This window comes from Zea mays, chromosome 9 (assembly GCF_902167145.1).
Source record: "Zea mays cultivar B73 chromosome 9, Zm-B73-REFERENCE-NAM-5.0, whole genome shotgun sequence".
In the NCBI taxonomy this organism is placed as follows: domain Eukaryota; kingdom Viridiplantae; phylum Streptophyta; class Magnoliopsida; order Poales; family Poaceae; genus Zea; species Zea mays.
Window position 1 is genome coordinate 17,591,057 of NC_050104.1, and position 69,682 is coordinate 17,660,738.

General features: G+C 51.8%; 4 protein-coding genes across 4 annotated transcripts; 3 read left to right on the forward strand and 1 right to left on the reverse strand.

The window, feature by feature from the left end:
• The first annotated feature begins 12,416 nt into the window (after positions 1-12,416).
• Positions 12,417-13,797, forward strand: LOC100283347 (uncharacterized). Its single transcript, NM_001156248.2, has one exon. It carries the CDS (start codon positions 12,460-12,462, stop codon positions 13,363-13,365), a length of 906 nt encoding a protein of 301 aa, NP_001149720.1. The 5' UTR covers positions 12,417-12,459; the 3' UTR covers positions 13,366-13,797.
• A 1,461-nt stretch (positions 13,798-15,258) lies between these two features.
• On the forward strand, positions 15,259-20,370 carry LOC110017794 (uncharacterized). Its single transcript, NM_001350188.1, has 17 exons — positions 15,259-15,894; positions 16,023-16,084; positions 16,168-16,255; positions 16,459-16,722; positions 16,803-17,043; positions 17,116-17,192; positions 17,569-17,739; positions 17,823-17,915; positions 18,019-18,168; positions 18,249-18,335; positions 18,418-18,582; positions 18,672-18,791; positions 18,931-19,133; positions 19,223-19,372; positions 19,462-19,609; positions 19,731-19,829; positions 19,927-20,370. The coding sequence occupies exons 1-17, from the start codon at positions 15,667-15,669 to the stop codon at positions 20,026-20,028; spliced, it is 2,448 nt and encodes an 815-aa protein (NP_001337117.1). The 5' UTR covers positions 15,259-15,666; the 3' UTR covers positions 20,029-20,370.
• An 8,210-nt stretch (positions 20,371-28,580) lies between these two features.
• Positions 28,581-31,768, reverse strand: LOC100381687 (uncharacterized). Its single transcript, NM_001351851.1, has 6 exons — positions 31,595-31,768; positions 31,015-31,355; positions 30,846-30,922; positions 30,650-30,710; positions 30,139-30,307; positions 28,581-29,054 (listed from the first exon to the last, which is right to left on the reverse strand). Exons 1-6 carry the CDS (start codon positions 31,644-31,646, stop codon positions 28,876-28,878), a joined length of 879 nt encoding a protein of 292 aa, NP_001338780.1. The 5' UTR covers positions 31,647-31,768; the 3' UTR covers positions 28,581-28,875.
• An 856-nt stretch (positions 31,769-32,624) lies between these two features.
• LOC100193140 (proteasome subunit alpha type) lies at positions 32,625-33,689 on the forward strand. Its single transcript, NM_001138298.2, has one exon. It carries the CDS (start codon positions 32,746-32,748, stop codon positions 33,496-33,498), a length of 753 nt encoding a protein of 250 aa, NP_001131770.1. The 5' UTR covers positions 32,625-32,745; the 3' UTR covers positions 33,499-33,689.
• Positions 33,690-69,682: the final 35,993 nt, after the last annotated feature.

Consider the following 69,682-nt stretch of genomic DNA (forward strand, 5'->3'; position numbering starts at 1 on the left):
TTGTAGTGGGCTTTTCGCCGGTCTCCATCTCCTTCTTGGCGAGTTCTCCCGACATCACTTCGAGCGGATAGGCTCTAATGAAGTACCAGCTCTGATACCAATTGATAGTCACCTAGAGGGGGGTGAATAGGGCGAAACTGAAATTCTCAAAAATAATCACAACTACAAGCCGGGTTAGCGTTAGAAATATAATTAAGTCCGAGAGAGAGGGTGCAAAACAAATCGCAAGCAAATAAGAGGTGTGACACGCGGATTTGTTTTACCGAGGTTCGGTTCTTGCAAACCTACTCCCCGTTGAGGTGGTCACAAAGACCAGGTCTCTTTCAACCCTTTCCCTCTCTCAAACGGTCCCTCGGACCGAGTGAGCTTTCTCTTCTCAATCACTTGGAACACAAAGTTCCTACAAGGACCACCACAAGATTGGTGTCTCTTGTCTCAATTACAAGTGAGTTTGATCGCAATAAGGAATCAAGAAAGAAAGAAAGCAATCCAAGCGCAAGAGCTCGAAAGAACACAAGCAAATCTCTCTCTCTCTCTCTAAGCACTAGGGTGTTGTGTGGAATTTGGGAGAGGATTTGATCTCTTGAGTGTGTCTAGAATTGAATGCCTAGCTCTTGTAAGTTGTTTGAAGTGTGAAAACTTGGATTCAATGAATGGTGGGTGGTTGGGGGTATTTATAGCCCCAACCACCAAACTAGCTGTTTGGTGGGGCTGACTGTCGATGGTGCACCGGACAGTCCGGTGTACACCGGACATGTCCGGTGTGCCAGCCACGTCACCAAAGCCGTTGGGATTCGACCGTTGGAGCACTGTCTTCTGGGCCCGCCTGGATGTCCGGTGGCGCACCAGACATGTACTGTAGAGTGTCCGGTGCGCCAGCATGGGCGTTCCTGACTTCTGCGCGCGCTGGCGCGCATTTAATGCGCTGCAGGTAGCCGTTGGCGCCGAAGTAGCTGTTGCCTCGATGTCACACCGGACAGTCCGGTGTACACTGGACATGTCCGGTGAATTATAGCGGACTAGTCGTTGCGAATTCCCGAGGTTGGCGAGTTCCTGAGGCCGCTCTTCCTTGGAGCACCGGACACTATCCGGTGTACACCGGACAGTCCGGTGAATTATAGCGGAGCGCCTCTGGATTTTCCCAAAGGTGGCGAGTTTGAGTTGGAGTCCTCAGGTGCACCGGACACTGTCCGGTGGCACACCGGACAGTCCGGTGCGCCAGACCAGAGGTGCCTTCGGTTGTCCCTTTGCTCTTTTGTTGAACCCAATACTTGGTCTTTTTATTGGCTAAGTGTGAACCTTTGGCACCTGTATAACTTATACACTAGAGCAAACTAGTTAGTCCAATTATTTGTGTTGGGCAATTCAACCACCAAAATTATTTAGGAACTAGGTGTAAGCCAAATTCCCTTTCACTTAGCTCTTGTAAGTAGTTGGAAGGTGGAAAACTTGGATGACTTGAATGTGGGGGTGGTTGGGGTATTTATAGCCCCAACCACCAAACTAGCCGTTTGGTGGAGGCTGCTGTCGCATGGCGCACCGGACAGTCCGGTGCGCCAGCCACGTCACCAGGCCGTTGGGTTCCGACCGTTGGAGCTCTAACATGTGGGCCCGCCTAGCTGTCCGGTGGTGCACCGGACAAGTCCTGTAGACTGTCCGGTGTGCCACCCACGCGTGCACTGCTCCTCTGTGCGCGCATGCGCGCATTTAATGTGTTGCAGTCGGCCGTTGGCGCGAAGTATTCATTGCTCCGCTGGCTCACCGGACAGTCCGGTGTGCACCGGGCATGTCCGGTGAATTTTGCGGAGCAGAAATCCGAAGCTGGCGAGTTCAGAGTCGCTCTCCCCTAGGGCACCGGACACTGTCCGGTGGTGCACCGGACAGTCCGGTGAATTATAGCGAAGCGCCTCTGAGAATTCCCGAAGGTGAAGAGTTCAGCTTGGAGTCCCCTGGTGCACCGGACACTGTCCGGTGGCACACCGGACAGTCCGGTGCGCCAGACCAGGGCACACTTCGGTTGTCCCTTGCTCGCTTTGTTTAAACCGTTTTCTTGGTCTTTTTATTGGCTTAGTGTGAACCTTTGGCACCTGTATAACTTATAGACTAGAGCAAACTAGTTAGTCCAATTATTTGTGTTGGGCAATTCAACCACCAAAATCAATTAGGAAATAGGTGTAAGCCTAATTCCCTTTCACCCGTCATCTGGCATTTTTTATCCTTTGATACATGCTCGGGATTTGCAGTGTTTTGGCTAGGGGAAGCAAGTTGTGTGTCCGGACCCCCTGGATGGTGGTTCTAGATACTAGGGCGCCTGTCACAGAGTGGTGGAACACACAGGCCCACGGTACGGGACCAGGCTGAGCGGCTACATGGTTCCGGACCACCCTAGGAGACAAGCATCTCTTCTCTAGTTCCGGACCCCAAGTTGTCGGACCCACAGGACTTATAGCTCTAAGTACTAGGGTGCTCGTCACTGAGTGGTGGAGTGTGCAGGGTTTTGGGTACAGAACCGGGCTAACCGGCCGCATAGGCTCTAGACCACCCTATGAAACGAGCACTCGTTCCTTAGAGCTGGCCCCCAGGCTGTCGGGTCCTCCTGCTTTCGCATAGAGGTCCTAAACTGCAACCCTGGCTGCTCAATTCAGATGTCATTATGCCTAGTGGGATGGGAGCTGGGCAGGTGGGTTAGATAAAACACGATCAGAAACTGCAGGGTGAGACCGTGGAGCAGTAGGAAATTGCTATCATAGAGGCATATCTTGAGAGGGTAGTTTTCCTTTATAGCTAATCATACATGGGTGCGGGCCAACAGGTCGGGTTTATAGGGGCAGACCCTACCGGGTTGGCATACCCGTGCGCACTACCTAGTTACAAAAGGAAAAAACTTCGACCCCTCAGACTTGCTCTATAGATAAAACTTACAGAGATATTTTGACACTTGGGGAGGCATTCCTTCAGTCGTAGCGAGACAGTTGCCCTTGGGTCGGGGTACTCCCATTACCATGAAGGGTCCTTCCCAGCTGGAGGAGTGTTACAGAGCCCTAATTTGGTCTGGTACCTTTGTAGGATTAGGTCCCGACCCTGGGTTCCCATCTGCATTTGACAAAGGAGGCCCCACCTTTGGCTGTGGTCATTCCTGGATGAACCTGTCAGAAAGCTGGACCCGTGGGGAGTCCAGATGGGTTTTTGGAGGAAGGCAGGCTTCAGCTCCGTAGGCCGGGGGACATGGGATCCCGCCGATGGTCCGTCTAGTCGTCACCGTCAGAGTGGGAGTCTTTTGCGAAGACGTCCTTCAGGTCCCCTTCGGGTGACTTATACCCGAGGTCCTATTCAGCCGCAGCCACCTCGCCGTCATCGACCTTTTCTTTGCCAGGACAGCGGCGAGGTGGGGAGCCGTCTCTAGAAGACTGCTCACGTCGCTCGCTGGCGCGTTCGCTGACGCGTTTTGTGAGATCAATGATCTCGCGACACTCCGTGGTGCTGTGGCGACCGTTGGGATGTACAGGGCACGAGCCGCCGTTACCCCTTTGTGGTCGTGGGCGTTTGTTGCGGTCGCCCCGTCCTCCGGTCGCGACTGCGACGACCAGCGCGGTAGACTACGGCTTCTCGTAGCCACGACCCTTCATTTTCTTTCTGCCGTTCTGGGGGTTGGCACCCAAACCACCCGTCTGGGTGGTCCCGGTTTGTGGGGCCGAGTGCCATGCCCGGCCTTCTGCAGCTCTGGCACACTTGTCTGCCAGGGCGAAGAGCGTGGGGACAGTCTCCACATCATGTGTGGCCAGTTTCTCCAACATTTTCTTATCACGTACCCCCTGTCGGAAGGCCGTGATGATGGAGGCATTGGAAATACGAGGTATCGTACCTCGCACCTTGGTGAAGCGGGAGATGAACTTCCGGAGGGTCTCCCCTGGCTCCTGCCTCAGAGCATGGAGGTGGGCCTCCACACCGTGCTGTTGATAAGCACTGGCGAAGTTCGCCACGAACTGCGCACAGAGGTCCTCCCAGGAGTAGATTGATCTTTGGGCGAGGTTCATGAGCCAAGTCCGGGCAGGTCCAGACAGGGCGACATGAAAATATGTCGCCATTACGACGGTATTTCCACCTGCTGCTGTGATGGCGGTGACATATACTTGCTGGAACTCCGATGGGTTCGTTGTCCCATCGTATTTTTCCGGCAGGTGTGGCCGGAACTTGGGCGGCCATGACGCCGTGCGAAGATGGTCAACGAGGGCGGCGCAGCCCACGCCGGTCAAGGGGACACCCGTTTGGGACCGGGCGCCCACTGGTGTATGCGGTGCCTCCGCAGCGAAATCTTGGTCGAGGTTGCGACCCTCGACGTTCTGTCGGCGCTCACGCGCCCTTTCTAAAGAGACACGGGTGTCTTCTCCCGTACGCCTACGGTTGAGCTCCGCCCGGAGGTCGTCGGTCTATGCACCCCTTACGGAGGGCGAGCGCACAGACGTCGTCGCCTCGCGTTGGCGCCGGGATGACCGAGGCCTCGACCTGGTCGAAGTAGAATGTGCCATGCCGAGCAGTCGGTCGACATCGTCGCGCCACTGCTTCATGGCCCCCGGTGATGCCGTAGAGCTAGGGGGTGGCGTAGCAACTCTCTGGCCGCAGACAGCGCCGTAGGCGCTGCCCTCGACGGAGTCCGGGACGCCTGTGCTGGCGTGTGCTGCTGCACGGCGTGCACGGCAGCAGTCCCAGAGTCGGGGCGGTTGGGCACTCGTGGCGCGGAGGATGCAACCTCCTGCTCCATCACGAAATCCTCCAAAGTCTCGGTGCGGTGCTCGATGATCCGCACCATCATGCTGAGTGAGGAAACAAGCAAAAACTTGAAGCCTGGCCCCTTCCTGGCGCGCCAAATGTTGGGGAGGAAATCTCCCCGGCCGGGTGGCGGATTGCACCCGCTCTAAATCCTAAAGAGAGGAGGGGCCTAAGCGTTTTGCTTTCTACGAGATTGGTGGATCAACACACGAGAGCACGCGAGGGTTTAGAGTGGTTCGGGCCGCCGAAGCGTAATACCCTACTCCACTGTGTGATGTATTGCTCGGGAGCTTGTATGAACTTGAGAGTGACTGCCTAGAGTTTGCGTCTGAGTCTGGTAACGTTGCATGCCTCCCCTTTTATAGCTGAAGGGGGGCATACACAAAGGTACTGAGCCCCGACACGTGGGCCCAGAGGCATAGAGAATATAATACTTGGGACTCTAAATATTTGCTGTCGGGGCAATCCTCTTGTGTCCTGTCGTCCGAGATCTGTGTATCTTTGGCGTACAGGGGAAGCTTCTTGTAGAAGGGATAACACAATGCACTGCTTGGCACAGGCGCACTGTTCGCCAGCAGACTCAGCAGGCGCGCCGCCTGCTGGGTGATCTTGACGCCGCCTGCCAGCGGATGGGACGGGACACATTAAATGCTGAGAGGGCATGTCGCCCGTCGCCCGTCAGCGCAGTGGCAGGCGACACGTCCTCTCCTTAATAAATGCAGGGGCTACACGGCCTTACGTCAGGCTCGGCCCGAAGGCTTATGTCATGGGCCACAAGCAACGGGCCTTCGCCTGCGCGGGGAGCAAGGCATGTACACGTGTCAGCACCGGACCCCTGCATACTGTAACGCCCTAAATCTAGCAAAAGCAAACAACTCTATTTGGATTATTAAATTTCAGTAGAAAGGAAAATATTTTTGTTTTCAAATAAGGAAGCATTGATTTGAAGAATTTCTTGAATAGATAAAATTACCAAGTATTTGTTGCACTCGTGCCGAAGCATATGTTTTGTTTGAATTGATTTGCAAATCCGATTTATGGATTTGATCTTGTAAAGAAAATTCTCATTTTACAAAACAATAATGAATTGCTAAAATAAGGTTTTCGAAAAATATATATATTAATAATTTTAGTTTATAATGGTAACTGGGATAATAAGTTTTTAATTTAATTGTGTGTCATTTATTTGCATTTGGAATAATTTTGATTGCGCACGATTGGTTTTTAAATATTTAATAACATTACTTCTTGAATGAAAATTCACAAAAATAATATAATTATTAGTCCAAGAATTAATATGTTATTTATAAATAATTTTGGTTTGATTCTTACGAATTTTATGATTATTTAAAATATGTATTTCGAAATTTAAAAAGGAAATAGAAAAAAACAAAACCTAACCAAACCCTAGCACTACCGGCCAAATCGGCCCATTAAGGCCCAACCGACCGCCCCTCTCTTCCCTCTCTCACTCGCGCGCGGGCCCCACCCGCAGGCGCCTCCCTCCTCTTCCTCTGGGCGCCGCCACCTGCCTCCTTCTCTCTTCTCTCCACTGCTCACCCGACCGACCGGACCGCCTAGGCTGCGCGCGCTCAAGCCGACGCCCCAGCCCGTGGCCATCCCGCGCCCAGCCCCTGCTTCATCCGAGCGCCCAGACCGCACGCGCTCAAGCCAACCCGCCCGACGCCTGCACGACTCGAGCCTCGTCGCGCCGAGCGTGACCGTGCAGCCCCTGCCTCGCGACGCCATGCTGAGCGCCCAGCCCCGACGCTGCCCGACATCGACCGCAGGTGCCGCGACCCGATCACCGCGCTCGTCCGTGCCCTGCAACTACCCTGCCACATCCCAAGAACATGCCTCGACGCCGCGCACAAGCCAGGAACACGCCGTGCCCAAGGACCGAAGCCCTGTGCCTCAACCCCGATCGCAGAAGCCGACCAAATTCTGTGACGCCGCGCCCACGACAGAAACGCCCGCGTCGTGCGTTCCTTCGTTAATGGAGTAATTGCGACCGTTCTTCTCTGCTCTGTGTTATTGGAAGCTTCATTTCGACGGTTTCTACTTTCCCATTAAACCCTCTCTTCATAGACGACGTTGATGACATCTTGAAGCCATGGCCGGTCGCCCTCTCATCTCCCCTCGTCCTCGCCTATAAAATAGACGCTGAGCCCTCTCCCTCTCCTTGCCCGAGCTCTTCTCTTCTTCCGTGCTCGACTCTACGCTCTCCCACCCGAACTGCTCTGCGCACATGCTCTGCTGTCGTGCCACTGCTGCACACCATCGTCGTCGAGCTTCTGCTGCTCGCACAGCGACGCCGGCCCTTGCTGTTGTGTTCTCCCGTCGTCGCACAGCTCCTCCTGCTGCCACATCTTGCGCCGTCGCCGGAGCCCGTGCTTGCCCGTCGTTCACCATCCGTGGAGCCTCGCCGAAGTTCGCGCCCCACCGTCTGAACGCATCGCCGAACTACGCTGTTCGCCGTCGACGCGACCACGTAGCACCCCGGCGACCGTACCCACGCCGTTCGCCGTCGTCCGTTCACCCAAGGTTGAAGACAGCACACTAATTTATTTTCTAAATCATGTTTTGAATCTTGCGATTTATCGTTGTAATATTATGATGATGCGATTTGGTGATTCGTGTATGATTTTAGAGATTTCGTTTTATACGTGTAGTCAAAATCGAACCCCGCGACCACGCTTTAATATGCGTATGATTTTATAATTTTAAAAATGAGTACGATCACTATTCACTACCTCAGTGATTTTTATACTAGAAAATGTTTAGAGATTTGATTTTTACTTTTGTGGGTGGAACGATAATTGTTAGTAGTATGTTAAGTATAAACTTATTTGCATGAAGAAATAGAAGAAAATACTAGGCCACGTATTTTCGGTCAAATGAGGATATAGTTTACTATTCATGATAAATGAATTCATAAGTATAGCACTTAAGTACCTAGAATTAGTAAGATATTTATCTATGTCATAATAACCATGAATATGTTATTAAAAGTCCCATTTAGTAATTTACAATTAATTTTTAGTATATTAATATTAGAAGAATTAAATAAACATTTTTTAGTTATATGTATAAATTCTATTTAGAAAAGAAGTATAAATTCTATTTAGAAAAGAAAGGAAAGAGTAGAATTTATAATAATGTTAAAATGACTTAACTAGGCGCTTATGATTTTCTAATAAAGAAATTGATAGTTATGTTGTTAAATATAGGTTTCTTACTAATAAGAGATAATTTGTTCTAATTTAAAAAAAATGACCTTTTTAATAGATATCATATTTAACAAGGTTCGTTATAGATATTTAAGAATAGTCGTATTAAATAGAAACTTAAAAGTAATATGTCATATGACTTTTCTAATTATTATATAATGGCTTAATTAAGTGCTCACGTCGTTATAACTAAAACAATAGTTAATAACATACCAATGAATATAATATTCATTTTAAATATCTAGGTCATATGTTTCTAAACTAAATGTAAAGATAAATAATAGAGTAATTATGTCCTCTCATAACCTAGTTAATTAGATTTATATTGGTTTACAACTGGTTATATAGGCTTAAGTAATCATTTAATTAAAATTAGTTCATATTATTTATATATGTGTCACTTAGTTTTTCCTAAATAATAAACTAAGGAAATTAGTGTTCATGTTCTTTAATAATAATATTAGTTTGTATATTGTTTTGTATATAGCTTTCTTGATAAAATATAGAACATGTACTTTCTAATAAAAATAAAATGTAATTGTTGTTCATTGTCTTTTACATAAAAGTTCATTAAAGCATATACCATAACTTTCCATAAATAGGTGTTTAATAATAATAATGATCTTTTCACATAAAACCTATTTAGACTTATATCTTAATTTATCATAAGTGATAGGTTTAACAATGAATTATATGTCCCATAATGCTTCTAAAAATTTATAACGTGATTAGTCACCCATTAACCTTAGATATATAACATATATCTTTTCTAAAATGTTAAAAAGGTTTAATATTGTTATAACATGTTTTATCATCTTATAAACCCTTAATATTAGACATATCACATATGACGCTTTATAAAAGATTAATTTGGTGAACCAAATATTTGTATATTTTAATTAATATATTTTAAGCTCATGTCTTGTTTTATAAAGTATAGATCACACATTTTTGAAAAGAATACCCTCTTATTATAACCATTACTTACAACATTTTTGAAAAACGAATACTCTTTTCGTTAAGCTTCCTTTTAGCTTACGTATGGTGAATGTTGCATGTTACTGAGTGGTGTTTGTTCTTCTTGTTTGTTTGTGTGATAATCAGTGGTTGATCTAGTAGTTGAGAATCAAGATATATTCCGTGGAAGAACCTCGAGTTTTCAATAAGCAAGGCAAGTGGACTTCTCCCTCTACATACTCTGTTTGATCCCAAACAATACATTTAATAAAGTTTACTCTTTTGGATATATATGCATAACTTGACGGCTTACCTATTTAGATAACCTTTCCAACCTTACTCCTTGTTTAACCCGGGATTATGATTTAATCAAGTAGCTACGCTATTGCTACAACTTACTTTATGCAGTCACTCCCGCTTATGATATTAATGTTCCAAAATGGTAAGTTTACATTATTGTTGTTAACATGATGGTTAAACAAGATTATTGCATATTAATTGGAACATGGAGTGACCACCCGGGAAAATAGTGCAACCACGAGTGCTATCATGGCTCTGGCTTTGGTAATTAGCTTTATATGCTTAGTGCATGCAACCTTACCTGAAATATGGGCAAGAGGGGGAGCGGTAGGTGTTGGCAGTCCACGTTAACATGGGGACGTATTCTTGGCTAAGGTACCTCACCAGGGGGCCACCACCATCGTCTTTAGAAACCTTAGCGGGTTGCTTCGTATTAAGTGTATTTTGTGAAAGCCTCATAGTGGATCCTTAGCCACTCACCTCGGGAGTGTTTACGGGTTTTGGCCGACCCAGGCTAGAGGGGATACACGGCTTGTGGGTAAAGTTGTACCACCTCTGCAGAGTGTAAAACTGATATATCAGCCGTGCTCACGGTTATGAGCAGCCTGGACTCCTCACATGATAATTGAACTTGAAGATGGAAATAAATCGAGATCTGATGATCTGCCAATGGTTTGCTTAAGTGGTTTCACTTAAGTGTTTTTTTGATATACTCTTATACCTTTGCTTAATGGGAATACTTGGGATTCACACTTATTAGTAAGACAGGTGTTGTTAATAAAATGTTGACCAACTAAAATTCTTAATGCTCAACCTTAGCCTCACCTTGTTACCTTGCATTAGTTTTTCCCCCACTTGCTGAGCCCCGACCATAAGTGATCTCACCCTTGCTTAATTTTGATCAGAAGTTGCAGATGAAGATATGATGCTGAACTCCATGGATGCTAGTCTAGTGATACCTCTGGTCATCTTCCTGTGGATGGATGTCCTTGTTTCGCTGTACTTTGATGAATAAAGGTTAAGACATTATGTATGTTCAAAGTGTAATATGTTAATATAATCGTTATTTACGCTTTTATGCATTGATCTTTTGATATATTACACTTGTTACGTCAACATATGTGTGGAAATAGATCCTGGTACACATATGCTATGCACTCGGCTCTGCCCCTCTGGAAACGAGTGTGACACATACCCCAAGGTCCTTCTTGGTCTGGAACCCTGCCGGGGTTTGGACCTACCCGGGGGCTCCGGACCTGTATGTTTATAGGGGCTCGGTAACCCTCTGTGGGGTCCGGTCTTACTGAGGCATGATGCCTTTCCTCGCCACGTGGCGCCCTTTGGCCCACCCATCTGGTGGAGTTAGGCGCGGTCCTCCGCGCGGCCAGGAGTCGTCGCATGGGTGCGATGCCTTTATACCGTAGGAGAGGGTACCCCTAATTTAGGGTACCGACAGTACTAAACAACACAGGCTCCAACGCTCATAGATATAGCATGTCATACCTACCCTTGTGGCAGGTATGACAACTAACCGGAGAAAGACATCTTTGACATGGTGCTACAATGGAGAGCATGGGCCCAAGAACGGGAGAGCAACAAAGTAGTTGGGTTTAGCCGGTAGAATTCGAGGTTTATTTAACATCTCGTCTCTCTTGCACTGTAAAAAGAGAGGGGCAGAGTAACGTCTAAGGAAGTTAGAATAAGAAAGATTTAGGTCATGGCAAGTGAGGTTATAGATACACGTAAACTTGCCAAGCACAATAATCCACTTAGTAGCTAGACAGACACAAAGGTGGAGTATGATAATTAAGCTATAACTTCCACCATGAGACATAGGTGAAAAGGGAACTAGAAACTTTTGATGCTTATTGGTGATTGAGTTGTAATCTTCTTTATTTTGGCGTTCATCCATCGATGAGTAGAAAAAGGATTTAAAAGTATTATTCATATTGCAACTCGAATTTCTCTAATTGTGCACGTGCTAGCTTTCACTCGTGTTTAGATTATGTACGACCGTCGACCTATGCCACGCTATGTGGTAGTCTGATTTTATTAGGCATGAAAGGTGGCATGCATCACATCCAGTGACGGACCTAAAAGGTATGCCAGATGGAGAATTCAACTTATGTATACATAGATTTATACAGGTTGACCTATGCCACGCTATGTTTAGATTATAATCTCCGTTCTCTAATATTTGTCGTCGGCTAATTTATTTTTAAATTAAAGCACGATAAATAAAAAAGAACGGAAATAGAGTACTAAATTATACAGGTATAACGAACGGTGTAAAAAATTATCATGCATGGCTCCTAGATCCGCTATCACATCAGCCTTTAAAATTTCCAATCTCGTGACTCCTCGGTCTCCTGCCGTGCCGGAGCATTTCGTCGGTCGTCTAAATTGCTGAATTTGGCTGGGCAGCATATCATATCCATGCAGCATTTAGCCAGGATAATAATAATGCCATGGACCGCATCACTGCGCCCTCGGATCGAGGACGCGCCGCGCATTGGTGGCTGTCGTCGTCGTCCGCACATGGAAACAGAAAAAAAGGGTGGCCGCTGTGCTCGAGTGCTCATGTTCACCCAGTCACCCAGTCACCCCCGAGAGTAGACGGAGACTCGCCGGAAGGCTCCAAACCCGCGGCAGGGGCGGCAGAGTCACGGGCGCGTCCGCCGCTACCGAAGAGGGCGCCTGCGAGTGCGAAGTCTCGAGCACATCGGTCCCCGCGCTATCGCCTTCGCCATGTTCCGTCCGAGCAAAGCACGGAAGCACGGCCGGCGTCCGGCGGAGCAGGGATAGCTAGCGCTAGCTAGCTACGACTGGAAGCGGACGCTTCTGCCTGCGCCACTGCCGGCCCGTGAGCCCCCCGGCCGTTGGCGCCTTGCGCGCGCGTCCTCGCCAGGTGCCGCGCGCCCCGTGCATGCCGCGGGCGGCCAGCACGTGGCTCGTAATGGACCCGCCCATGACGAATGGAATTGGGAGGACGCGGCCATGAATCCACCCATGGTTTGTGTTGATAAATCGTGCATGCAGGTTGCCATCGCGTGCACCAGAGAGTCAGAGTGCGGAGGGACCTCGTCGCAAACCTCACTTGCCCGGCCCAACCGTACGTGACGCTCCTCCTCTATAAAAGGAGACGCGTGCGCTGCAGTGTGCACAGAACAGCCCGTCGCGCGCCGCTGCGTTGAGCCAAGGCGCAATGGCAACCTCCACCTCAGTTCCCGTCCTCCTGCTCCTCGCCGCCGCCGCCGGCCTCCTCCTGCTCCCCGGCTCGCTGGCGTGGCAGAGCAGCAACTGTGCACCGGGCGCGCCCGGCAGTGGCTCGCCGACGTGGCCTTCACCCGGCTCCGGCTCCGGCGGCGGCCACAGCAAGCCGCCCAAGCACCACCATGGCAAGCCGCCCAAGTGCCCGCCGTGCAACCCTCCGTACGTGCCTCCGACGCCTCGGCCGTCACCGCCGTACGTGCCACCGTATGTCCCGCCGACGCCTCGGCCGTCACCGCCCTACGTGCCACCATACGTCCCCGTCCCGCCGACGCCTCGGCCCTCACCGCCGTACGTGCCACCATACGTCCCCGTCCCCCCGACGCCTCGGCCCTCACCGCCCTACGTGCCACCATACGTCCCCGTCCCGCCGACGCCTCGGCCGTCACCGCCGTACGTACCCCCGACGCCACGGCCGCCGACTCCGCCCTACGTTCCACCGACGCCGCCCTACGTCCCACCGACGCCTCGGCCATCACCACCACCGTACGTGCCACCCTACGTCCCCCCGACGCCTCGGCCATCACCACCCTACGTGCCACCGTACGTTCCGCCGACGCCGCCGGCGGTGCGGACGTGCCCGATCGACACGCTGAAGCTGAACGCGTGCGTGGACGTGCTGAGCGGGCTGATCCACCTGGTGATCGGGCAGGAGGCCAGGTCCAAGTGCTGCCCGCTGGTGCAGGGGGTGGCGGACCTGGACGCGGCGCTGTGCCTCTGCACCACCATCCGCGCGCGCCTGCTCAACATCAACATCTACCTCCCCATCGCGCTCAACCTGCTCATCACCTGCGGCAAGCACGCGCCGTCGGGCTTCCAGTGCCCGCCGCTCTACGACTGATGAACACCACCACCAGCCAACACTTCTATACGCGCCGCCATGCATGCATGATGTGATGGCATCCTGTGCAAGCTAGCGCTAGCTAGTAGTAGCATGTCTACCATTTGCTCCGTGATTTCTCTAGTTCTTGCTCTCGCGAGTATGCGTACGTAATGCGTTGCTTCTCGTCAGGACTCGGGAACTTTTCCAACTCCGATGCTAAGCGTGTAGCTTGCTTAATCAGTCGATGTACCATGTTAATCAAGTGCTAGCCCTTTCTCTGCTCTGTCGTCGAAGTTCTTCGGTCTTCACTTCTTGATCTGCAGATGATATATGAAAACGTTATACGAAATGGAATATAATATTCTATCTTGTTGACAACGACTGACTCTGGCACTGCGAAGTGTTGCATGCAGAACTTTTATATGAATACCAAAGTTTTTTTTTTGCCTATGTTTTTGGCAGTGTAATATGGAGGCATGTGTTCTAATATTTGCAGGGAAGCACCTCTTTGTTGACGTACGATTCTGATGTGATGTAGAACTAAGGAACATTTTTTTTGGACATTTCGATTGTTTTGTCGGTGTACTCTTAACTATTTTGTTTTCCGTATGTGGTTGTTAGACAGTTTACAGGTTCCTAGGAGGTGCAGGTGCTTAAATGGAGGTGCTTAAACGGCTAAAACTAAAGGGATGATTCAAGTAACGGATTAACGGTGACAAAGCAGAAGGAAAAAATGACAGCTCTAGTCTAACCCACTTATTCGATGCAATCACGTTCAGCAGCTTCTGTTGCTTCTACTTCTTGATTCAGATATATTATAAGTTAGATCATAACAATGATTATTGGTCAGACAATTACAGTTTTAATGCCCCCCTCTATCGATGGTATTCAATCTCGATTTTCAAATGATGAGCATGAAGATTAAGGATTGTCTAGTTCTAACTTCTAAGTATTAGTAGTGTTCGAGGGATACTTGGACTAGTGATAGAATCTTAGTTTTATTTCTTTAGCCGTACTATAAGGGGTATGAATGGAAAGCTTGACCTATAGTTGAGTATATATAGTAGTTCCCTCTATCTTCACTAGATTTCGTCTAGTGCAGCACCATTGAGTCCGTTGTGCACCAGACATCACAACATCGGACAGAAGTCGTCATAGCGGCAGCTGCAGCCTCCACTCATCGGACGTGTACAGTAGTGTATCGTACATAGCCTCCATCAAATTGGTATGAAGAGATGTCCACCCAAGCTGTCCCGTTCCATAGACGTTTTCTCGAGGAACAATTTTCCTAGTATGGCAATTGGCAAAATTAGCTCTGCACCAAAAGTGGCATATGAATGGGCCTACAACTTGGGCTTTAGGAGTTGTCTGGGTAGACGGGCTAAAAATGTCTGTTCGCAACGCCCGCGCACACAGAGCAGGCAAGCAAGGGCGTCTCAGTCAGAGCCCCACCAGGCTGCCCACTCGGCCCAGCAGACAAACAGGCCCACCAGGCTGGCCGACTAAGAATTCACACCACGTCCTTGGTCCGGTGGTAACCGCAGACCCGTACCTCATTCCGGCTCCCTTCTCCCGTACGAATTCAAGGCGCACGCGGACGCACGGCAATACGGCACGGCGCTCAGATCTCAACGGCTGCCGTTGCCGGACAGCGAGCACCCTCGACCGTCGTGTCACCTGACAACGCAGCCGCAGCAGCTTCCTTCCCCTGCAAGGAAGAACGAGAATCGAATGCCTCGCACTGACGTGGCAGTCCGGACCAACCAATCATACAGCGCCCCCGAAAAACCCACGCCCTCCCAAAGACCGCAACCGCAAAAGGCTTGCACAGCACGCTCCTCCTCGATTCCCGCCTGCCGCGCACGCGCCGCCGTCGCACTGACATCAAGGACCCACGTGCCGGCTCGCAGCGCAGACGGCAGAATTCTTGTGCATTCTATGGCCGACTGACATCTGGGCCAGCGCGTCGGTTTCTTGGGCTCCGGCGCCGCGGGAGTGCCGCCCACCAACCCCACCCGCGCTCCACGACGCCAAATCCGCGCGGGAAACGCCTCCGCGCCCGCGCGCCAAACCCAATCCAAACCCAAACATTTTCTTCTCCAGCGAGCACCCAAAAAAAATAAATAGATCCTCCAGCTCCAGCTCCGCTTCATTACTCCTCGCCTCTTCCGCGCCCAAACACTACCGCCTCCCTCCCACCCCTAGTCCCCCTACCCCCCCATCCAATCCTCTGCTCGCCTTGTCTCGACCCGGCAGCGGCGGCGGCTTGGGCGCGCACACACACCAGGTGTTCGATTGGAGTCCTCGCCGAAGCGGAAGATGTACGTGGTCAAGAGGGACGGCCGCCAGGAGACGGTGCACTTCGACAAGATCACGGCGCGCCTCAAGAAGCTCAGCTACGGCCTCAGCCAGGACCACTGCGACCCGGTGCTCGTCGCGCAGAAGGTCTGTGCGGGGGTCTACAAGGGCGTCACCACCAGCCAGCTCGACGAGCTCGCCGCCGAGACCGCCGCGGCCATGACCGCGTCCCACCCCGACTACGCCTCGGTGAGTAACCCACCCCGAAATCCTCCTCCCCTCTGGCCTTGGTTTCAGCTCTCCTGTCTGTCTGTCTGTCTTTCTGTCTGTGCTGACGTGGGGTTGGTTGCCCCTGTTCTCTGTCGTGATTCGTGAAGCTGGCGGCGAGGATTGCTGTGTCGAACCTGCACAAGAACACAAAGAAGTCCTTCTCGGAGACGTAAGTAACGGCTGGCTTTGGTCTAATTTCATTCATTCATTTCGATTGGGTGGTGAGTTGGGGTGTGGCTGTTGTGGATGCAGGATTAAGGACATGTACATGCACTTCAACAAGAGATCCGGGCTGATGGCCCCTCTTGTCGCTGAAGATGTTTATGAAATCATCATGAAGGTGAGATTCTGGTTTTCCCCTGACACATTTCTGACAGGGGCAACTGTGTAGACAGTGCTGATCTGTTTCTGGCGGTTGAATCCACTGTTCCATTCGTTTTTTTACAAGGCTGTTTATCTCATACAGTAAATCTGTTGTGCCCCGCACAACACACCTTGTTGGAAATTGGCCCTCACATGACTCCAAATGATGTTACATTTCAGAATGCTGCTCGCTTGGACAGTGAGATAATTTATGATAGGGATTTCGACTACGACTACTTTGGCTTCAAAACTCTGGAGAGGTCTTACCTGTTGAAGCTTGATGGTAAGGTCGTTGAAAGGCCGCAGCACATGTTAATGAGGGTTTCACTGGGGATACACAAGGAAGACATCGAGTCTGCCATCAGGACGTACCATCTGATGTCCCAGCGCTGGTTTACTCATGCTTCACCGACGCTTTTCAATGCTGGCACGCCGAGGCCCCAAGTACTGTCTTGTTTCCCGCCAGATGATGTCATTGTGGGTTCTGAAATTGTTTATTTACTGCTGCTTTTTCTGTGATGCAGTTAAGCAGCTGTTTTCTTATATGCATGAAAGATGACAGCATTGAGGGAATCTATGAAACCCTGAAAGAGTGTGCTGTAATAAGCAAATCTGCTGGAGGAATTGGTGTCTCAGTTCATAATATCCGTGCTACTGGGAGTTATATTCGAGGAACAAATGGATCATCAAATGGAATTGTTCCTATGTTACGTGTCTTTAATGATACTGCTCGCTATGTTGATCAGGGTGGTGGCAAAAGAAAGGGTATGTTTCTTCATTATCGTCGCTTTTAGTTCCTTCATCTTCAGAAATTCTAACGAGCTTCTAAAAACTTAGGTGCATTTGCTGTATACTTGGAGCCTTGGCATGCTGATATTTTTGAGTTCCTTGATCTGAGAAAGAACCATGGGAAGGTAAAAATCTCGACCATCAGTCTTTAATTACTTTCACATATAAAAACTGAAAGTGTCTGTCTTTTGAACTCGACACTTAGTTGACTTTATATATGCATACTGCTATCTTGATTCCTGCACCTAGAATTGATCCCTTGTGTTGAGGGTCTTTCTTATATATGGTCCATGGATGTTCAAGTCTTAGCTTTTTATTCAAGCTAGCGTCTCTATAAGACGTTACTCTAATTTATTTCTGTATGATAACTAAACTTCTTGATATTTTAGTCTGCATGCTGCTATCATGGAATAAGTAGTATCATCCGCTCAACTTATGAGTGGCTAGCAATTAGCATGGAAAGTTCTCAAAGACCTGCTATTCTGAACAATATTTTAACAGGAGGAAAATCGTGCAAGGGATCTTTTCTATGCGCTATGGGTTCCTGATTTATTCATGCAAAGAGTCCAGAATAATGGAGAATGGTCATTATTTTGCCCTAATGAAGCTCCAGGGTTGGCTGATTCCTGGGGTGAGGAGTTTGATAATTTGTACAAGAAATATGAGAGCCAAGTAAGCTGAAATGTGAACTGTATTTGTATGTATGCTATATTGAAATGGGAATGTGCTTTAGTAACCTTGCTTTCTTGTTTCAGGGCAAGGCAAAGAAAGTTGTTCCGGCACAGACCCTTTGGTTTGACATTTTGAAGGCACAGATAGAGACTGGTACACCATATATGCTTTATAAGGTACATTTGGTAGCTATCAAATAGTAGTACCTTCTAGATTTGTCTGTTTTGCCAAAATTTTCCACGGTAAGGGTTTCTTGTAATGGCTATTAACTGTATGCAGGATACTTGCAATAGGAAAAGTAACCAGCAGAATCTGGGCACAATTAAATCGTCAAACCTGTGCACTGAAATAATTGAGTTTACAAGCCCTACTGAGACCGCTGTCTGCAACCTAGCATCTATTGCTTTACCTCGTTTTGTTCGGGAAAAGGTATATCTTGTCAGTACTAAAGCTCAAGTCAACCATGAAGGGTCGATTCTGATGCACCATATAATAAACTTGTTTTACAGGATGTTCCGTTGGAGTCCCATCCATCTAAGCTTGTGGGTAGCAGTGATTCAAAAAATAGATATTTTGATTTTGAGAAGCTAGCTGAGGTTTGTTCAGATCCTATTTACCTTGGATCCTCTATTCTGACCCATGTTGATGAATGTTCTGATACATTATCGATTTTGGCAGGTTACCTCAACTGTTACTTACAATCTTAACAAAATTATCGATATTAATTACTATCCTGTTGAGACAGCAAAGAGGTCAAACATGCGTCACAGGCCAATTGGCATAGGTGTTCAAGGCCTGGCAGATACTTTCATATTACTGGGCATGCCGTTTGATTCACCAGAGGTACCTTTTCATTTCTCCGTAGCTCAGCATTAACCACCTGTTCTTTTCTGTAACTAGTTGATATGTAACAAATGGTTTTATCTTTTCAGGCTCAACAGTTGAATAAGGATATATTCGAAACTATCTACTATCATGCTCTGAAAGCTTCTGCTGAACTTGCTGCTAAAGAAGGTCCCTATGAAACATATGAAGGGAGCCCTGTCAGCAAGGTTTTACTTTCTGCTTTTCAATAACTTACGCTTTGTGTCATGATATTTATGTTCATGATGAAGATTTCTGTTTGTTTCATTCTCAAATTCCTATGCATTGACCTTAATAGCTAAAGCATGCTCCCTACCTGCTTTCTAGGGCATTCTCCAACCTGACATGTGGGATGTAGTGCCATCTAACAGATGGAACTGGCCATCTCTAAGGGAGACCATTTCAAAAGTTGGGATAAGAAATTCTCTTCTTGTTGCTCCAATGCCCACTGCTTCCACTAGTCAGATTCTTGGCAACAATGAGTGTTTTGAACCCTACACGTCTAATATATACAGTCGACGTGTTCTAAGGTCTGTAACAATACTCCCTACTTCTTTAGGGTGTTTACATTGTGATGTACATGTGCACATGTGATTAATCTTTCTATTTTTTGTTCCAGTGGGGAATTTGTTGTGGTCAACAAGCATCTTCTTCATGATCTGACTGAAATGGGCATTTGGACTCCTACTTTGAAAAACCAGATAATATACGACGACGGTTCTGTCCAGAAGATAGCAGAAATCCCGGACGATCTTAAAGCAATCTACAAGTATGTATCTGAACTGGTTGTCATTATTTTCTATAAGGCCCAGCTACTGTTTGAGCATCTAAAAAGCTTATTTACAATTACCGCACCAGAACTGTTTGGGAGATCAAGCAGAAAACTTTAGTTGACATGGCGGTCGACCGCGGATGCTACATCGACCAAAGCCAGAGCCTCAATGTCCACATGGAGCAAGCAAACTTTGGGAAGCTGACGTCTCTTCACTTCCATGCTTGGTCCAAGGTATGGAACCTCCAAGACTTTACAGGCTCACAGCAATTGTCTATCTTGATGGAGTTCGTACTTAACCTATAAAAAACCAGTGGTTCGTCTTTTTTTTCTTTCTAATCTCGTTCGATGCCAGGGCCTGAAAACTGGAATGTACTATCTACGCACACGAGCTGCTGCTGATGCGATCAAGTTCACAGTGGATACCACGCTTCTGAAGGAGAATGGGAACGGGGTATTGCCCCTATTTTTCTTTCCTTCAGTTCTGCAATGTTTTTTTTCCTCAGGTTACTAGGGACACGGCTCACCATGAACACCACTTGCACACGCAGGTTAGCGATGGAAAGCCCGCGGAGGAAGACGTAGACGCTAAAATGGCACAGATGGTCTGTTCTTTGAACAACCGGGAAGAGTGCCTGGCGTGTGGAAGCTAGATTGGAGATTCCATCTGGACACTGCACTTCGTGATCTGTGAACACAACATTACATACAGCCGGCTGATGATTGGAGCTCAGTAACCAGAACGAAGTCTGTGATGTAGGTCGAGTTGGAAGTTCCCATAATGGGAATAGCTTGTACCTGAATACTGCTACGGCGCTACCTCTGGTCTGTATTGCTCTAAGGTGTTTGTGCTGCTGCCAATGTACTGTAAATATCTACCAGCGTCAATGTTGTCGATGTGCTCTAAGATACAGTATGTTTTAACCGTGCTACACTCTTTGCATTGGATCGAACATGATGTAATGCATCGTCTTCCATAATGATACGAGTGCTGGAAAACAGAACAATGTAAACTAATTAGTCTGTATCCTCGATCGCGATATGCACTTGGTCCTTTCGGCAGTGTCTGTCTGCACAGTATTTCCTCATAAGCTGAATATATGATGTCCAGAACAAACTAATTAGTTTAATTCTAAGCTGAATGACTAGTAAACGTTGTGTATTACAAACGGAGTAAACCTGCAAGTGAAACACGTTCATGGCAAGGCAAGAATCAGCAGCAACAATCTATTCTCTGAAAAAAAAGAAAATAAAGTAAATACCACTTTTGTTTCAACACTAATCCATATGAATTGGATGATATTGAGTGATATTGGTCTAACTGAGAGGATAGATAGAACTATATTATTATCTCTGTAAAAAATACAATTATATTATTTGATTTAATCAGAATATTTTAAGTTTAATTAAATTTATAAAAACAATATCAATAATTACAATTCTAATATACATAATATAAAAATATTATTTAATATTAATATAATAAGACTTATTTGCTATTATATATATATATATATATATATATATTAAAAAAGTTAGTCAAATTAAAGATAATTTAACTTAAATATTATAGCTAACACTGCATTCTCTCCGGGACAGAGAATAGCTGCAACCGGAGAAAGTAGCGACTTAAGGGGGTGTTTGTTTGAGATTATAATCCACCTAGATTATATAATTCAACAATTTTTGAACTAACTCTTAGTTCAAAAGTTGTTAGATTATATAATCTGGATAGATTATAATCTCAAACAAACACCCCTTAGAGAAAGGGCAGAAGGCCACGAGGGGGGAGGGCTCATTGAAGACCGCGTGGATGGACAAATAGACTTCGCCTATCAAGAACCAAGACATATGATGGTTGTTAACGCCTGTGGTCTTTGACGTGTCGCAGAGGCCTTGATGAAGACCTCATCATGAGCAGAGTCCACCACTCGCTTGTGAAGCAGTCGAGCCTTTGGTGCGAATTGCATGGCACAAATAGGATTAGTAATGGGCTCTAAATTTGCTCTAAATTTTACACTATAAATTTTAAGAATTAAATTAGATTAAGATCAGACTCTATTCCTATTTATTTTTTAACTAAAATTTATTAAGACTTTAACTTATTATGAAGAAACATTTATATCGTGATCCATTACTGTTAGAATACCCGTTTAGGGTTTGGGGTCTTCCCCGTGTAATGACCATCTCACCCCTCTGTAATGGGTCTGGCCCAGTTTACTCAGCCTATTAATATATCACCCAACCCCTGTTAGGGTTAGGGGTTCACATTCCAATATGGTATCAGATTAGGTTTTTCCCACCCTCCTCTCCCAGCTGCCGGCCCCCAACCGACGGCGTCTCTCCCTCCCAGCCGCCGGCTCTCTCCTCCCCCACTGCCGAGCGCCGCCAGGGCTGCCGGGGCCGCGCCCAGACCCTGCTTGGCTGTGGCCTCTTGCCTGGCGGGTGGCGGCTGCTTTGGTGCGCTGCGCAGCGCTCCGTCCGTCGACCGGCCTGTCGTCCCCTGGCCCTGCTCGTCGTCTTCCTCGGGCGCTCGTCTTCCTCCGAACGCGCGCGGGCCGCCGACCTGCTTGTTCTCCTGGAGGAGCGCGCCCGGCGGGCAGGCGACGCAGTCCAGCGGCGGGTTGAGGAAGAAGGCGAGCGACCGGCGGATCCCCGTCCAGCGCCTCTCCCGGAGCCGCCGCTCCCATCGTGTCGCTCTGGCCGTTTGTGCCGCTGCCCCACGCCAACCGACGGTCCGCCCGCGCCCGGTCCCCTCCCTGCAGCAGCGCTGCCCTGCTCGTCGTCTACACGCAGGCGTGCCCGCACAGGCGCGGCTCCCTAGGGTGCTGGTGCACGAGGTCCTCCCGGGCTCCGACGCCGGCCTCCCTCGCCACCCTGCGACGCCTCCAAGCGCCTGGAGGTCGCCCGCTGCCCGAAGGCTGTCAGCTGCCCGCTCGGCCGCCAGTCGCTCCTGCCGACGCTCCAGCCACTCGGAGCCTCGGACTCGGCACGCTCCGTCGCTCCGCGCTCCAGCCGCCCGGTCCGGCGCTCCGCTGTTCTGCTTGCCGCTTGGTCCCGTCGAGGCGCCGACCCGCACGGACGCACGGCTGCCGCCTGTCGCTGTTTCCTGCTTGGCCGCACGTCTTGGCATCTCGTCTGCTCGTCTAGTTGTCTCACTGTGACTTGTGTGCAGCCCATCCCTCTGCCGCACCATTCGCCATTCCCTTCTCCACTCTCTCATGGCTTCACCCCCTTTCGACGGGCTCACCGTGCGTGTCCTCCTCCACGATGGTCAGTTTGTCCAGGGCACCTTTGTGGCCTTCGATCACGCCATGAGCCCTGTCCTCCGTGACTGTGTTGAAATCCATCCCACGACCGGTCGTCACGTGTCCGGGCCCCTTGTCTTCCCTCGTACAATGATTGCCTCCCTGGCAATCGAGCCCCCTTTGTCCCCCTCCCCTCCTAGCAACCACGCCAGCGCTCCTCCTCTAGCTCTTTCCGCGCACCCTGCGGCCTTCCCTCTGTCTCCCTCTCCCGTCGATTGGGTAGTTGACTCCGGGGCCTCCTACCACACTACCCCCACAACTAGTTCGTTATTCCACTCCCATCCACCGCACCCCTCACATCCTTCCTCCATCGTCGTCGACAACGGTTCCACCCTCCCGGTCACCTTAGTAGGTGCATCGGTTCTTCCAGGACCATTCTGCCTTAACGACGTCCTTGTTGCTCCCGGACTGACTCATCCCCTCCTCTCGGTTCGTCGCTTCACTAGTGACAACCAGTGCTCTATGGAGTTCGACCCCTGGGGTCTCACCATATGCCACCTTCCCACACATGCTGTGCTCGCTCGCTGTGACAGCTCTGGCCCCCTCTATTCTCTTCACTTGCCCTCCACTCCCCACACCAGAGTAGCCTCATCTCCTGCTCTTGCTACTACCACCACCTCCTCCGCCATTTGGCACCGTCGTCTCGGGCACCCTGGACCTGACGTCATGTCCCAACTTTCCAGCCACTCAGACATATCCTATACTCGGGGCTCTTCTGAGCGCCTCTGTCATGCTTGTCAGCTCGGCCGTCACTCTCGTCTTCCTTTCTCCACTTCCACGTCTAGGGCTGTTCAGGCCTTTGATCTTGTCCACTGCGATCTCTGGACGTCTCCTGTCCTTAGCCTCTCCGGGTACAAATACTACCTGGTCATTCTGGACGACTACTCCCATTTTCTTTGGACTTTCCCCCTTCGACTGAAGTCTGACACGTTTACCACCCTCACTCACTTCTTCGCCTGGGTTTCCACCCAGTTCGAGCGCCCGGTCTGTGCCCTGCAGTGCGACAACGGCCGCGAGTTCGACAACCACGCCTCTCGGTCATTCTTCCTCACTCACGGCGTCCAGTTGCGCCTCTCGTGTCCCTACACCTCTGCTCAGAACGGTCGGGCCGAGCGCATGATTCGAACCACCACCAACATGATCCGATGCCTTCTCTTTCAGGCGTCTCTTCCTGCCACCTACTGGGCAGAGGCCCTTCATACCGCCACGCATCTCCTCAACCGTCTTCCCTCGAAGGCGGTGAGCCACCCTACACCTCACTTCGCCCTGTACGGCACAGCCCCTTCCTACGACCACCTGCGCGTGTTCGGCTGTGCCTGCTACCCCAACATTTCCGCTACCGCCCCTAACAAGCTTTCTCCTCGCTCCACTCGCTGCCTCTTCCTCGGCTACTCCCCTGACCACAAGGGGTATCGGTGCCTGGACCTCACCTCCCACCGCATCATCATCTCTCGTCACGTCGTCTTCGACGAAGATGTGTTTCCCCTTGCAGGCTCCACCCCACCCACCGATCTTGACTCTCTCCTCGAGTCCGACCCGGTTCCCCCCCAACCCTGGCGCCCCGTATTGCGCCGTTACCTGCTCCTCGTGCAGCCACGACGCCACAGCTCGCGCCCATCTCCACGCCACGCGCGGCGCCATCGACCCCGCTTGCGCCACGCGCGGCGCCGTCGACCCCGCTTGCGCCACACGCGGCCACGTCGATCATGCCTGCGTCATGCGCGGCCCCGTTGATCCTGCCTGCGCCACGCGCGGCCCCGTCGACCCCGCCTGCGCCTCGCTCGACCCCGTCGACCACGCCTGTGCCACGCGCGGCCCCGTCGACCCCGCCTGCGCCACGAGCGGCCCCGTCGACCCCGACTCGCTTCGCCAACCCCACGCTCGTCTACCACCGCCGCGGCCACGCCACTACCTCCGCGCCCCCTGACTCGGGCCCGTCGACGAGCGCGACCCACTTCGCCGACCCCGCCGTCGCCTATCACCGCCGCGAGCCGGCCACACCTGCTGCTCTCGACGTTCCGGCGGTCCGCTCCGAGCCGTCCGTATACCACCCGGTCGCCATCCACCGTGACCCCGGACACGTTCACCCGATGGTGACTCGGCGCGCCGCTGGCGTTCTTCGCCCCGTCGACCGGCTGATCCTGGCAGCTGATACGTCCAGCACTCCACCCGACGCTTCCCCGGTGCCCTCCTCCGTTCGCACTGCCCTCGCCGACCCACACTGGCGTCGTGCTATGGAGGAGGAGTACGCGGCCCTCTTGGCCAACCACACCTGGGACCTGGTGCCGTGTCCACCAGGCACCAACGTGGTCACCGGCAAGTGGCTATTTCGCCACAAGCTGACCTCGGATGGCTCCCTCGACCGCTACAAGGCCCGTTGGGTCCTTCGGGGCTTCACACAGCGCCCCGGAGTGGACTACGACGAGACCTTCAGCCCCGTCGTCAAGTTCGCCACTGTTCGCGCCGTCCTCTCCCTCGCCCTCTCCCACGACTGGGCGATCCATCAGCTTGATGTCAAGAATGCCTTCCTCCATGGCACTCTGACGGAGACTGTCTACTGCAGCCAGCCCACCGGCTTCGTCGACGCTGACCGTCCGGATCTGGTCTGCCGGCTGAACCGGTCCCTGTACGGCCTCAAGCAGGCGCCACAGGCATGGTACAGTCGCTTCGCCTCCTACCTGGCCTCCATCGGCTTCGTTGAGGCCAAGTCGGACACGTCCCTGTTCATCTACCGGCGCGGCGACGACACCGTCTACCTCCTGCTCTACGTCGACGACATTGTGCTCACGGTATCCACCGCCGACCTTCTACGTCGCACGATCATCGCCCTTCAGCGAGAGTTCGCGATGAAGGACCTGGGGCCCCTACACCACTTCCTCGGCATCACCGCCGAGCGTCGGTCCCAGGGTCTCTTCCTCCACCAGCGCCAGTACGTCATCGACATCCTGGAGCGGGCTGGCATGTCTGACTGCAAGCCCTGCTCCACGCCTGTCGACACTCAGGCGAAGCTCTCTGAGGACGACGGGCCTCCGGTCGCCGACGCGACGTCCTACCGGAGCCTGACCGGCGCGCTCCAGTACCTCACCTTCTCCAGGCCCGACATCGCATACGCCGTCCAGCAGGTGTGCCTGCATATGCACACTCCGCGGGAGCCCCATCTCACCGCGCTCAAGCGGATTCTGCGCTACCTCCGCGGCTCCCTCGACTACGGCCTCCTTCTCCGACCATCCCCGACGTCGGAGCTCGTGGTCTACACCGACGCTGACTGGGCTGGCTGTCTCGACACGCGCCGGTCCACCTCCGGTTACGCCGTGTTCCTGGGCGCCAACCTCGTCTCTTAGGCCGCCAAGCGTCAGCCCGTCGTCTCTCGCTCCAGCGCTGAGGCCGAGTACCGTGTCGTGGCCAACGGCGTGGCAGAGGCCTCCTGGCTGCGCCAGCTCCTCCACGAGCTCCACAGTCCCCTCCAGCGCGCCACCCTCGTCTACTGCGACAACGTCAGCGCGGTCTACCTCTCCACCAACCCCGTGCAGCATCAGCGCACGAAGCATGTGGAGATCGACCTGCACTTCGTCCGCGAGCGTGTCGCTGCCGGTGACGTTCGAGTTCTCAGCGTCCCCACCACGCTGCAGTTCGCCGACATCTTCACCAAGGGATTACCGTCGAGTGTATTTTTAGACTTTCGATCCAGTCTCAACATCTGTACAGGATAGAGTTGTGACTGCGGGGGGTGTTAGAATACCCGTTTAGGGTTTGGGGTCTTCCCCGTGTAATGACCATCTCACCCCTCTGTAATGGGCCTGGCCCAGTTTACTCAGCCTATTAATATATCACCCAACCCCTGTTAGGATTGGGGGTTCACATTCCAATAATTACCACCCCAGTCATTTGTAGAGACTCTGTTAAGGCTTTCCCCACTTAGGAGCAATATCTAAGCCACATGTGCAAGATGGGCCGGTAATCGCCTATGGTGGGCCCATCAATCAGAATCAAGCATACCTTATCCTAGTGCGGGGACATGAATGTGTGTATGCAATATTTGGTTGTAACTGTCCTTATTTATGCCCTTGTAGATCATATCCTTGGGATGTAGCCGGTAACCAAGGGTATACTGTATTTTGAGAGGTTATCCTTTGGTTACCCTATAAATAACTCTACCCGAATGTGGTGAGGGACAAATGAACAATACATTTGGGAGCCATTGTTTCACATTTGTCTCGTTCTTGTGCCCAAGCTTTTCCTCTTGTCCGGATCCCATCTATTAGAACCCAATAGAGATAGTCATTGAGGCAACAATCAAGAGGCTCAAAACTAGCGCATGCTCTCAATACTTCGCCTAGAAGCCTTTGCAATCCCTAAAAAAATTGTTTTAAAAGATGGAAGAGTACATATGAGCAGACAAAGACTCTAAGCAGCATTGGAAAGAGCAACAGAAATACACAGAGATCACAAGAACCTTCAGAAGAGATATAAGGCATATCCAAAGCATTTAAAGCACACCCTAGTGTGATGGGGAAAAACAATTTCATCCAACTCAAGCACCAAGCCAATCTTCAAACAGACCCAAGAAAAGGCAACAGAGTACCTTTCAAGATGGTCCCACATCAAGAGGTGGAAGAGGAGGCAGCACCTTGAGAGGTAGATACTCCAACAACGACAATCAAGGAGGTTCTGCTATGTATTCTGTGCAGAAGATAAATGAAATACAATTAAATATTGAAATATCACAACCCATAAATAGAAGGATTAGATGCTACAAAGCAAGGCGGTGAGCCGAAGGATGTGTGTTATACATCATCTTATTGCCTACCTAATTACGTAGCACCACACATTCAATATCAAGAGCACAATTTTCATCCTTCGGCTTCAAGGTCATTTGTGTATCAACAACAAATCATGGGAAGATTCCTAGGCCCACCCCAATATGATCCATTGCTTCACAACCAGTCCCAACAATACTTGTCGTAGTAGCATTACTAGGTTGATATAAGGGAAGGGTCTGACGCCTAGACGATTAATAGTTTGGTGCCACCAGCAAAGTATATATTATCGATAACTGAGGATCAAGCTTCAAACCAATCAATAAAAAGCAAAAGAAAGATCTCCAAAGAAGGCTCCACCATGTAGGTATTCAAGGGTCATATATCAGATCCATTTGGTCCCATATGCCTATCACATCCACTCAAGACGACCTTCAGTTGAGAAACTACCCGACATGGTAATTAGTTGCAACATGAAAATTGAAATGCTTCATTGTTGACAATGTGCTCATTGATAAAGTGTAGCGGATATAATCTTCTCTAAAGCTTTCAAGCAAATATAAGAAGACGAAGATATATTACAATAGACAATGAATCCATTATGGCTTCAAAGGAAGGCAGATATCTCCCCTTGGCAAAATTGGCATGTTAGTATCCGTTGGCTACATCAACAATACAAGAGCAAAAGACATTATGTTTGATATCCCCAAAATGTATTACCCCTACAATGCAATATTAGAGAGAGGCGCATTAAATGTATTTGAAGTTGTAGTACACTCAAGCTATCTCTGCATGAAAATGCTCAAACATAGTGGGGTCGTCTCGATCTTCAATGATACTTGTGTTTATCTTCAATGCTACTCATATATCAAATCATACTTGTGTTTATGTTCGACATATTATGCATATGCTAGATTGTAAAGCTCCATACACTCATATATCAACATCTTCAGACGAGGGAAGAATATAACTCTTAACATATTTGCTCTGTTGTGTTTCTTTCATGAATCTCAACAGCCCTCCAAAAATGCCTGTTTGAAAACCACAAAACTAGAGGGGATTAAAATGCTAAAATCCCTTATTCAAAATTAAATAAGCAGGGGATTTTAGCCCCTTATTTTTTTTCCTCCCAAATATGTTGCGGCCAACAGATCTCATCATACAGAAGCAGCGCGTCTCCAAAACCAAAACTCCAAAATTCGAATTTGCTTACAAGTTTGGTTCACTGAAGCCCAAAAAAAAAAAAACTTCGGAGACAAGTATGTTTACAGCCGAAGTAGCTTATGAAACTGCCGATGGGTGACCAACTCAGTGAATTCCTAGCTAAAATCAAGCGTAACACATTTTCCAATGTTGGAACAAATTCTCACAGCACCCCGAACCAACCAGGCAGTTTGTCGTTGGAACTAATCAAGTGTAACAGCACAGGGAGGATCTAATCATCATAATCCAAGCCATCTTCGTCGTCTAGCTCGGAACTATCAACCCCACCCATCAGCGAAAGGAACACAAGAACTGCAACGAGTTGTGTGGCCAGGAAATACTTTGCTCTTCGCCTGAATTTCTTTTCCTCCTCCGTCCGTTCCTTCTTGGCTCTGGGTTTTGGCTTATAACCTACAGAGCACATCATTATAAGAACATAAAGCAACAACTAGATGTCTGAAAACTGTTGCAAGAATAAGCAAAACATGACCACCGAGACAACAGGTAAAAGAGACAGTGAAGTTCAAGAACCTGTTAAACCATCTTTATCAATTTTATTTTCTTATTAATCCATTTTACTTCTTTAAAAAAAAGTACCGTAGCCCCCTTAGACTGGCCAAATCATACCAAACAATAAACAAATCATATAAAATCATTTTTTGCGAGAAAACCCCGCATGATTATTCTGTCTAGGAGCACCATATGCTATCTATGCATATATTGATTTTCCACTCTATCCTAATTAAATCAGTGTTTGACACAGTTTCTTCCATGACAGCATTGTGATGCAATGAAAGGAAGCAACATACAGCTTGAGCTATCACTGATCCAGGATTACATAAAGGATCCGTCCACTAAAAACATTATTAGCACAGTTACCACCTCACTTTGTAATGAAATGCAGTTTTATGTCCTAGACTCGTGGTTACTACAAGGAAGGTTGTCTTTCATGTTTACGTCCTAGACTCTTAGTTACTACAAGGGTAAGTCAATCATGCACAAATGTGAAAGAGTTAACTTCAGAAAACTAGAGTTATATATGCACCTAACTATCAAGGAACTACAGCTTTTGAGACCAGTTTCACAGAAGTTGTAGTTCCTTGACATTTACCTGCAAATAATTACAGTTTTGTGAAACAGTTAATGATCGCCAACGAGTAAACTGCAGACTGCAGAATTGCAGGTTGAATTGAGTAAATAGTCCATTAAATGAATATGATGGTGAATTGGTGATTGGCAATAGCACATACATAACAAATAACTAACACAAGCTGATCACAGACTCTTCATTTAACATGACATTTTGAGTAATGCATCCTTGTATTAAATTTGTTGAACAGGATAAATCATATTTATAAGCTGGAAGGTCTGCCAGGTAGAGAAAAATGACATCATTCAAATGTTCCTGACAACAGTTTATCCAACCAAGTATAGATGCTACAACTAGCAAATTCTGAATTTTGAGTAGCAGGGTAATGCGGACTGTTTTGCTTACTGTGGTCAGCAGATGGTCTTCTCCTGGGGGTGGATGATGACGGGCTAGGTGATGATCCTAACCCTGACGATGACGATGATGAGGTTTCCAGCAACTGGACCTTGTGATGCTCAGCAAAGCTAACCAAGTTGTCATGCTTCTGCAATGTGCCCCTCAGCACAGATGTATCCTAAGGCAGGAGTAAGATCAGTACATGCCCTGAAACTAACTATATACAAATAATTTGAGGATGCTTTGGATCATTTGCTTGACAGATTTAGGGTTAGGGCTAGGAAACTCTTAATTAATAGCATAGAAAAACTCAATCCCAATACTACTAACATAAGAAGCATTATAAAGATGTGAACCTGCACTATAATCAATTTTGTATGCTACTTGATAGTTACTACTAACAGGAAACGGCGCTTTCATGAGAATGTGCAAGTGCAATCAGGCATCTGTGCTTCAATCATTTTTCAATGCAACTAAATCCCCATTCAGGTTACACAACTAACTATAGAGGGAAACTTACAGGCAACGCACTGAGGACAAAAAGAGCATGTCCAAGGAAAAGAGCATCAACATCTGTAGGGCTTCATAAATAGAAATTAAGAAATATCAGTGCTCCAAATTTGGCGTAGCAGAACAAAAATATAAGTGTCAGCAAGCATAAAAACCTAACACAAAGTACAGAGAAATATGCTGGATACAAGTTAATTGAAGTGTACCTATTATCAAATAGAAAGACTTGATCCCCTAATCTGAAAGACAATGAGTCATAAGCAGCACTTGCCTTCAGGTATATCTGTTTAAATAGAAAATTGCATTACAAGCTACTAATGTGTCAACCAAAAAACAAAAAAAGGCTAGGACAATAATAGGTAGGGAGTAGCAAACCTCCTCTTCTTTTTCTGCAGCATTGAGCTTTGTTATACCAAGTAGCTGCTTCACATGTCTAGTTTTATTCCAATGGAGTATCTTTCCAATGGGCCAAGGGAGATCAGAGAAGTAGATATCATTTGCAATGCTTCCAGCACTAACCACCCAGAGTTCATACAGCAAAGCATTAGCAAGCCAGGACGAAACCATGGCCTTTGTATCTAGCACAGTGGTGGATGAAATATTTGGGTGATTTGAGTTCAAGTCAGCAATTTTCTCATCCTTGAGATACTCAATTACGCCTCCTTTCTCGTTGTTGAAAGCCACGCAATCCCCAAATTCAACATATGGTATGTGATCTGTGCAACAACAAAAAAAACCGGTGTGAGAGCAAAGCAACCTTCTCCCTTCTCGCTCTAGCTCAACCCACATATAGGTCCCAGCACATCAATGCAGCGACCTTGCCACATATATCTAGCAGTTTTGTACTTTTGATCATCTACCCGGACAAGCGGAGACGCCAGCAGCAAAGAGCATAGCGGATCTAAGTAGATACAGGATAATATGATAAGACTACGCATGAGCGCGGGGAGCTCACCGGCATCGGGGAAGGAGGTGTCGACGTGGATGTCGAAGGGAACCTGCGCCATGCGGAGGTAGAGGAGCACGGGGAGGCAGGTTGGGCAGGCCGTAGGTAGCCCGAAGCAGGGCTTGCGCGCCACCAGCACCTTCCGCGCCGCCGCCTCCCACTCCACGGCCGCCGCCGATGCCATCGCCGAGGTGAGCTGGGTGGGGGTTTGCCTTGCGCAAAGGGGTTCTTTTCTATTCATATGGAGAGCGTAAAGGGTTTCTCGTGCTCCCTAAAAACTCAGGTGGGCTGAAAACCAGACCCGGCCCATCTAACATTGCACGCTTCCCCGTCCTCTATGCCGTGATTTTAGCACTTTTGAGTCGACTTCGTTCTTTTCGTGTTGAGTTTGGCCACGAGTTAGAAATCATGCCCTAAACCTAATCTGATCCACCGACGAATTAGATTAAATCAGAATTATTTTTTTAATGATTATTAGATCAGCTGATTCACAAATATATTTACAACAAGTAAAAACCACTTGATCCGTGCCTATTTGCTAGTGTTTGAGTTCAATGGACACAGCCCCAATGAACCCATATCGAATGGTGGCCTCCCCTAATCCGTGTCGAGCAGGTTACGCCAATGGAATCCTGACCTGTAATCATGTAATACTGTTTCATTTTGAGGTGACAAACATGGACTTACGCATACGAACAAATTTTTAGACCGTGTCTAGTAGAATGTGAAAATAAAGGGACATAATAAAATTGTAAATGACATTATTTAACGAGAAAAGTTTGAAAATAGACGATAAGACATGGATGTTAGAGATAGAGTCTGTTTAGTTCGTGACTACCTGTGTCACACTTTATCTAAAATTAGTCGTTAAAATTGAAAAACTAACATTAGCCAAAAAAAAATTAGGTAAATTGTAAGTCTTAGCCCGGCTGGAAACCACGAGAGATCCAACGGCCACAAAGCAAAAGCGGAGGGACCGACGGTTCGGATGGGCTAAACGCAGCGAGTCCGTCCCCTTTCTTCTCTCACAAGTAGATCTCGCGGTGTTAATCCTCCCGAGTCGCCTCCCCCTCAATTTCCACAAACGCAAGCCCCAATCTCGCCGTCACCACCCCCAATCCAGCAAACGCAAACCCCATCTCGCCGCCGCCGCCGCCGCGATGTCTCGCCGCTATGACAGCCGCACGACGATCTTCTCGCCGGAGGGGCGTCTCTACCAGGTGGAGTACGCGATGGAGGCGATCGGCAACGCCGGGTCAGCCCTCGGGATCCTAGCGGCCGACGGCGTGGTCCTCGTCGGCGAGAAGAAGGTGACCTCCAAGCTCCTCCAGACCTCGCGCTCCGCCGAGAAGATGTACAAGATCGACTCCCACCTGGCGTGCGCCGTGGCCGGGATCATGTCCGACGCCAACATCCTCATCAACACCGCCCGCCTCCACGCCCAACGCTACGCGCTCTCCTACCAGGAACCCATCCCCGTCGAGCAGCTCGTCCAGTCCCTCTGCGACACCAAGCAGGGATACACCCAGTTCGGAGGCCTCCGCCCCTTCGGGGTCTCCTTCCTATTCGCCGGGTGGGACAAGCACCACGGCTTCCAGCTCTACATGAGCGACCCATCCGGGAACTACGGCGGGTGGAAGGCCGCCGCTGTTGGGGCCAACAGCCAGGCCGCGCAGTCCATGCTCAAGCAGGACTACAAGGACGGCTTGACCCGCGAGGAGGCCGTCGCCCTCGCGCTTAAGGTCCTCAGCAAGACCATGGACTCCACCAGCCTGACTGCCGAGAAGCTGGAGCTGGCCGAGGTGTTTCTGCAGCCGGGCTCCGGGGAGGTACAGTACCAGGTGTGCTCTCCTGAAGCGCTGGGGAAGCTGCTTGCAAAGTCCGGCCTGACACAGCCAACACCCGAGGCATAATGCTCTGTTTTGCTGTGGCTTGTGATGCCTACTACTGCTCTTAGAGATGGTTTAAGCATTTGTGCTTCAGTTGTGTGAACTTGAATATTCGACGATTATGTGGTCTAATTTTATGTTGAGCATCCTAGATACGTTAATGTTTCATCTGTAACTGTGGATTGCCTTGAACTGGTTGCAAATTGTTGATTTCTATCTGCTCTGCTTGATTATTGTCGTGATTAGGGAGCATGTGGGATAATGGAACAGGCAAAATTAGGTTTGGATCTAACGCATCTGGATGATACCGACTGTATTTAGTGACCATGGCAAAATTTTGAACTGCTTATGTGTTCTAGTAACTATTATAGTTTAGGCCTCTAGATGACGCTAGTGCTTTCATTGATTGTGTTCTGGAAACAAGGCAAAATAATAAGGTATTCTACGTCTTTCAGATTATCTTCATTCTTATGTTGTGCTTGAATTGTTGTTTGCCATTAGGACTTGTGGTGACACTGACAGAGGGTGCTGTGGTGAAAATGTTAAGAACCATTTGTATGACCAGAACATGACAATACAATGCATCAGGATCATATAATTGTTCATCCCAAATAAAAAACCATGCTTCATATAGCTGATTGTCAATTGTGCTTAGAAACAGCTATTTTTGTGGTGTTCTGTCTGGTTTATATTACCTATATGGTTTGATGTCAACCATATGTTCAGTATTCAATGCTATTTTTTAGGAGAGGTTCCAGTTATAGTTCTCTCACGACTAAGGGCTTGTTTGTTTCCTTCTAGGATTATATATACCTGCTCATGGATTATATAAGCACCTAATGACCTGTTTATCGGTTATCATAATCTAGGCATCTAGATTATATATAGTCCATCTAATAATCTGTGTTGTTTGTTTGCCTCTTAACTTATTTAAGCTGGATTATATAATTTAGAGGGTAAACAAACAGGGTCTAAGACAATAACTTTTGTGGTTTGGTTGCAGCATTGTTTTGACATCATTTTTCTATGATTAGCCACTTACTACATGACCCCGAAGCTTTTGGTTTGCTCTTGAAAGATTATTTTGTACCTAGACTGGAATTGTTTGGTTGACAATTCATACCAATTGGTTATATCAAGCATCATCAGGACTCAGAGTTTTGGTGTGATGCATCTCAGTCAGTGCTAATGATCTTTGCCGGACCACTTCTTGAGACCTTGGGCTATTCATTGCTGTGAACTTGAAATTCTGGTGCTACCATAATTTGTTATTGCAGATTTTATCCAGTTCCTTGCTGCAATAGTGTTCCTTGCTTATTACCTGGTACTTGATGCCATCAGAATATGGGGACTCCGATTTTTTAGCATATAAGTAAAATTTTATTTTCCTTGTGTAACTAGTTATATTCTTGTTCAAGCTACCCTTCCGTTCCAAATAGTTTTTACTATGTAGACATAATGTATATCTAGGTGCATGCCTTTGGCCACAGGAATGGTTGAATAATTGAATGCTTCAATTAGATTTTGTTGAAGTTTTGTGTTGTTCTTAACTTCCACAGTATCTTGTATCTTTATGGATTGTGGTGTGGCGTTTTCTTCTTTTGGAATCCTGATATACGCTTCATTAATCATTTACTGTCTTCCAGCTGGATTTGTGATGACACTGTGAGTAACTGTTGGAATGAGAACCCATACCCTAATCAGGGGTTGGGAGTGATATTAAATAGAGAGAGTAACTGGGCCAAGGCCCATTACACAGGGGTATAACAGTCATTACACAGGGAATAACACAAACCCTAGACGGGTAGTCTAACACCCCCCGCAGTCACAACTCTATCCTGTACAGATGTTGAGACTGGATCGGAAGTCTAAAAAGACACTCGACGGTAACCCCTTGGTGAAGATGTCGGCGAACTGAAGCGTGGTGGGGACGCTGAGAACGCGGACGTCACCGGCAGCGACACGCTCGCGGACGAAGTGGAGGTCGATCTCCACATGCTTCGTGCGCTGATGCTGCACGGGGTTGGTGGAGAGGTAGACCGCGCTGACGTTGTCGCAGTAGACGAGGGTGGCGCGCTGGAGGGGACTGTGAAGCTCGTGGAGGAGCTGGCGCAGCCAGGAGGCCTCGGCCACGCCGTTGGCCACGGCACGGTACTCGGCCTCAGCGCTGGAGCGAGAGACGACGGGCTGCCTCTTGGCGGCCCAAGAGACGAGGTTGGCGCCCAGGAAGACGGCGTAGCCGGAGGTGGACCGGCGCGTGTCGGGACAGCCAGCCCAGTCGGCGTCGGTGTAGACCACGAGCTCCGTCGTCGGGGATGGGCGGAGTCAGTGAGATGGGGCTCCCGCGGAGTGTGCATGTGTAGGCACACCTGCTGGACGGCGTAAGCGATGTCGGGCCTGGAGAACGTGAGGTACTGGAGTGCGCCGGTGAGGCTCCGGTAGGACGTCGCGTCGGCGACCGGAGGCCTGTCGTCCTCAGAGAGCTTCGCTTGAGTGTCGACAGGCGTGGTGCAGGGCTTGCAGTCAGACATGCCAGCCCGCTCCAGGATGTCGATGGCGTACTGGCGCTGGTGGAGGAAGAGACCCTGAGGCCGACGTTCGGCGGTGACGCCGAGGAAGTGGTGGAGGGGCCCCAGGTCCTTCATCGCGAACTCCCGCTGAAGGGCGACGATCGTGCGGTGAAGGAGGTCGGCGGTGGATGCCGTGAGCACAATGTCGTCGATGTAGAGCAGGAGGTAGACGGTGTCGTCGCCGCGCCGGTAGATGAACAGGGACGTGTCCGACTTGGCCTCGACGAAGCCGACAGAGGCCAGGTAGGAGGCGAAGCGGCTGTACCAAGCCCGTGGCGCCTGCTTGAGGCCGTACAGGGATCGGTTCAGCCGGCAAACCAGGTCCGGACGGTCAGCGTCGACGAAGCCGGTGGGCTGGCTGCAGTAGACAGTCTCCGTCAGAGTGCCATGGAGGAAGGCATTCTTGACATCGAGCTGATGGATCGCCCAGTCGCGGGAGAGGGCGAGGGAGAGGACAGCGCGAACAGTGGCGAACTTGACGACAGGGCTGAAGGTCTCGTCGTAGTCCACTCCGGGGCGCTGGGTGAAGCCCCGAAGGACCCAACGGGCCTTGTAGCGGTCGAGGGAGCCGTCTGAGGTCAGCTTGTGGCGAAATAGCCACTTGCCGGTGACCACGTTGGTGCCTGGTGGACGCGGCACCAGGTCCCAAGTGTGGTTGGCCAAGAGGGCCGCGTACTCCTCCTCCATAGCGCGACGCCAGTGTGGGTCGGCGAGGGCAGTGCGAACGGAGGAGGGTACCGGGGAAGCGTCGGGTGGAGTGCTGGTCGTAGCGGCTGCCAGGATGAGCCGGTCGACGGGGCGGAGAACGCCAGCAGCGCGTCGAGTCACCATCGGGTGGACGTGCCCGGGGTCGCGATGGATGGCGACCGGGTGGTATACGGATGACTCGGAGTGAGCCACCGGAACGTCGGGAGCGGCTGGAGGGGCCGGCTCACGGCGGTGATAGACGACGGCGGGGTCGGCGAAGCGGGCCGCGCTCGTCGATGGGCACGCGTCGGGGGGTGCCGAGGTAGTGGCGTGGCCGCGACGATGGTAGACGAGGGCGGGGTTGGCGAATCGAGCCGGAGTCGACGGGGCCGCGCGCGGCGCAGGCGGGGTCGACGGGGCCGCGCGTGGCGCAGGCGGGGTCGACGGGGCCGCGCGTGGCGCGGAAGAGGTCGTGGGGGCCGCACGAGGAGCAGGTAACGGCGCAAGACGGGGAGCCGAAGGTGGGGGAGGAATCGGATCGGACTCGAGGAGGGAGTCAAGATCGGTGGGTGGGGTGGAGCCAGCAAGGGGAAACACATCTTCGTCAAAGACGACATGACGAGAGATGATGATGCGGTGGGAGGTGAGGTCCATACACCGGTACCCCTTGTGGTCAGGGGAGTAGCCAAGGAATAGACAGCGGGTGGAGCGAGGAGAAAGCTTATGTGGAGCAGTAGCGGAAGTGTTAGGGTAGCAGGCACAGTCGAACACACGAAGGTGGTCATAGGAAGGGGTTGTGCCGTAAAGGGCGAAGTGGGGGGTAGGGTGGCGTACCGCCTTCGAGGGAAGACAGTTGAGGAGGTGGGTGGCAGTATGCAGGGCCTCTGCCCAGTAGCTGGCGGGGAGAGACGCCTGGAAGAGGAGACAGCGGAGCATATTAGTGGTGGTGCGGATCATGCGTTCGGCTCGGCCGTTCTGGGCAGAAGTGTAGGGGCACGAGAGACGCAACTGGACGCCATGAGTGAGGAAGAAGGAGCGAGAGGCGTTGTTATCGAACTCGCGGCCATTGTCACACTGCAGAGCACGGACCGGGCGACGAAACTGAGTGGATACCCAGGTGAAGAAGTGTGTGAGGGTGGTGAATGTGTCCGACTTCAACCGAAGCGGGAAGGTCCAGAGAAAATGGGAAAAATCATCCAAAATCACCAGATAATATTTATAACCAGAAAGACTGAGTACAGGGGAGGTCCAAAGGTCACAATGAACCAGATCAAAAGCCTGCTCAGCCCGAGAAGAAGTAGTAAATGGGAGACGAGTATGTCGGCCTAACTGACAAGCATGACAGAGACCCTCAAAATGTCCCCTACTACATGAAAGATCGAGACTACTGGTAATCTTGGTCATGACGTCGGGTCCAGGATGGCCGAGACGTCGATGCCATGTGGTGGAGGAGGTGGTGGAGACCAAGGCAGGAGGTGGAGACACGCCGGTGGTGGAGGGCTGGAGCGTGTAGAGAGGTCCCGAGCTGTCACAGCGGGCGAGAAGGGTCCTGGTGGCTAGATCCTTCACAGAAAAACCAGAGGGGTCAAACTCAATAGAACAGGAGTTGTCAGTAGTGAATCGACGAACAGAAAGAAGATTGTGGGTGATGTGGGGAGCTACGAGAACATCGTTGAGGTAAAACGGCCCAGGGAGAACCGAGGCACCTACTGAGGTGACTGGCAGAGTGGAACCGTTTCCAACGACGATCGAGGATGGGTGAGAGGGGAGTGGGGGATGAGAGCGAGAGAGCGTGCCTGCCGTGGGGGTGGTGTGGTACGAGGCACCGGAGTCGATCACCCAGTCGGAGGGGGGTGGGGTCATCGCCATGGTGCTGAAAGCAGCAGCGAGGGAGGTGCTGTCCCAACCACCAGCCGGCGGGGACCAAGGCGTCGAGGTGTGGGTCCCCGGGGGCTGGAGCGCGGGCGGAGCCTGGGGCACGACGGGAACACCATAAGGAGGTGCGCCGTAGTGAGGTGTAGTCAGGAGGGCGGGCGCCGGAGGACGGGGGGTGTACTCGGTGCCTGGCCCGGCCACATGGCGATGGTCCCGGTCCAGGGGTTGTAGAAGGACGGCCACGCGTGGCCGCCACCCCGGCCGGAGGGACCACCACGAGAGGAGCCGCCGCTCCCACGGCCGCCCTTGCGGGAGCGACGACCCCCGTCGGTCGTAGAAGTCGGACGAGGGGCCGCCGAGACGGCAGGAGGGGGGCGGGTGGGAGCCCCGGTCGACGGAGGACGGGTGGCCTGGCCCCCTGAAGGCGGCTGACCACTAGTGGGAGCGCTGTAGAGGGCCGAGGCAGGAGTGGGTGCCTCATTCGCCATGGTGAGCTCCTCGAGGAGAAGCTCGTTCCGCACGGCGTGGAAGGTGGGGAAGGGCACGCTCCTCTTGATGAGAGCCTTCAGGTGGCCGTAGCGGGGGCTGAGGCCACGCAGGAGGTTCAGCACCAGGGTACGATCGGCAACTGGCTCGCCGAGATCACGGAGAGAGTCAGCCAGGCCCTTCATCGGGCGGCAGTATTCTCCCACGGAGAGGTCTCCCTGAGAGAACAGGTGGAACTGGGCGTCGAGGTGGAGCGCCCGCGCATCCCGATTCCCGAGGAACTGGTCCTCGAGAGCGAGCCACGCCTGGCGAGCAGTGTCCGCCTGATCGCGGATGATGTCCTGCAGCTCAACGGTGATGGTGCCGTGGAGCCACGAGAGGACAACGCTGTCCATGAGGCACCAGGAGCGAGGCGGTGGAGCGTCGTGGTCGACGAGGACGTGATCGTCGAGGACGAACCGCCGCAGCGTGAGGAGGACCTGTCCTCGCCAGCGGGGGTAGTGGGAAGACGCCGGATCCAACACCACGGACACGAGGGCCCGGATGTTGTGCAGACCAGCGGCCTGAGCGTGGAGAGCAGCGATGAGGTCGGCGTCGAGGTCGGAGTCGCGGGGGTCCTCCGGGGGTTCCACAGGGGCGACCGGCGGGCGACCGAGGAGGCGCTGCGTGGTGGCCATCTGGGTGGTCAGAGCGGCACCCAGGGCACGCTCTCGCTCCAGGGCGAGGGAGGCGGCGCGCTCGCGCTCCCGCGAGGCCGTCACAGCGGCCTGGATCTCCGCGAGGGTGTCGACGAGCGGGGAGGCGACGGTGGGAAGTGCGGAGGGCGTGACGGCGTGGCTCCAGGTGGGTGAAGCGAGGGTGGGAAACCCCGACGGAGATCCGCGGCGCAGGGTCAGCGGGGAGACGGCAGGAAGCGGCGCAAGGCCGGCGATGTAGGGGGCCCCTCCATGGGCGGGCGCGCTGCTGATCGCAGCGGGGGTGATGGGGCCGGTGGCGGCAGAGGTGGAGGCCGGTCGGTTGGAACCGACGGCTGAGAGAGAAAAAAAAAACCTAAACCTAGCTCTGTGATACCATGTTGGAATGAGAACCCATACCCTAATCAGGGGTTGGGAGTGATATTAAATAGAGAGAGTAACTGGGCCAAGGCCCATTACACAGGGGTATAACAGTCATTACACAGGGAATAACACAAACCCTAGACGGGTAGTCTAACAGTAACCCTGTCGTGTTACTTCACTCTTGCTTATCAATTTGTTTCACATTGCCTAGATAAGGAAATGCTTAGTTACGATAGTATTTATTTGATGCTAGGGCTGTGATCCATCAATAAGGTTACCTAAAATGGTATTAATCCATTGTGTTTTTTTGGTCATATGCTGACTAATCACAAACGCACTCATCAAATGTTTTATAAACTAGGCGAGCATATCTGATAGGAATTGTTCTAGTATATGGTTCAGCTATCTCCACCAACTTAGGGCATGTTAGGTATAGCTTTTTCTGAAGGGCTTTTCTTAGAATTTGGATTCTTGGATAATCTAGTGTAAAGAGAATTTGAATATCGTGAGGTTTATGTACGGAAGAAGATAAAGTGGTTTATATAATTCAGGATCTAAAAAGCGACAAATTTCTCCTATCGTGAAGGCTCGATAGATTTTATATTCACGTTGATTTGATCGGTTCTTACAAAAGTGGACTAAAAAGTGAAGCGTTTGGCTGGCAACGTTAGACTTTAACAGTCAGAATCTGATTTTAAGCTGAAATAAACATCCTCGTATCTATCCATCTCTCATTTTAAACTCTACTATGTAAACAATATAGTCCGTAAAATAAAGTTCTGTAGGGTTATATACACAATGCACTGGTCATAGCCTAATGAATCGAACGATGCAAGTCAGGAATCCACGGGTAGGATCCAAGGAGGAGCCTTTTGACCGGTTTTGTTGGGTGGAAATATTGTAAACAAATCACTCCTTGTTGAACTACTGAATTCAATCCCCTACCAAGGAACTACTGAATTCAATCCCCTACCATTACTCAACAGTGTGTTAGGTCTATCCTAGTTTGTGTTAAGTGCAACAATGCCCGCTTGTGTTAGATGTATCCTAGTTTGTGTTAAGTGCAACATGTGATATATTGGTCCCAGTGGATGGTGATATCTTGGCCCAATAATTAATAGAATCGATAGAGTACTCATACAAATAAGATGCATTTTCTTTTTCAAGGCTTAATAGAATCAATAGATTACGTACAAACAAGGTGTATTTTCTTTTTCAGAAGGTTGTCTCGAAAAAACCTCTGAGTTAAGTGTGCTTGGTCCAGAGCAATTTTGGTATGGATGACCAACCGGGAAGTCTTCTCAGGTGCGCATGATTGAGTACAAAGTGTACGCAAAAGACTCGTATTAGTCTATGAAGATGGTCTATGGTCCTAGAGGGATGCTAAGGGTAAGCACCGTCGGTCTAGGAGTAGACGTGGTGTTACACAACAATGCCCACAGCTGAGGCCATTCATAGTGATGAGTTTTAATGCACTGTTCTCAATACTGTCACATCAGATTAAAACTAGGTAATAGTCTATGCAGAGTTTTTATCACCATGAAATTCTAACATTTTCCATGAGACTTTCTATATCTCCCCTCTTAATTGCACTGCCATGTCGCCAAGGATGCTAATGTGTCACCATATTTAATTAATATTTAGCTTACCCATATATGGAGGAGCTACCTCTGACTCCACACGGGGTGCGGCGTGGAGGGAGCTGTTGAAGTAGCTGCTCCCCCAAAGGACACCGGACGTGGGGAGGCTTTAAATGTGGGGACACAACAATGCAGCTGGCCTAAACTTATAGACGTTTTAGACACGAGAATTAATAAACTTTGTGAGAAAGATAAGTGAACAATATATTAGACCTCATTTGGTAAAGTTTAGGCATTTTTAGGTCCTAAACTGTCATATAGGGTCGCTAAAAGAGTTATCCTAAACTTTAGTTCTGTAGCCACTATTGGGACATGGGGTTGACTAAAATCGATTAAACTTGTGCTTTTACTGGATTTGTTCTTTAGATGGTTTCACTGTTTCTCTCTAAAACTATACATGTATTACATAGGGATAATCGTGTTCCTGCCATTTTAAACTGTGAGATGCACATGCACCCACCAGGAGCCAAAAAACCGATAGAGCATTGGTGCTCATCTTCTCGTCGGCAGCCAGACCGTGTTTAGTTCTTTAGTTCTTGTCGTCGTCCCCACGGGCGGCGACGGTGGTCGTCCGCGCTGCGCCGTAGGTTTATCTGCCAGTCAGACATTCAGGCTTGGCTTTGAAAAACTGGATGCGCAGGGCTTTCTCAGAGCCAGCTTGCGACAATGCCAGGACAGAAGCAGCATAGAACGTAGTACATATAGGGCTCGTTTAGAAACACAGTTTTAAAATATTATAGTTTTAAGATATTATAATTTTCAATTGTATATGACACAAATACTACGGTATTATTTTACCACAGTAAAACCATAGTATTGCTCAAACCCGTGAATTGTTTGATTCCATTGAAAAAACAAAACATATGTAGAGAGAAAAAAAAAGAAAACTAAGGTTCCGAGTGGAGTTTAGAAAACTCTAAAAATACCATGATTTTAAGTAAACCATGTTTTGTATGTACAAACTAAACACCTTTTGAGTCCACTATTATAGTATCATCAAATACTATTGTATTGTTTTAAAACTACAAAAACACTACACTTACGAACAGGGTCATAGATGTTGATGCAACAGAACGCACGAGACGCAACGACAGGGCAAGTACGCAACGCATCCAGTCCACCACCACCATTCCTTTGCCTTTTCGGCCTTTTCTTTCCGCAGAAAACGGCCCTGCAACTGCAGGCTGCAGCATCGGGGGTCTGACGGACCGAAATTTAAGGTTCGGCCTAGACCCGCCTTCGGACCGTGTTAGCCTGGCTTATATTATTTTATGTCGGGTTGTGCTTTAACCTCCTATTTTCGGGTTGTGAGACAAAAAGAAAAAGCCACGTCTGCTCCTGCAGATGTCGTTGGGTTTGCAGCTTGCTCGGGCCACCGTGTGCTCGTGTCTCCCTCGGTCCCTCCCACGGTTGCATATAAGGCTGGCTCCAACAAGGCCCCCTAAAGGGTTCTCTACCCTAAATTTAGAGGACCAAACGGTCCTCTACGCTCTCCAGCAACGTCCTCTAAACGGTCCTTTAAATTTAGAGGACGCTGCTGGATTCTCTATATATAGAGTTTCTCTAAACGATCCTCTATTCATTTGACTACTTTAAATAACCGGTTTAGCAAAATTAAAATATGTACAATATATTTGAGAGTATGATAAATATGTATGTACAAAAAATAAAATTAAAAAATGTCTTTAATATGAGTATTTGAGAATAGAGGACGTGATTTAGAGGACGTTGTTGGAGAGAAATGAGATATAGAGGATGAAATCTTTTAGAGGAGACTGTAAAGGACAGATATAGAGGATGAATATAAAGGACGTTGATGGAGACAGCAAGCATGGCCTGGTCGCGCTTCACAAGCCGCCTCTTGGCATTTCCCTCCCGCATCGCCTAATGCCTCACTTCCTTCCTGCAAGTTGCCAGCGACCGAGAAGCTACCACTAGTGGCTGCTCGGGCTCTGCTCGGCTCAAAACGCGCTCGGGTTTAGCGCACCAAATGAGCCACGCGGGGAGATGATGCTGCTGCTGCTGCTAGGATTAGCCACGGGCCTCGCCGCCGCCGGGGAAGCCGAGACGCAGGGCGGCGGCGGGGCGGCCTCCAGGTCCAGGGGCGGCCGTGGCCCGAAGATCAGTCCCGCGGTCCTGTTCGTCGTGGCTGTAGCCGCCGTGGTGCTGCTCGTCTCCTGCCTGCTGCACCTCGTGGTCAGGCTCCATGCTCTATGTTCAAGCCATCACGAGGACTCGTGAAGCGCAAGGGGCCGTACACCTGCACGCATAGAATTCGCACAGCTCACGGCCCCTTCTTTGAAAATAGAAGAGCATTTGTTCCACAGTTCCAGCGGCGCGACCACTCCGTTTTCCCAGAGTAGCACTGACGAATCATCGAAGCAGCTTTACTGGCATTGCCTGACGTTGCAACCGGTGCAAGTAATGTGATTGTGATGTTAGGCTGAGTCCAGTGCACAGCCTCCCTCTCGCTCCTGCCACGTCAGCTCTCGCCTCTGCTGCTTCAGTGCGCAGGCTACAGCCTATAGCCACATCAGCTTTTCTATTTCAGAATTAAGTAATTCACACGAATTTATTTCAACGCTCAGAAAACACACAACATAATATTTTTTATTAAATTAAAAATTACAAATTGCGTCATAATTAAAATAAAATTACATGACGATTTAAAAATACAAAATAATTAATAGAAAATTACATAAATCTAATGATTATTATGTCCCCATACATGTTCAACCAAATCATTTAGTAGTTGTGTATACATCGATGTGTCTGTCATCTCGTTGTCCATTTGAATCCTAGCTGCTAGGCTCGGGGTTGCATTGTAGTAGATCGACGGGCCGACTGTAGAATCAACTGTCTCATATGTCTCGTCTAAATCGGCATCACGCTCGCCATCGATGATCATATTGTGCAAAATGACACATGCACGCATGATCAAACCAAGAGTACGTTGAGAGTAAGAACGTCCAGGAACTGCTATAATGTTGAACCGAGATTTCCACACTCCAAAAGCGCACTCAACATCTTTGCGCCATGCTGCTTGAGCATTTGTGAATAACTGATGTTTCTCACTTTGTGGAAGCGGAATACCCTTGATGAAATTTGTGATTGGGGATGAAATTTGTGATTTTTGCAATTTTTTCGAATTTTTTGGACTCCAAACGGTCAAAAACGGCTAGTTGCAACGGCTAGCACACGTGGACCAATCAGATCGCGACACGTGGACCAGTCAGATCGCGCCACGTCGCTCTCGCCCCGCCAGTGCCTCGCTCTCGCCTCCCTCTCGCCCGCCTCTCGCCCGGGCAGGCGCTCCAGCGCGGGCGAGAGCGAGGCGATACCGCCCGCTCTCGCCGGGCGCGAGCGCCGTCGTCCGGCGACCCTCTCTCGCCCGCCTCTCGCCCACGCGCGGGCGGTAGCGGCTCTCTCTCGCCCGCGCTACCGCCCGCGTTGCCACCAGCCACAGGCGAGGTTTTTTTGTTTTTCCATGACTCGCTGCCGGCTGGTCAGGTCTCCGTGCGTGACTGCTGACTGGTGCGGCTGGCTGATGCATCTTCCAATCTGTTCGCGGGTTCTGCAGTCGATCTACGCCAACAGCAAAGCCAGCAGCAGTCCATGAACGCCAGGATATATATTACGAGCCTTGCATTCTAATAGCTAGGAAAGCCCTAGCCTAATGTTGTTCTCCGATTAAGCCGAATCAGATTTCGGTGTCTATAAAAATAGCCTTAGGCCGTCAAAGTTCAGTTTTTGACGTCCCACTACGATGCACGAGTGTCGGACGTCCACCTAGGCGCTTGCGGCGGCGGCGGTTCCACGAGAGCGCGAGGCGGCGGTGGCCTCCGATCGCGTGACCGACGGTCGATCCCAAATCCGAAAGCACGGCGGCGGCAATTCCCGATCCGAAGGCATGACGGTGGCTGCTCTCCGATCCGGAGCCTCGGCGACAGTGGCTCCCTGATCCGACGACGACAGCTCTCGGGCGCGCAACGACGATGGTTTCTCGATCTGAAGGCGCAACGACGACGGCTCCCAAATCCGGTGGCACGACGACGACAATTCCTCGATTCGGAGGCACAACGACAACGGCTCTCCGATCTGTGCGCACGATGTCGACGGCTTCCCAGAGGCGCGTGCGCTACATCGGCTCCTTGGAGGCGCACGCTCCGGAGTGGCGCACGCTGGCATCCCACTTCCCACGACCACGCCGATCTTCCCTAGGCAAGAGCGACGACGACGTACTTCTCTAGGCGTGAGCGGTGGCGGATCGGCGACCCTATTTTTATAATATTTTTGTCGGCGTTCCGAGACCGGGGGGTCCCTTGGGCTGACGAGTGAGTGTCGCCGCGTGCCCCAGCCCAGATGGGTCGAGCACGAGGGCGAGCACGAAGGGGGGAGAAGCGAGGCGGCCGCAGACCGGCGTTAGAGAGGTGGGAATCCCGCGGCCTTCGTGTTCGTCCCGCGCCCAGGTCGGGTGCGCTTGCAGTAGGGGGTTACAAGCGTCCACGCGGGAGAGGGAAGCGAGCGGCCCCAGGAGAGCGTCTGTCTCGTCCTCGTCCCCGCACGGCCAACCCTCTCTAAGAGGGCCCTGGTCCTTCTTTTTATAGGCGTAAGGAGAGGATCCAGGTGTACAATGGGGGGTGTAGCAGAGTGCTACGTGTCTAGCGGGGGAGAGCTAGCGCCCTAAGTACATGCCGATGTGGCAGCCGAAGAGATTTTGGCACCCAGCTGGTGTGATGTCGTGGCCGTCGGAGGAGCGATGGAGCCTGGCGGAGGGACAGCTGTCGGTGCGATTGGGTCCTTGCTGACGTCCTCTTGCTTCCGTAAGGGGGCTGAGAGCTGCCGTCGTCACAGAGTATGCGGGGCGTCATCATTGCCTATCTGGCGGAGCTAGCCAGATGGGACACCGGTCTTGTTCCCTGCGGCCCGAGTCAGCTCGGGGTAGGGTGATGATGGTGCCTCTTGTTGACGTGGCTGGCCTGCGCCCTAGGTTGGGCGATGTGGAGGCTCCTCCGAAGCCGAGATCGAGTCTATCTTCCATGGCCGAGGACGAGTCCGAGCCCCTGGGTCGGGCGAGGCGGAGGTCATCTGCAGAGGCCAGGGCGGAGCCCGAGCCCTAGGGTCGGGCGAAGCGGAGTTCGTCGTCTTCTGGGGCTGAGCCCGAGTCCGAGCCCTGGGTCGGGCGGAGCGGAGTTCGCCGTCTTCCGGGACTTAGCCCGAGTCCGAGCCCTGGGTCGGGCGGAGCGGAGTTCACCGTCTTCCGGGACCTAGCCCGAGTCCGAGCCCTGGGTCGGGCGGAGCGGAGTTCGCCGTCTTCCGGGACCTAGCCCGAGTCCGAGCCCTGGGTCAGGCGAAGCGGAGCTTCCTATGGTGCCTTTGGCAGGGCCTGACTGCCTGTCAGTCTCACTCTGTCAAGTGGTACTGTAGTCGGAGTGGCGCAGGCGGCGCTGTCCTTCTGTCAGGCCGGTCAGTGGAGCGGCGAAGTGACGGCGGTCACTTCGGCTCTACCGGGGGGGGGCGCACGTCAGGATAAAGGTGTCAGGCTACCTTTGCATTAAATGCTCCTGCGACTTGGTCGGTCGGTGCGGCGATTTAGTCAGGGTTGCTTCTTAGCGAAGGCAGGGCCTCGGGCGAGCCGGAGATATGTTCGCCGTCGGAGGGGGCCACGGGCGAGGCGGAAATCCTCCGGGGTCGACTGCCCTTGTCCGAGGCTAGGCTCGGGCGAGGCGTGATTGAGTCGCTCGAATGGACTGATCCCTATCTTAATCGCACCCATCAGGCCTTAGCAGCTTTATGCTGATGGGGGTTACCAGCTGAGAATTAGGAGTCTTGAGGGTACCCCAAATTATGGTCCCCGACAGTAGCCCCCGAGCCTCGAAGGGAGTGTTAGCACTCGCTTGGAGGATTTCGTCGCACTTTTTTGCAAGGGGACCAGCCTTTCTCGGTTGCATTTTGTTCCGGTGGGTGCGCGCGAGCGCACCCGCCGGGTGTAGCCCCCGAGGCCTCGGAGGAGTGGTTTCACTCCTTCGAGGTCTTAATGCCTCGCGTAATGCTTCGGCTGGTCTGGTCGTTCCCTCATGCGAGCTGGCCGTAGCCTGGGTGTACGGTCGGGTCCCAAGTTCTCGGGCTGGTATGTTGACGCTGTCGACGGTTCGGCCGGAGCCGGGTTTGCGAGAGCAGCCCCCGAGCATCTGCACAGGGCGAGAGGGCGATCAGGGACAGACTCGGCTTTTTTACATACGCCCCTGCGTCGCCTTTCCGCAAGGAGGAGGGGGGAAAGCGCCATGTTGCCCTCGATGGGCGCCGAACATGGTGTCTCCGGTGAGCTGCAAGCGGGTAATCCGAGTGGACGTTCGTGCCCCGTTCGTTAGGGGTCGGCTAGGGGCCCAGAGGCACGCCCAAAAGTACCTGCGGGTGATCTGCCGGACCCGGTCCCCTGGCGACGGGGTCCGAGGGCTCGATGCCTCCCTCTGATGGGATTCCATTACAAGATCGCTCCCGCTGGTCTCGGAAATGTCCTAGGGTACCTCGGGAGCGCAGCCCGAGCCTTGGTTATGTATCGAACGTACCCATGGTCATCCCTCGCTCGGCGTCTGAGGCGGCTGTGAACCCTTCGGGGGCCAGCCTTTGAACCCCTGATCAGTAATGGGCGCGGGGCCCGAGTAGCCTGAGGCGGTCGTGGAACCCTTCGAGGGGCCGGCCTTCGAACCTCTGACCAGTAGTGGGTGTAGGGCCCACGCGATCTGAGGCGGCTGTCGAACCCTTCGGGGGGCCAGCCTTCGAACCTCTGATCAGTAGGGAGGCTCGGAGCCTGGTTCCTTCACGGGTGATAGTCGCCTAGAGGGGGGGGGTGAATAGGGCGAAACTGAAATTTACAAAAATAATCACAACTACAAGCCGAGGTTAGCGTTAGTAATAATAAATGAGTCCGCGAGAGAGGGTGCAAAACAAATCGCAAGCGAATAAGTAAGTGAGACACGCGGATTTGTTTTACCGAGGTTCGGTTCTTGCAAACCTACTCCCCGTTGAGGAGGCCACAAAGGCCGGGTTTCTTTCAACCCTTCCCTCTCTCAAACGATCCACGGATCGAGTGAGCTTTCTTTTCTCAATCACTTGGAACACAAAGTTCCTACAAGGATCACCACAAGATTGGTGTATCTTGCCTCAATTACAAGTGAGTTTAATCGCAATGAAAGAATCAAGAAAGCACGATTAAAAAGCCAAGCAACAAGAGCGACAAATAACACACGGATCACTTTCTCTCTCAAGCTACTAATCACTAATGATCTCTTTTCTCAATTGTGAAACTTGGAGAGATGGAGGCTTTGAATGTGTCTTGGAATGGATTGCTAGCTCTTGTATTGAATGTTGAAGGTTGGAATGCTTGGATGAAGTGAATGGAGGTGGTTGGGGTTGTATTTATAGCCACCAACCACTTCCTAGCCGTTGGGCCTTTCTGCCGAGCGCGGACGGTCCGCCCTCCTGGTGCGGACGGTCCGCCCCTGTAGATCAACGGCTGAAAATGCAACGGTCAGCAGTAACGGCTATATCAACGGCTATATTGCATTTAATGCGACGTCAGATGTCAGACAGAGCCAGTCGCGGACGGTCCGCCCGCCTGGTCCGGACGGTCCGCGAGGCCGCTATAATTCATTTTTCGGAACCCGTTACCTTCGGGTTTTTTCGGTTTCTCACCTACCGGACGGTCCGCGCCAGAGGCCGGACGGTCCGCACAAGGGCTCGGACGGTCTGTTTTTCCTCCGGACAGTCCATAGCACAGACTTGGATTTTTGCATTGGTTCTGGCCGAGTGACATCCTCGTGTCGCGGACGGTCCGCCGCAAGGGCCCGGACGGTCCGCGCTTGGCCTGTTTTTCCAAAAAGCTTCTCCTGTCCGGAATAATCTACGGTATTCCGGACAGTCGATTTAGTATAGATATAGATGAACCTTTGGCACCTGTAGAACATATGATCTAGAGCAAACTAGTTAGTCCAATTGTTTGTGTTGGGCGATTCAACCACCAAAATTAATTAGGGACTGGGTGTAAGCCTAATTCCCTTTCAATCTCCCCCTTTTTGGTGATTGATGCCAACACAAACCAAAGCAAATATAGAAGTGCATAATTGAACTAGTTTGCATAATGTAAGTGCAAAGGTTGCTTGGAATTTAGCCAATATAAATACTTGCAAGATATGCATGGATTGTTTCTTTCTTATATAACATTTTGGACCACGCTTGCACCACATGTTTTGTTTTTGCAAACTCTTTTGTAAATCCTTTTCAAAGTTCTTTTGCAAATAGTCAAAGGCAAATGAATAAGATTTTGAGAAGCATTTTCAAGATTTGAAATTTTCTCCCCTTGTTTCAAATGCTTTTCCTTTAACTAAACAAAACTCCCCCTAAATGAGATCCTCCTCTTAGTGTTCAAGAGGGTTTTTGATATGTCATTTTGAAATACTACTTTCTCCCCCTTTTGAACACAATAGGATATCAATTGAAAAATATTCAACACTTAAGTTTTTGAAATTGGTGGTGGTGCGGTCCTTTTGCTTTGGGCTCATTTCTCCCCCTTTTTGGCATGAATCGCCAAAAAACGGAATCATTAGAGCCCGCGAAGTACTTTCTTCCCCTTTGGTCATAAATAAGTGAGTTAGGATTATACCAAAGACGAAGTCCTTTTGCGTTTGAGCTTTTACTCTCTCCCCCAAGGATGAAGTCCTTTTCCTTGATGCTCATTTCTCCCCCAAAGAGGAGAGAGTTGCTCGGAGTGGTGGCGAAGTATGAGTTACGGAGTGGAAGCCTTTGTCTTCGCCGAAGACTCCAATTCCCTTTCAATATACCTATGACTTGGTTTGAAATAAACTTGAAAACACATTAGTCATAGCATATAAAAGAGATATGATCAAAGGTATTCAAATGAGCTATGTGTGCAAGCTTAGCAAAAGAAATTTCTAGAATCAAGAATATTGAGCTCATGCCTAAGTCTAGTAAAAGATTGTTCATCAAGTGGCTTGGTAAAGATATCGGCTAATTGATCTTTAGTATTAATGTAAGAAATCTCGATATCCCCCTTTTGTTGGTGATCCCTAAGAAAATGATACCGAATGGCTATGTGCTTAGTGCGGCTATGCTCGACGGGATTGTCGGCCATCTTAATTGCACTCTCATTATCACATAGCAAAGGGACTTTGGTTAATTTGTAACCGTAGTCCCGCAGGGTTTGCCTCATCCAAAGCAATTGCGCGCAACAATGTCCTGCGGCAATGTACTCGGCTTCGGCGGTGGAAAGAGCGACCGAATTTTGCTTCTTTGAAGCCCAAGACACCAAGGATCTTCCCAAGAACTGGCAGGTCCCCGATGTGCTCTTCCTATTGATTTTGCACCCCGCCCAATCGGCATCCGAATAACCAAGTAAATCAAATGTGGATCCCCGAGGGTACCAAAGCCCAAACTTAGGTGTATAAGCCAAATATCTCAAGATTCGTTTTACGGCCGTAAGGTGTGATTCCTTAGGGTCGGATTGGAATCTTGCACACATGCAAACGGAAAGCATAATGTCCGGTCGAGATGCACATAAATAAAGCAATGAACCAATCATCGACCGGTATACCTTTTGATCCACGGACTTACCTCCCGTGTCGAGGTCGAGATGCCCATTTGTTCCCATGGGTGTCTTGATGGGCTTGGCATCCTTCATCCCAAACTTAGTAAGAATGTCTTGAGTGTACTTCGTTTGGCTAATGAAGGTGCCCTCTTGGAGTTGCTTGACTTGGAATCCTAGAAAATACTTCAACTCCCCCATCATTGACATCTCGAATTTCTGTGTCATGATCCTACTAAACTCTTCACATGTAGACTTGTTAGTAGACCCAAATATAATATCATCAACATAAATTTGGCATACAAACAAGTCATTTTCAAGAGTTTTAGTAAAGAGTGTAGGATCGGCCTTGCCGACTTTGAAGCCATTAGCAATAAGGAAATCTCTTAGGCATTCATACCATGCTCTTGGGGCTTGCTTGAGCCCATAAAGTGCCTTAGAGAGCCTATAGACGTGATTAGGATACTCACTGTCTTCAAAGCCGGGAGGTTGCTCAACATAGACCTCTTCCTTGATTGGTCCATTGAGGAAGGCACTTTTCACGTCCATTTGATAGAGCTTAAAGCCATGGTAAGTAGCATAGGCCAATAATATGCGAATTGACTCAAGCCTAGCTACGGGTGCATAGGTTTCACCGAAGTCCAAACCTTCGACTTGTGAATACCCTTTGGCCACGAGTCGAGCTTTGTTCCTTGTCACCACACCATGCTCATCTTGCTTGTTGCGGAAGACCCATTTGGTTCCTACAACATTTTGGTTAGGACGTGGAACTAAATGCCATACCTCATTCCTCGTGAAATTGTTGAGCTCCTCTTGCATTGCCACCACCCAATCCGAATCTTGGAGAGCTTCCTCTATCCTGTGTGGCTCAATAGAGGAAACAAAAGAGTAATGTTCGCAAAAATGTGCAACCCGAGATCTAGTAGTTACCCCCTTATGAATATCGCCGAGGATGGTGTCGACGGGGTGATCTCGTTGAATTGCTTGGTGGACTCTTGGGTGTGGCGGTCTTGGTTCTTCCTCATCCTCCTTTTCTTGATCATTTGTATCTCCCCCTTGATCATTGCTATCATCTTGAGGTGGCTCGTCTTCTTGATTTTGTCCTTCATCAACTTGAGCTTCATCCTCATTTTGAGTTGGTGGAGATGCTTGCGTGGAGGAGGATGGTTGATCTTGTGTATGTGGAGACTCTTCGGATTCCTTAGGACACACATCCCCAATGGACATGTTCCTTAGCGTTATGCATGGAGCCTGTTCTTCACCTATCTCATCAAGATCAACTTGCTCTCCTTGAGAGCCGTTAGTTTCATCAAACACAACGTCACAAGAGACTTCAACTAGTCCAGTGGACTTGTTAAAAACTCTATATGCCCTTGTGTTTGAGTCATATCCTAGTAAAAAGCCTTCTACAGTTTTAGGTGCAAATTTAGATTTTCTACCTCGTTTAACAAGAATAAAGCATTTGCTACCAAAAACTCTAAAGTATGAAATGTTGGGCTTTTTACCGGTTAGGAGTTCGTAGGATGTCTTCTTGAGGATTCGGTGAAGATATAACCGGTTGATGGCGTAGCAGGCGGTGTTGACCGCTTCGGCCCAAAACCGGTCCGGTGTCTTGTACTCATCAAGCATGGTTCTTGCCATGTCCAATAGAGTTCGATTCTTCCTCTCTACTACACCATTTTGTTGAGGTGTGTAGGGAGAAGAGAACTCATGCTTGATGCCCTCCTCCTCAAGGAAGCCTTCAATTTGAGAGTTCTTGAACTCCGTTCCGTTGTCGCTTCTTATTTTCTTGATCCTTAAGCCAAACTCATTTTGAGCCCGTCTTAAGAATCCTTTTAAGGTATCTTGGGTTTGAGATTTTTCCTGTAAAAAGAATACCCAAGTGAAGCGAGAATAATCATCCACAATAACTAGACAGTACTTACTCCCGCCGATGCTTATGTAAGCGATCGGGCCGAATAGATCCATGTGTAGGAGCTCCAGTGGCCTGTCAGTCGTCATTATGTTCTTGTGTGGATGATGAGTGCCAACTTGCTTCCCTGCTTGGCATGCGCTACAAATCCTGTCTTTCTCAAAATGAACATTGGTTAGTCCTAAAATGTGCTCTCCCTTTAGAAGCTTATGAAGATTCTTCATCCCAACATGGGCTAGTCGGCGGTGCCAGAGCCAACCCATGTTAGTCTTAGCAATTAAACATGTGTCGAGTTCAGCTCTATCAAAATCTACCAAGTATAGCTGACCCTCTAACACACCTTTAAATGCTATTGAATCATCACTTCTTCTAAAGACAGTAACACCTATATCAGTAAAAAGACAGTTGTAGCCCATTTGACACAATTGGGATACGGAAAGCAAATTGTAATCTAGAGAATCTACGAGAAAAACATTAGAAATGGAATGGTCAGGGGATATAGCAATTTTACCCAAACCTTTGACCAAACCTTGGTTCCCATCCCCGAATGTAATCGCTCGTTGGGGATCTTTGTTTTTCTCATAGGAGGAGAACATCCTTTTCTCCCCTGTCATATGGTTTGTGCACCCGCTGTCGAGTATCCAACTTGAGCCCCCGGATGCATAAACCTACAAAACAAGTTTAGTTCTTTGTTTTAGGTACCCAAACGGTTTTGGGTCCTTTAGCATTAGATACAAGAACTTTGGGTACCCAAACACAAGTCTTGGAGCCCTTGTGTTTGCCCCCAACAAATTTGGCAACTACTTTGCCGGATTTGCTAGTAAGCACATAAGATGCATCAAAAGTTTTAAATGAAATGGCATGATCATTTGATGCATTAGGAGTTTTCTTTCTAGGCAATTTGGCACGGGTTGGTTGCCTAGAGCTAGATGTCTCACCCTTATACATAAAAGCATGGTTAGGGCCAGAGTGAGACTTCCTAGAATGAATTTTCTTAATCTTATTCTCAGGATACCCGGCAGGGTACAAAATGTAACCCTCGTTATCCTGAGGCATGGGAGCCTTGCCCTTAACAAAGTTAGACAAATTCTTAGGAGGGGCATTAATTTTGACATTGTCTCCCCTTTGAAAGCCAATGCCGTCCTTAATGCCCGGGCGTCTCCCATTATAGAGCATGCTTCTAGCCAACTTAAATTTTTCATTTTCTAAGTCATGCTCTCTAATTTTAGCATTAAGTTGTGCTATGTGATCATTTTGTTTTTTAATTAAGGCAAGGTGATCATGGATAGCATCAACATTAATATCTCTACATCTAGTGCAAATGGACACATGCTCAATAGTAGATGTAGAGGGTTTGCAAGACTTTAATTCAATAACCTTAGCATGCAACAAATCATTCTTAGTTCTAAGGTCAGAAATAGTAGTATTGCAAACATCAAAATCCTTAGCCTTAGCAATTAATTTCTCATTCTCATTTCTAAGGCTAGCGATGCAAGCATTCAATTCATCAATCCTAGCAAGCAAATCAACATCATCATTTCTAGGATCAATGCAAACATGAGAATCAACCTTAGCCAACAAATTAGCATTTTCATTTCTAAGGTTGTCTAAAATCTCATGGCAAGTGCTTAGCTCACTAGATAATTTTTCACATTTTTCTCTTTCTAGAGCATAAGCATTTTTAACCTTAACATGTTTCTTGTTTTCCTTGATTAGGAAATCCTCTTGGGAGTCCAAGAGATCATCCTTTTCATGGATAGCACTAATTAGCTCATTTAATTTTTCTTTTTGTTCCATGTTAAGGTTGGCAAAAAGAATACGCAAGTTATCCTCCTCATTTTTATCATCCTCATCACTGGATGTTTCATATTTAGTGGAGGACTTCGATTTTACCTTCTTTTTGCCGTCCTTGGCCATGAGGCATTTGTGGCCGACGTTGGGGAAGAGGAGGCCTTTGGTGACGGCGATGTTGGCGGCGTCCTCGTCGTCGGAGGAGTCGCTTGAGCTTTCGTCGGAGTCCCACTCCCGACAAACATGGGCATCGCCGCCCTTCTTCTTGTAGTACTTCTTCTTCTCCTTCCTCTTGCCCTTCTTATCGTTGTCCCTGTCACTGTCACTTGATAATGGACATTTAGCAATAAAGTGACCGGGCTTACCACACTTGTAGCAAACCTTCTTGGAACGGGATTTGTAGTCCTTCCCCTTCCGTTGCTTGAGGATTTGCCGGAAGCTTTTGATGATTAGGGCCATCTCCTCGTTGTCGAGTTTGGAGGCGTCAATTGGTTGTCTACTTGGTGTAGACTCCTCCTTCTTCTCCTCCGTTGCCTTGAAGGCCACGGGTTGCGCCTCGGATGTGGAGGGCTCATCAAGCTCGTTGATCTTCTTGGAGCCCTTAATCATGCATTCAAAACTAACAAAATTCCCGATGACTTCCTCGGGGGTCATTTGTGTATATCTAGGATTGCCACGAATTAATTGTACTTGAGTAGGGTTAAGGAAAATAAGGGCTCTCAGAATAACCTTAACCACTTCGTGGTCATCCCATTTTGTGCTCCCGAGGTTGCGCACTTGGTTCACCAAGGTCTTGAGCCGGTTGTACATGTCTTGTGGCTCCTCCCCTTGGCGAAGACGGAAGCGACCGAGCTCCCCCTCGATCGTTTCCCGCTTGGTGATCTTGGTGAGTTCATCACCCTCATGAGCCGTCTTGAGTAGGTCCCAAATCTCCTTGGCGTTCTTCAACCCTTGTACTTTGTTGTATTCCTCCTTGCTTAAAGAGGCAAGGAGAATGGTTGTGGCTTGAGAGTTGAAGTGCTTGATTTGGGCCACTTCGTCCGTGTCGTAGTCCTCATCCCCTACGGATGGTACCTGTACACCATACTCAACAACATCCCATAATCTTTTGTGGAGAGAGGTTAGATGAAATCGCATCAAATTACTCCACATAGCATAATCTTCACCATTAAAAGTTGGTGGTTTGCCTAATGGGACGGAAAGTAAAGGTGTATGTTTAGGAATGCGAGGGTAGCGTAGGGGGATCTTACTATACTTCTTACGCTCTTGGCGTTTAGAAGTGACGGACGCCGCGTCGGAGCCGGAGGTGGAGGTCGATGAAGTGTCGGTCTCGTAGAAGACCACCTTCCTCATCCTTTTGTGCTTGTCCCCACTCCGATGCGGCTTGTGAGAAGATCTTTCCTTCTTCTCCTTATGGTGAGAGGAGGAAGATCTTTTCTCCTTCCGTTTGGAGGATTTCTTTTTCTTCTCTCTTCTCTTGGTGCGGGACTCTTCCGATGAAGATGAAGTGCTCCCTTGGCTTGTAGTGGGCTTGTCGTCGCCGGTCTCCATCTCCTTCTTGGCGTGATCTCCCGACATCACTTCGAGCGGTTAGGCTCTAATGAAGCACCGGGCTCTGATACCAATTGATAGTCGCCTAGAGGGGGGGGGGTGAATAGGGCGAAACTGAAATTTACAAAAATAATCACAACTACAAGCCGAGGTTAGCGTTAGTAATAATAAATGAGTCCGCGAGAGAGGGTGCAAAACAAATCGCAAGCGAATAAGTAAGTGAGACACGCGGATTTGTTTTACCGAGGTTCGGTTCTTGCAAACCTACTCCCCGTTGAGGAGGCCACAAAGGCCGGGTTTCTTTCAACCCTTCCCTCTCTCAAACGATCCACGGATCGAGTGAGCTTTCTTTTCTCAATCACTTGGAACACAAAGTTCCTACAAGGATCACCACAAGATTGGTGTATCTTGCCTCAATTACAAGTGAGTTTAATCGCAATGAAAGAATCAAGAAAGCACGATTAAAAAGCCAAGCAACAAGAGCGACAAATAACACACGGATCACTTTCTCTCTCAAGCTACTAATCACTAATGATCTCTTTTCTCAATTGTGAAACTTGGAGAGATGGAGGCTTTGAATGTGTCTTGGAATGGATTGCTAGCTCTTGTATTGAATGTTGAAGGTTGGAATGCTTGGATGAAGTGAATGGAGGTGGTTGGGGTTGTATTTATAGCCACCAACCACTTCCTAGCCGTTGGGCCTTTCTGCCGAGCGCGGACGGTCCGCCCTCCTGGTGCGGACGGTCCGCCCCTGTAGATCAACGGCTGAAAATGCAACGGTCAGCAGTAACGGCTATATCAACGGCTATATTGCATTTAATGCGACGTCAGATGTCAGACAGAGCCAGTCGCGGACGGTCCGCCCGCCTGGTCCGGACGGTCCGCGAGGCCGCTATAATTCATTTTTCGGAACCCGTTACCTTCGGGTTTTTCGGTTTCTCACCTACCGGACGGTCCGCGCCAGAGGCCGGACGGTCCGCACAAGGGCTCGGACGGTCTGTTTTTCCTCCGGACAGTCCATAGCACAGACTTGGATTTTTGCATTGGTTCTGGCCGAGTGACATCCTCGTGTCGCGGACGGTCCGCCGCAAGGGCCCGGACGGTCCGCGCTTGGCCTGTTTTTCCAAAAAGCTTCTCCTGTCCGGAATAATCTACGGTATTCCGGACAGTCGATTTAGTATAGATATAGATGAACCTTTGGCACCTGTAGAACATATGATCTAGAGCAAACTAGTTAGTCCAATTGTTTGTGTTGGGCGATTCAACCACCAAAATTAATTAGGGACTGGGTGTAAGCCTAATTCCCTTTCAACGGGGAAGGATCCTTTTCGGGGTATCCCCCTTTCCCGGTCCCTGTTGCAAGAGAGAGAGAGAGAGAGAGAGAGAAAGAGGAAAAAAGGAAAAGGATACGAAATCGAACGACGCGACGTACCTTTTTTGGCGCGGTTATTACGGCGAAGGCGAAGCGTCGCCTGCTTCTCCTGCCAGAAGCGCCGCCTGTCCCGCCGCGGAGTTAATGCGACGGGGCGAGTGGTTGGCGGGGCGGCCGTTGCGCGTGCGCGAGCCGTTCGAGGAATGGGTCACGGGCGCGTTGTCTTCACGCCGTGAGAGGGGGTTCTCTTGCTGCCCCCGGATGGGACGTGAGCTTGGCTGACGACGTGACCGCTGCTCCCGCCCGCCTGCCACCGTCATTACTACCGGCCCATTTTTGGCCGCATTGACCGCCGCGCCAGGCTGGCGCTGCTGGGTCGTGCGCTAGGTCGCCTTGAGTCGCGGTATTGGTTCCGCAATCGAGGAGGTGCGGTGGTGGCGCAAGTGGCGGTGCAGTTGCATGCACGAAGCAGTCGGCGCGCCGGTTGCATGACGCGTGGGCCTGGGCCTCCAGGCTAGGCGCGTTGGGAGTCGAAGAAGCGCGCCCACTTGGCGCGGTTGCATGCCGCCTGCATGGCTGCCCGCCCCTTTTGCCCGTTGGTCTGGGCAAAAGTGGAGGGTCACTTGTAACCACTGGGCGGTCGTGTGCACCGCGCGCGGCGGTTTGGCTTCTTCTGCTCTGAGCTGGCTTGCATGACATGCGGGACCCAGCCCCCGCGCCGCAGGGGAGGGCCTTGGAGCGTGTTGGAGAAGACTCAGCCCGTGACGGCTGGGGGCGCAAGTAGGGAGAGTTGCCTTTAAAAGGAGGGTGATCCCCTTCGGAAGGCGACCATGTCTTCGCGCTCCCTTATGCATCGTGTCTTTCCACCTTCCAAGCCCCCGGATGGGGGATACCCGCCGTCTTTTCGCCTCATCGTTGGAGGAACGCAAGTCCGTGGGAGTTGGTACCTTTCGGCCATCGTTCGGCTTCAAGGATTTTCATCTCACAGCCCGGTTGCACCCCTCCACTGGTGGTCACCCAAGATGGTGACCTCCAGCTCCTGGATGGGGAGAGGCAAGCCGGGCTGTGATCTCGATCTCGCCCTCAGCGTCGAGGGTGTTCGTCATCCTCACTGGGGCAGGGAACGAGGCGAGCCGGGGCTCTATCTCCTGCACGGGTCGGTGGGCCACCTCTTCTTCCAGCTTCTGGTGGTAGCAATCGCCCTCCAGCCCTGCGGCGGAGACGTCCTCCAGCCATGCCGGGGAAGGCGAACTGTTGCTGCCCAGCTAGGACGCAACATTCCGCCCTCTCCCTCGCATTCGCGGCGAGGACGGCAGCGAGGACCTGCCGGTGCGCTTGGGAGCGGCCCGCTCTTTGGCTTTAATAGCTGGTTCGCGTCCCTTGAGCGGGAACGCGGACGAAAGCCCTCCGGCGGGCGCGTCCACCCGGGACCATGGCTGCTGCTGCAGAGGTCGCTGGCGGGTCTCCCGACGTTCGTCGCCCCGCAGGCTCGAGGTTGCTCATACCCGCGGGGACGGAACCAGAGTTCCGTTTGTAATGGCACTTTGAATGCCAGTGTTTTTGTTCATTGTGGCTGTCGAGGCCTGAACATGTATGTAATTTTGGCACGGAGCCGTGTTTTTTCCTCATTTTCGAGCACTAAGACTTCGCCTGTTGGTTGCCTGAACCGCTTCACCAAGCGTGAGTCGCCCCGTGTCAAGGTGACGAGTGAGGTATCTGTATCCCGGAGGCGTGGGAGTCCCTCGGCTCGGTCGGCCTTGTTGTCTGAGGCTTCTCTAGCTTAGTTAAAGGGACCCCTTGGCCGCTCTTCGATGAGCCGAGGCCAGGGGTAGCGATATCAGCATGAACAGGGGCAGAGTTGGCTCAAAAATGAAACCTGGTTGGCCGGAGCCTAGCCGGGTCGTCCGTTAGCGGGACCGACGACGGAGTTGACCAGCCGAGGCCTCGGGTCGGGCTGGCGCCCTTGGAAGATGGTTGGCCGAGGCCCCAGGGGTGACCGGCCGAGCCGCCTGCTCGGGCCGGATTCCCGGAGAAGACCCTGGCAGCGATTGCCCGGGCGTGGTGATGACGTCATCCTTTAGAGCGGAGATCCTCGGACCACGTCGCCGTCCGAGGCTAGGTCGGATCTCGCCGAAGATGTCGTCGATGCCGAGGGTGCTGCTGCCCCCTTCCAGCGTCAAGACCCGAGCCTGCAGGATCAGATTGTCTTGTAGCGTGTGCCTTCTGCGGCCGCCGAGGCCAGAACACACACCCTCGTTGTGTTGTAAAGCTGCATCTCTTTTCCTCTGGTTTCGAGTATCTGGACTTTTTTGTCGGTAACAGGGTTGTTTGTGCGAGCGAGAGTTGCTTCTCGCGGAAGGTGATGAGTGAGGTATCCGTATCCCAGAGGCGTGGGAGTCCCTCGGCTCGGTCGGCCTTGCCGCTTACGCGCACTTTCACCCGTCCATGAGGCTCTGTCACCGACTCAGTCAAGAAGGCTCGAAGGATCGCTTCGGCAGAAGAGCTTCCGAACGTGAAGACTTGTTCGGTCCGCGGAACCACTTATCCGAACGTGAGTTACTTATCGCAGAAGGTGATGAGTGAGGTATCCGTATCCCGGAGGCGTAGGAGTCCCTCGGCTCGGTCAGCCTTGGTTGCTTACGTGTACTCCGTCGTTTTCAGGATCCACTTTTCGAAGCAGTCAAAAAGCACGAAAGATATTCTGGCAGAAGAGATCTTTTTTTGAGGAAAATTTCAACGCAGAGGGGGTTCCTCCCCCTTTTAGCCCCCGAGGGAGGGTCGGGCTTTGCTGAGGCGAGGCCGACCCTTCCTTGATGACTAAACTTTGCGTGGGTGCGAGGTATATGAACAACTTGAAAACATCTTAAGGGTAGAAGCGACGTAGCTGTTGGATGTTCCAAGCGTTGTCGTAGACCTCGCCTTGACTGTTGGCCAGCTTGTACGTTCCGGGCTTCAGAACCTTGGTGATGACGAACGGTCCCTCCCAGGGGGGGCGTGAGCTTGTGCCTCCCTCGGGCGTCTTGTCGCAGCCGAAGCACCAGGTCGCCCACCTGGAGGTCTCGGGGCCGGACCCCTCGGGCGTGGTAGCGTCGCAGGGACTGCTGGTACCGCGCCGAGTGTAGTAAGGCCTTGTCCCGAGCCTCTTCCAGCTGGTCCAGCGAGTCTTCTCGGCTAGCTTGGTTGCTTTGATCGCTGTAGGCCCTCGTCCTCGGGGAGCCGTATTCCAGGTCTGTGGGCAAGACGACCTCAGCCCCGTAGACTAGGAAGAACGGCGTGAAACCCGTGGCTCGGCTCGGCGTCGTCCTCAGGCTCCAGACCACCAAGGGGAGTTCCTTCATCCATCGCTTGCCGAACTTGTTGAGGTCGTTGTAAATCCGAGGCTTGAGCCCTTGTAGAATCATGCCGTTGGCTCGCTCTACTTGCCCATTCGACATGGGATGAGCCACGGCGGCCCAGTCCACCCGGATGTGGTGATCCTCGCAGAAGTCCAAGAACTTCCTGCCGGTGAACTGGGTGCCGTTGTCGGTGATGATGGAGTTCGGGACCCCGAAGCGATGGATGATGTTGGTGAAGAACGCCACCGCCTGCTCGGACCTGATGCTGTTCAGAGGTCGGACCTCGATCCACTTGGAGAATTTGTCGATGGCGACCAGCAGGTGCGTGTAGCCCCCGGGTGCCTTCTGCAAAGGGCCGACGAGGTCCAGACCCCACACGGCAAAAGGCCAGGTGATGGGTATCGTCTGCAGAGCCTGAGCGGGCAGGTGGGTCTGCTTCGCATAGAATTGGCACCCTTCGCAGGTGCGGACAATTCTAGTGGCGTCAGCCACCGCCGTTGGCCAGTAGAAGCCTTGTCGGAAAGCATTCCCGACAAGGGCTCGAGGCGCTGCGTGATGGCCGCAAGCCCCCGAGTGTATCTCTCGCAGGAGTTCCTGACCTTCGGTGACGGAGATGCATCGCTGGAGGATGCCTGAGGGGCTGCGGTGGTAGAGCTCCTTCTCATCGTCCAGCAAGACGAACGACTTGGCGCGCCGCGCCACCCGCCGAGCCTCGGCTCGGTCGAGGGGTAGCCCTCCTTGGTGGAGATATTGCAGGTACGGGGTCCGCCAGTTTCGATCAGGCGTGGCCCCGCTTCGCTCCTCCTCGATGTGCAGTGCCTCACCCTCGGAGGCCGAGGGTACCTCGGGCTGAACCGAGGGCGCCTCGTGCCGAGCTGAGGGTGCCTCGGGCTGTGCCGAGGGTACCTCGGGCTGTGCCGAGGGTACCTCAGGCTGAACCGAGGGCGCCTCGGGCCGAGCTGAGGGTGCCTCGGGCTGTGCCGAGGGTACCTCGGGCTGGGCCGAGGGTACCTCGGACTCGGGCGTGTCGTCGATCTTGACGGAGGGTTGATGCAGATCCCGGGAGAAGACGTCCGGGGGAACCGTTGTTCGCCCCGAGGCTATTTTAGCCAGCTCGTCCGCAGTCTCGTTGTAGCGCCGAGCGATGTGGTTAAGCTCGAGCCCGTAGAACTTGTCTTCCAGGCGCCGAACCTCATCGCAGTAGGCTTCCATCTTCGGGTCGCGGCAGTGGGAGTTCTTCATGACTTGGTCGATGACGAGCTGCGAGTCACCGCGGGCGTCGAGGCGCTGGACACCTAGCTCGATGGCGATCCGCAACCCGCTGACCAGAGCCTCGTACTCAGCCACATTGCTGGACGCCGGGAAATGGAGGCGTAGCACATAGCGTAGGTGTTTCCCGAGGGGCGAGATGAAGAGTAGGCCTGCGCCGGCTCCCGCCTTCATCAGCGACCCGTCGAAAAACATGGTCCAGAGCTCCGGTTGGATCGGAGCCGTCGGTAGCTGGGTGTCGACCCATTCGGCTACGAAGTCCGCCAAGACCTGGGACTTGATGGCCTTCCGAGGGGCGAACGAGATTGTCTCGCCCATGATTTCCACCGCCCACTTTGCGATCCTGCCCGAGGCCTCTCGGCACTGGATGATCTCCCCCAGGGGGAAGGATGACACCACAGTTACCGGATGAGACTCGAAGTAGTGTCGCAACTTCCGCCGCGTCAGGATCACTGCATACAGCAGCTTCTGAACTTGTGGGTAGCGGATCTTGGTTTCGGACAGTACCTCACTGACGAAGTAAACTGGCCTCTGAACGGGCAATGCATGCCCCTCTTCTTGCCTCTCGACCACAATCGCGGCGCTAACCACCTGAGTGGTCGCGGCGACGTAGACCAAGAGGGCTTCTCCGGCAGCTGGAGGCACCAAGATAGGCGCCTTTGTGAGGAGCGCCTTCAGGTTCCCGAGAGCTTCCTCGGCCTCAGGGGTCCAAGTGAAGCACTCGGCCTTCCTTAAGAGGCGGTACAGAGGCAGACCTCTTTCGCCGAGGCGTGAGATGAAGCGACTCAGAGCCGCGAGACATCCCATGACCCTCTGTACGCCTTTTAAGTCCTTGATGGGCCCCATGCTGGTGATGGCTGCGATCTTCTCCGGGTTGGCTTTGATGCCCCGCTCGGAGACGATGAACCCCAAGAGCATGCCTCGGGGCACCCCGAAGACACACTTCTCGGGATTGAGCTTGACGCCTTTCGCCTTGAGGCATCGGAATGTCACTTCAAGGTTGGAAAGGAGGTCGGAAGCTTTCCTCATCTTGACTACGATGTCATCGACGTAGGCCTCGACCGTGCGGCCAATGTGTTCGCCGAACACATGGTTCACGCACCGCTGGTACGTCGCGCCCGCATTCCTCAGGCCGAACGGCATGGTGACATAGCAGTACATGCCGAAGGGCGTGATGAAAGAAGTCGCGAGCTGGTCGGACTCTTTCATCCTGATTTGATGATACCCTGAGTAGGCATCGAGGAAAGATAGGGTTTTGCACCCAGCGGTGGAATCCACGATTTGATCGATGCGAGGCAGAGGGTAGGGAACCTTCGGACATGCTTTGTTGAGACCTGTGTAGTCTACACACATCCGCCATTTCCCCCCTTTCTTTCTCACAAGCACAGGGTTGGCAAGCCATTCGGGATGGAATACCTCTTTGATGAACCCTGCTGCCATTAGCTTGTGGATCTCCTCGCCTATCACTCTGCGCTTCTCCTCGTCGAATCGGCGCAGAGGCTGCTTGACGGGTCGGGCTCCGGCCCGAATATCCAGCGAGTGCTCGGCGACATCCCTCGATATGCCGGGCATGTCCGAGGGACTCCACGCGAAGACGTCGGCGTTTGCGCGGAGAAAGTCGATGAGCACTGCTTCCTATTTGGGGTCGAGCCCGGAGCCGATCCGGATCTGCTTGGAGGCGTCGCCGCTGGGGTCGAGGGGGACGGCCTTGACCGTCTCCACTGGCTCGAAGTTGTCGGCATGACGCTTCACGTCTGGCACCTCTTTGGAGAGGCTTTCCAGGTCGGCGATGAGGGCCTCGGACTCGGCGAGGGCCTCGGCGTACTCCACGCACTCCACGTCGCATTCGAACGCGTGCTTGTACGTGGGGCCGACGGTGATGACCCCGTTGGGGCCCGGCATCTTGAGCTTCAGGTAGGTGTAGTTGGGGACGGCCATGAACTTCGCGTAGCATGGCCTTCCCAGTACCGCGTGGTAGGTTCCTCAGAACCCGACCACCTCGAACGTCAGAGTCTCCCTTCGAAAGTTGGAGGGCGTTCCGAAGCAGACGGGAAGGTCGAGTCGTCCGAGGGGCTGGACGCGCTTCCCGGGAATGATCCCGTGGAAGGGCGCAGCGCCTGCTCGGACGGAGGACAGATCGACGCGCAGGAGCCCGAGGGTCTCGGCGTAGATGATGTTGAGGCTGCTGCCTCCGTCCATAAGGACCTTGGTGAGCCTGACGTCGCCGATGACGGGGTCGACGACGAGCGGGTATTTCCCCGGGCTCGGCACGTGGTCGGGGTGGTCGGCTTGGTCGAAGGTGATGGGCTTGTCGGACCAGTCTAGGTAGACTGGCGCCGCCGCCTTCACCGAGCAGACCTCCCGGCGCTCTTGTTTGCGGTGCCGAGCCGAGGCATTCGCCGCTTGCCCACCGTAGATCATGAAGCAGTCGCGGACCTCGGGGAACTCTCCTGCTTGGTGATCTTCCTTCTTGTCGTCGTCGCGGGCCCTGCCACCCTCCGCGGGTGGCCCGGCCCTGTGGAAGTGGCGCCGAAGCATGACGCACTCCTCAAGGGTGTGCTTGACGGGCCCTTGATGATAGGGGCACGACTCCTTGAGCATCTTGTCGAAGAGGTTGGCACCTCCGGGGGGCTTCCGAGGGTTCTTGTATTCGGCAGCGGCGACAAGGTCCGCGTCGGCGGCGTCGCGTTTCGCTTGCGACTTCTTCTTGCCTTTCTTCTTGGCGCCGCGCTAAGTAGACGCCTCGGGAGCATCTTCCAATGGGCGGCCCTGGGGCTGCTTGTCCTTTCGGAAGATAGCCTCGACCGCCTCCTGGCTAGAGGCGAACTTGGTGGCGATGTCCATCAGCTCGCTCACCCTGGTGGGGGTCTTGCGACCCAACTTGCTCACCAGGTCGCGGCAGGTGGTGCCGGCGAGGAATGCGCCGATGACATCCGAGTCGGTGATATTGGGCAGCTCGGTGCGCTGCTTCGAGAATCACCGGATGTAGTCCCGGAGGGACTCTCCCGGCTGCTGCCGGCAGCTTTGGAGATCCCAGGAATTCCCGAGGCGCACGTACGTGCCCTGGAAATTGCCGGCGAAGGCTTGGACTAGGTCGTCCCAGTTGGAGATCTGCCCCAGAGGCAGGTGCTCCAACCAGGCGCGAGCGGTGTCGGAGAGGAACAGGGGGAGGTTGCGAATGATGAGGTTGTCGTCGTCCGTTCCACCCAGTTGGCAGGCCAGACGGTAGTCCGCGAGCCACAGTTCCGGTCTCGTCTCCCCCGAGTACTTTGCGATAGTAGTCGGGGGTCGGAACCGGGTCGGGAACGGTGCCCGTCGGATGGCCCGGCTGAAGGCCTGCGGACCGGGTGGTTCGGGCGAGGGACTCCGATCCTCCCCGCTGTCGTAGCGTCCCCCACGCCTGGGGTGATAGCCTCGGCGCACCCTCTCGTCGAGGTGGGCCCGACGATCGCGATGATGGTGCTCGTTGCCGAGGCGGCTCGGGGCCGCAGGCGCGGTGTCGCGCGTGCGCCCGGTGTAGACCGAGGCTTCCCGCATGAATCGGGAAGTCGCGGCATGAGGTTCCGAGGGGTATCCCTGCCTTCGGGAGGCAGAGCTCTCGGCCCGTCGGACCGCGGCGCCTTCCAGGAGATTCTTGAGCTCCCCCTGGATTCGCCGACCCTCGGTGGTTGATGGCTCCGGCATCGCGCGGAGAAGCATCGCTGCTGCAGCCAGGTTCTGGCCGACCCCACTAGATGCGGGTGGCGGCCTGAACCGGTCGTCGTCGGCAACGTGGTGCTGGAAGCCCTGGGGTGGATGACGTATTTCTCTGGCCGGAGGTTGGCCCGCCCATGCCTGCCCGACGTCCCGGTGGATTGGCTCAAGCGCTCCTGCTCCCTCGTCGAACCTGGCCTGCGCCCCGCGGACTTGCTCGAGCTGTGGGTCGTGACCCCCCGCCGGAACGGGGACCACAGCTAGCTCCCGTGGAATGTCAGCGTGAGGCACCGGCCTAGGGAGATCACCATCCTCCGGCATGCCGAGATGATTGCCTTCGGAGGGACCCCCTAGATCGACGTGGAAACATTCGCGGCTTGGGCCGCAGTCCTCGTCGTCGAGGCTGCGGCTACCGTCGGAACAGTCGGAGAGGCAGTAGTCACATGCGGTCATGAAGTCCCGCATGGCACTGGGGTTGCCAAGTCCAGAGAAATCCCAACAGATGCGGGGGTCGTCGTCTTCCTCGGACCCAGAGGGCCCGTAGGTCGAGACGTCCGTCAGCCGGTCCCAAGGAGACCGCATGCGAAACCCCAGAGGGTTTGGACTCGCCTCTACGAGAGCGTCCGCCAAAGCGAGGTCGCTAGGCGGGTTGAGGCTGAATCCAAATGATGTGGGATGGGAATCGGTCGGTACCTTTCGGTCGACGAGCGGCGATGAAGTCGCGTCGGGGACTGACTGCACCGTCGTCTCAGGTACGAGGGCGACGTCCTGCAAGCTTTTCGCAAGCACGCTGGCGTCGTCCACTTGCTCGGGTTTGGCGTGTCGCGGGGAGACGGCGCTCGTCTTCGTCTCAGGCGGAAGTCGATACCCGGTGCGCCCCTCGTTGGGGTGCCGGCGCTGTCGACTCGCTCGACAGCCGACGAGGCGCTGCCTCCTGCTTGGCCTTGGTTGCCCTGCCTTCCCCTCCGCCGACGGGGAAGAAGGCGGGACGAGCTCGAAGATTGCTCTTCCGCCACGCGGGGAAGACGTCGTCGATTCCGCCGCCGGCGGGCGGGCTGTCGGTCGCCATTGTCGTTGTCGCACGGCGGTGGAAGGAGTATCATGTCGTAGCTGCCGTCGAAGGACATGAACTCAAGACTCCCGAAACGGAGCACCGTCCCGGGTTGGAGAGGTTGCTGGAGACTGCCCATCTGGAGCTTGACGGGAAGCTATTCGTCAACACGCAGCAGGCCCCTACCTGGCGCGCCAACTGTCGGCGTTCCGAGACCGGGGGTCCCTTGGGCCGACGAGTGAGTGTCGCCGCGTGCCCCAGCCCAGATGGGTCGAGCGCGAGGGCGAGCGCGAAGGGGGGAGAAGCGAGGCGGCCGGAGACCGGCGTGAGAGAGGTGGGAATCACGCGGCCTTCGTGTTCGTCCCGCGCCCAGGTCGGGTGCGCTTGCAGTAGGGGGTTACAAGCGTCCACGTGGGAGAGGGAAGCGAGCGGCCCCAGGAGAGCGCCTGTCTCGTCCTCGTCCCCGCGCGGCCAACCCTCTCTAAGAGGGCCCTGGTCCTTCCTTTTATAGGCGTAAGGAGAGGATCCAGGTGTACAATGGGGGGTGTAGCAGAGTGCTACGTGTCTAGTGGGGGAGAGCTAGCGCCCTAAGTACATGCTGATGTGGCAGCCGGAGAGATTTTGGCACCCAGCTGGTGTGATGTTGTGGCCGTCGGAGGAGCGATGGAGCCTGGCGGAGGGACAGCTGTCGGTGCGATTGGGTCCTTGCTGACGTCCTCTTGAGTCCGTAAGGGGGCTGAGAGCCGCCGTCGTCACAGAGTATGCGGGGCACCATCATTGCCTATCTGGCGGAGCTAGCCAGATGGGACACTGGTCTTGTTCCCTGCGGCCCGAGTCAGCTCGGGGTAGGGTGATGATGGCGCCTCCTGTTGACGTGGCTAGCCTGCGCCCTAGGTTGGGCGATGTGGAGGCTCCTCCGAAGCCGAGATCGAGTCTGTCTTCCATGGCCGAGGCCGAGTCCGAGCCCCTGGGTCGGGCGAGGCGGAGGTCGTCTGCAGAGGCCAGGGCGGAGCCCGAGCCCTGGGGTCGGGCGAAGCGGAGTTCGTCGTCTTCTGGGGCTGAGCCCGAGTCCGAGCCCTGGGTCGGGCGGAGCGGAGTTGGCCGTCTTCCGGGACTTAGCCCGAGTCCGAGCCCTGGGTCGGGCAGAGCGGAGTTCGCCGTCTTCCGGGACCTAGCCCGAGTCCGAGCCCTGGGTCGGGCGGAGCGGAGTTCGCCGTCTTCCGAGACCTAGCCCGAGTCCGAGCCCTGGGTCGGGCGGAGCGGAGCTTCCTATGGTGCCTTTGGCAGAGCCTGACTGCCTGTCAGTCTCACTCTGTCAAGTGGTACTGTAGTCGGAGTGGCGCAGGCGGCGCTGTCCTTCTGTCAGGCCGGTCAGTGGAGCGGCGAAGTGACGGCGGTCACTTCGGCTCTGCCGGGGGGCGCGCGTCAGGATAAAGGTGTCAGGCTACCTTTGCATTAAATGCTCCTACGACTTGGTCGGTCGGTGCGGCAATTTAGTCAGGGTTGCTTCTTAGCGAAGGCAGGGCCTCGGGCGAGCCGGAGATATGTTCGCCGTCGGAGGGGGGCCTCGGGCGAGGCGGAAATCCTCCGGGGTCGGCTGCCCTTGTCCGAGGCTAGGCTCGGGCGAGGCGTGATCGAGTCGCTCGAATGGACTGATCCCTGACTTAATCGCACCCATCAGGCCTTAGCAGCTTTATGCTGATGAGGGTTACCAGCTGAGAATTAGGAGTCTTGAGGGTACCCCTAATTATGGTCCCCGACAATTTTGTATACATATTTATGTCAACTTCAATAAATTTTTATGATACATTGTCAGTACATGACTCTACTTCCATCTTTTGTATGTTTATAATATTTCTATTCACATTTTATGTAAACGTTTGTTGGTTTTTACGTAGTAAATCGCAATACATAAATACATTCGATATGTAGCATAATTAGTATCAGTATATTATATATCATAAACTGATTATAACGAGCCTAGTTGCATGATTGTTGCACCCAGACTACTAATTAACTAGCAGTACCGAACAAGACGGAGTAGTGCCAAACAACATTTAGATACATGTAGAAGAAAAATAGTGGTAAGCAACGGGGGGAGGGGGATAGTAAGAAATGTTAATGGAAAATTATTGAGGTGGTTGAATGCAGAGTTTAAGCAGAGGGGCAAGCTGGAACGAGCCAACCAACCAAGTTCAGGCATGCAGATCCAGACATGCCTGAAACAAAAACATGGACGAGAAATGAGATGACGGTAAAGGCTTCTGAGTACTGTTGCTACTAGATGTCTGGAGCAGTGGAGACGAGTACCACTACA

Bases quoted from the DNA above. Each gene is read 5' to 3' on its own strand.
- LOC100283347 (NM_001156248.2), top strand. From the start codon at position 12,460: ATGGCAACCTCCACCTCAGTTCCCGTCCTCCTGCTCCTCGCCGCCGCC.
- LOC110017794 (NM_001350188.1), top strand. From the start codon at position 15,667: ATGTACGTGGTCAAGAGGGACGGCCGCCAGGAGACGGTGCACTTCGAC. The intron at 17,916-18,018 runs GTACATTTGGTA...AACTGTATGCAG, and splicing joins CACCATATATGCTTTATAAG to GATACTTGCAATAGGAAAAG. The intron at 18,792-18,930 runs GTTTTACTTTCT...CCTGCTTTCTAG, and splicing joins AAGGGAGCCCTGTCAGCAAG to GGCATTCTCCAACCTGACAT.
- LOC100193140 (NM_001138298.2), top strand. From the start codon at position 32,746: ATGTCTCGCCGCTATGACAGCCGCACGACGATCTTCTCGCCGGAGGGG.
- LOC100381687 (NM_001351851.1), bottom strand. From the start codon at position 31,646: ATGGCGCAGGTTCCCTTCGACATCCACGTCGACACCTCCTTCCCCGAT. The intron at 30,711-30,845 runs GTACACTTCAAT...CTATTTATGAAG, and splicing joins GTCTTTCTATTTGATAATAG to CCCTACAGATGTTGATGCTC. The intron at 30,308-30,649 runs GTAAGTTTCCCT...CTCCTGCCTTAG, and splicing joins TTGTCCTCAGTGCGTTGCCT to GATACATCTGTGCTGAGGGG.